Genomic DNA, 60,948 nt, shown 5'->3' on the forward strand with positions numbered 1-60,948 from the left:
GGAGGGGGCTCAGGGGGCACAGCAGGCCCTCCGTGTGCCGAGGCCAGCTGGGCAGAGCTGATGGGCAGCTGCCTCCACAGCTGGTTAGCTGTCACCATGGCTCAGTGCCCTGGTCACTGCAGATGATGGAAAACATCCCCGGAGCAAGGGAACAAAACCCCCCAAGTTCTCTGTAAAACCAGGTTCCTCTTTAACACCACACCTCCCACAACATGAGCAGTCCCCAGGGCTGCTCTGACCACCACAGCACAGCACCGTTGCTGGGGGCTGCATGCTGGCATCTCTCCCAAACTCAACCCGGGGAGACACCCCCCAGCCAAACCTGGGTGTCCGAGGGGAAAGGCTCTTCTGCGCTCCAAAACCATCACCGGGAAAAGCGACAGAGAAGGGGAGCGAGATGGTGCTCGGGTGAGAGTGGAGCAATATTCAGAAATCCCCAAGCAGAATGTGAAGGGGATGGCAACCCCGAACATGGGAAAAATATGGTGGCATCCACAAAATGTCAGTGGGAGTGGGGGGGAGCTGGGCATGGAGACACAGGCCTGGCCAGTGCTGAGGTGCTGAAAACCAGGAGCCAGGCGTGCCTCCCTCCAGCACCTGGCACTAGCCTAGGGACTGGAGTCCCTTAATGTAAGTACAGGGATGATGGGGTTATTTTCCAGTCTTGGATAGCTTAAGGCACACAGACTTCACAGCAGCGGACATATCTTGCAGCCATAGCAACTAGACTGTTGTTAATGAAAAGTAAAATTTTCATAAATATTTGCTGACTCTAAGAGTTAGGGAGTGTAAAACCTCAAGCTATTGCAGAATTTGGGGTAATTTGCAAGCTTTAGTGTTGCTACAACATAGAGAAGTACTGTTATTTAAAGAGGAAGGAAAGTTGTATAAAGTGGTTTAGGGAAGGTCTTAAATTTCTTTAAATATAATAACTAATTTCCCTGCCTGAGGACTTTCACTCTATAATAGTTGCACAAGACATACAGTTTTTTGCTGGCATGTATTAGATCAGCAGACACTAGATTTTATTTCTGCTCCAAAATAAATTAATTCAAATAAGAGATTTGTAAGGCTTTTTAATGAAAGCACTAGCAGTATTCAGTTTTGTAAATGCTTGTCTATAGAAGCGAGGCACAAGCATGCTCACAAAACCAGTTTCCAAACCCAGATTGCCCGGATGGTGAGCTCACCTATGCAGATGTCGATACACTGTTTCTGCGAGATCCAGCATGAAAACCCCCGGAGAGCCTTTCATCCTCCCTCTGCCAGCCTATCTTCACCTCAATCTCAAATAAAAATCCTAATGGGAAATGTATGATTTTCACTTGCTCCTAAATAGAAGTAAACCATTCCTGCTCAAATCATAAAAAAAAAAACCTGACCACTTTCCCCCAAGCCCCAGGAAATATCAGTCGGAAAGATTCAGCAAGGTGAAGTTTGTAAAAAGTTACACAGATTTAAGAGCCGCTTCTAGTATCAGTTGCCAATGACAGAGTTCCTTAAGCCAACATAGCTACAAAACATATTAATAGTGAAAGGAAAGCAGAAAAATGCAAGTGACTGAGGACTCCTTCCATTAGAAAGCACTGCAAGCTAAAGCTTTTGCTGAGGTGGTGGTTTGTGTATGACTTCTGTTGGGATACAATTTCCAGGCTCGTCAAAGACAGGACCAGTGGTTTATACTTCCAAGGAAATGACCTTGTATACTGCTGATTATTTTTATAGGTCCTGTTGTTGCTATTGAAACATGAAAGCGCTTATCTTTATGTAGTTTCCTTTATCTCTATCAACTAGTCATAAACTCTATTTGATTTTCCAGATCCTTTTTCAGTCAAATGTTATTTAATAAGGACTGTAGTGTATACAGAGCAGAGCAGCTAAAGGGCGGTTTTTAATCTGCAGGCTGAAGGAAACCGTATTATAGCCAGGCAGGGAGGAACTTCCTGGCCATTTTTTAATAAACTAATGAAGTTTTTTGAGAGATGGCAGCTAATCTTCTCCTTACTGCACAGTTTCTCTTTACCTGGAACAGGAAACCTTTGCCAACAAAAGCAAAGCTAGATGCAGAAAAAAGCTCTGCTCAGTTTTCACAATCCTGCCTGCAGATGAATGGAGGAGATAGCAGGATACGTTGCATATAAATTTAAGTCCTTGCATTATTGTCAAGGAAGTGATATGAGCTTCTGGGAAATCCATAGTTCCTCTTTAATATGTCAATGGGTCAACAGTGTTGTACAGTCTGTATCTGGCTGTGCAAGCAAGGTGATATTGATATGGCTGGATAGTGGTAACGACAGGATGGGATAAGATCTGATTCTTTCTGGGCATATTATCTTTCCATCTGAGCCACAAGCATGGGTATTGATTTAATTTATGCTTGCTGGTAATGTTTCATTACAGAACACCAATTCATTCTGCAAATACCATTTATAGGAGTTTGTACATCTTCATGTCTGCTCAAAACCCACTGTATACTGCTTTTCCTTCATAAAGAATTGTGAATTTGAGAACAAGTGCTCTCTTTAAAACCCTCTCCATACTAAATGTTAGAGAAGTCTTTGAAAACTTGGAAGTTCCAAATGATGCAGCATTTTTCCTCTTGTTCTCTGCCTGCGAAGAACCACTTAACTACAGCAAGGTTTTGGTGGGAGGCCTCCAGGAAGGGTCCTTGGGTGCTGCCCACCCTCCTGGCCCCCACAGGTGGAGCGGGTGGCCCACGCTGCACATCGCAGCTGTGCTGCAGGATGGGTGCAGAGCGGGGACTGTGGTGTGGACCATTAGTGAGAGAGGTCAGACTGACTTATAGTATCTTTTGGCCTTTGCATCCTTTCCAAGGGCATGTGCTCTAAAAAACATTTATAACACATCACAAGAAAGTACTGCAACCCTTTGAGATGCCTGGACAGCTCAGATCTTCTGCAAGCAGGAGGAATAATTGGATTATTTTTTAGTGCTAGGAGGGGAAGAGCCAGGAACAGTCCAGTGGTCTTCTCACCACCACCAACTGAATCAATACTCAAGAAGGACTCAGAAAAATATTTTTTTCTGATCAAAAATTCTCCAGAAGCAGCTAATTGGTAAGGGAAGGGTATTTTTTTCCTATCTTGAGGGGTTTTGACAAATGCTGGAGGAGGGATCCTGAATAATTTTTGGTCTGTAGGGTTTGTTTCTGTGTATTTCAGGATGAATGCACCATGTCCAAGCTTTTGATCTTTTGGGGCAAAACAGCAACAGCCAATATTTGTGTTTTGAGAGATTTCAGAAAGAGATTTCTGTGTTATATGAGTTGTGGGTTTTGGGCGTGAAGCCACCTTCTTACAACTCTGCACTGCTGGCTTGAAATGCACTGGAAATCCCCTGCACCTATTGGGCATTTTTTGGCCATGAACACATTTTCTAAAATACTGCTTTGAAGTGATGACACAAGTTAAGAATAATTCCAAAGACCTTGTTTTAAAATTCTGACCAAGATTAAAACATAAATAAATATAACCAGTTCAGTGAAATATCTTTTTGTAGCTCTCCTTGTTTTCAGAGGTTACTTCCCTCAGCTTATTTGTTTTTCTCCCAGCTTTTAAGTTTTTGTCCCTTGCCTTCTACCATGAGTAACCTCACTGGAAAGTCCAAGAAAGCCTCAACATAAAGTTTGTGAAATCTCCCAAGGCAAGAAAAAAACCCCGTTACTTCCCATTTGGTTAGAAAATGTGGTTCTATAAATGTTCTTTCCAGTGCTGATACTTTTAGGAAAAAGCAACAGCTCCAGCTCTGGCGTAAAGAGCCATTAAAAAGCCGCTGAGCCTCAGCCATTAAACAAAATGTTAATTGCATTTTATATAATCAAATTTTCCCCCATCTGCATTTAACATGCATCACTCATTGCATTGCTTTACCAACTTTATCCCCACTTAGAAAAACATACACTTTTCTTTCAGAAAGTCACTACACAAACCTAGCAAATGTAAAACCTCTTTTCCTCTACACTGGGCTAACAGCTGGCTGGACGCCAGAGCCCAGAAAGCGGTAGGGAATGGAGTTCCATCCAGCTGGCGGCCAGTCACAAGTGGTGTTCCCCAGGGCTCAGCACTGCAGCCAGTCCTGGGTAATATCTTTATTAACAATTTGGATGAGGTGATCAAGCGCATCCTCAGTAACTTTGGAGGTGACACCAAGTTGTGGGGGAGTGTTGATCTGCTGGGGGGCAGGAGGCTCTGCAGAGGGGTCTGGGCAGGCCGGACCGATGGGCTGAGGCCGGTTGTATGAGGTTCAACACGGCTCAGTGCCGGGTCCTGCACTTGGGACACAACAACCCCCGGCAGGGCTACAGGCTGGGGCAGAGTGGCTGGAAAGCTGCCGGGCAGAAAAGGCCCTGGGGGTGCTGGCTGATGGCCGGCTGAACACGAGCCAGCAGTGTGCCCAGGTGGCCAAGGCGGCCAAGAGCATCCTGGCTTGTATGTGAAACAGCGTGGCCAGCAGGACAAGGGCAGCGATCGTCCCCCTGCACTGGGCACTGGTGAGGCCGCACTCCATACTGTGTTCAGTTCTGGGCCCCTCACTGCAGGAGGGACGCAGAGGGGCTGGAGCGTGTCCAGAGACGGGCAGCGGGGCTGGTGAAGGGTCTGGGGCACAAGTCTGATGAGGAGCAGCTGAGGGAACTGGGGTGGTTTAGTCTGGAGAAGAGGATACTCAAGGGGGACCTTATTGCTCTCCACAGCTCCCTGACAGGAGGCTGTAGGCAGGTGGGGTCGGTCTCTTCTCCCAGGTAACAAGCGACAGGACAAGTGGAAATGGCCTTAAGTTGCACCAGGGGTGGTTTAGATCAGATACTAGGAAAAATGTCTTCACTGCAAGGGTGGTCAAGCATTGGAACAGGCTGCCCAGGGAGGTGTTAGAGTCACCATCCCTGGAGTTGTTTAAAAAATGTGTAGTTGTGGTGCTTAGGGACATGGTTTAGGCAGTCCTGGGTTAACAGCTGGATGTGATGATCTCAAAGGTCTTTTCCAACCTAAATGATTCTGTGATTCCTTGGGTGGTTTTACAGACATATAGTGATTAGGTCCATCCCTGTGCACCTCCAGCTAGCGTCACCAGAAACTGTGAGGCAGTCAGGTGTCAGGGAAATAACCTTAGTAAAATCACAAAACCCTTGGGTAATATGAGAAGCCTGGCCAGAGCAAAGTGTATTACAACAAGAGCTGTGGACTGCAGAGAAGAAAGGCAGGCCACCACTGCAGAGGAGAAACTGCTGAAGTCTGGCCATGGTATAAGGTTGGAGGAGGAGGTGGGAACCACCCAAGGTGAGAAGGGCAGGGGAGAGGACAGAGACACAGGGAAACAGGCTGGATGCAGTCTGGAGCACTGGAAAGCGAGCAAAAGCAGGGCAGTCAGCACAGCAGAAAGGCCAGCCTGGACCTCTCCAGACCTATCATCGAGGTGGCCGATGTGAAGCCTGTGCAGTCCTGAGGGACCCCAGGTGCCAGAAACGTGCTGCAGCCAGTCTGATCACAGCCTGCAAGAGCAAATACCTGCTTCCTCCCGTGCTGTGCTTCGCAGAGAAGGAACCAACCGGGACTGAGTCACGCCTGGTGAAATTCTGGGTGGTGTCATTAAAGGGGAAAAGTCATTTGGATGAAAGTGAGACCAAGAACCAAAGGGAGAAGTAGAAATCCTGCCTATCAGCAGAGACAGATAGAAGAAAGTGCTGATGGCATTTCCACAGCAGTATGGTGAATCAATGGCATGGATGTGCCAGTGTGCCTGGACACCTCTCGGTGCCACCCAGCCACCAGCATGAGCAAGTGCTCACAGTTGCACTTGGGTACCCCATGGGAAAGTAGAAGAAGGAAGAAACTGGAATGAAAGTAAAGTGGAATTAGAAGAAAATGAAATTGTGCTCTAAAATGGAAAGGAAAGGAATGCAAGTCACAGTTGTGAGGGTGTCAGCACGGACTCCAGGGTTGGAGTCAGAGGCTCAGCAGCAGTGCAGCAGAAGGCTCTCCAGTTCTCCATCCCTGCCTGCTCACTCCCAGATTTATTTGATTTATTGTGAGATCGTTTTTAAGTCAGATCTAGTCCCAGGCATGAGTGAGTGGGAGACATATTCTGCATGGGGATGGGAACAAGTCCCGGGGGCAAGGCAAAGGACTCCTTGTTTCAGGTTTGCATCAGGGACATGCTTGCATGGCTCCACCTGTGTGACTGGCACCAGGCAAGGTGGCAACCTGTGCCTGCTGCACAGCTGCGTGGAAGGGCAGAGCCAACGAACAAGCAATGCTGTTGTTTTAACTTTTTTGTGTATATATTTTATTTTTATCTTGTGACTCTGGACCCTCATGCTCCTACTGCACAAATATCTTGGGTCATCTCTTTACAGTTTTCTGTTCAAGAAAATTCAGCTACTGTGGATTAAATTTACATTACCGGTGAGTTGACCGTGCTTGCCATGTTGCTTCTCTGCAACATGTTAATTCCTGTATCTGGTGAGCTTAAAGGTTTGTCCTATATTTTATGGCAGTAAAGCTGGAATGCCCATAAAATGCTTGTAATACCAAATTACCAGGACATTTACATTCCTAGTTTAACCTGTGAAACACAAAAGAGATCACACTCTGCTTGGGGATTTAAACTGAGCATTGCTGCAGTCCTGTCCCTTGACAGGTGAGCACTAGCTGCTGTGACCCTGGGGCAGCTGATGGCTGCCAGCAGACCAAAGAGTGACAAGGTGACAGGCACTGTCTGTGGGGCCCAGGCACTGTACCCACCGGTAGCATAGAACCCCGGTGCCCTCCCAGCCACCTGTGCAGGCTCGGCTGTACTTTGGGCAGATGGAATCCCCGGAGGAAAGCGGGGGACTGGTGCGCTGCAAACCCGACCTGCCAGCCCACCGAGGGGAAAGCGGCTGCAGCAGCCCTGCTTCCAGCTGCTCCTTCTTTTCTCCTCTGTCACCTTCTGGGCTCCAGGGAATGGGACCCGCTGCTCCCAGCCTCGCAGTTCCCGAAGATGTGGCTCCCGCAGGGACATCACTAGATGGCGATAGAAGTTTTCAAACCGAATCGGAGCCTCCTTCGGATTTGCACAAGTAAGGGTTGGGGTTCAAGTTTACCTCCCCAAAACCACTCTCAGCACCCGGAGGAATGAGGCTGTCTTCGGTAGCTCTGCTTCTGGAGTCCACTGGATCTGGAAAAACGTCAGACTTTCCAGAGAGAGCAGGAAAGAGTTTAAATATTGTGTTAATACTGCCCTGCACAGTGCCAGAATGACAGTCTAACTTGCCCTGCCTATACATAACCCTAAGGGGCAGAAACTGTAGTTTGGGCTGCGGCTGAGCCTCTTTAGCTCCAACCGTCACTCCATTTCTCTCCTAGAGAGACAATAAAGCACATTATGTTATACTTACCTTTGTTTCAAGGCAAGAATCCAGCATGCTGACCTGGAGATAGCAGAGGCAGTTGGCAGCTGGAGGGCCTCAGCCTGCCAGCAGGGCAATGCAAATAATCACGTCCCATTGCAACCGCTGCAGCTCCTGAGCCTGGCTGAGTAACCTAAGCTTGGTCAACAGACCAGAATAGTAACGCTGAGATGCCCAGAGCAGCATTTGCCACGTCATTCAGGAATAAAAGTGTTTGGGCTCACTCTCAGGCTGCAGCATGCTGCCTTCTCACCCATCAGCCATCCCCACAGCACTGCCCCGGCACGTCTCCAGCCTGCGCTCAGGCTTAGGTTTAATTTCATTCTATGCAAAAAAGGGAGGGATAAATTTACAAAAAAGAGTTCAAAAGAGGACAAGACAGGAAAAACTAAATTTAACTTTCTCTTGCTGTTCTGGGTGTTAAGTGACTCCCTGGGGAAGCTGTGGGGATGCATATCTCATTATATGCTGCAAACATGATTAACTTGTTTTTCTGTATAAATGACCCCTATGATTCATTACTGTCAGGCAACCTGCACAGAGTTTCAGTTCCAGCTGAATTTAAAAAAGGAGTTGAGCAAATTGTTGGTGTTTTCTGGCCCATTATGCAAACCTGTAAAGTCACAAAAGGGTTAATTATTAGAATGGCTTTGCAGTATTATTGACATTTCTAAGGCTAAGAATGTCTGTTCCTCAGGTGTTTCTGTTTTCCCTCTGCTCTGCTGCTGCTTGCTGTGCTCTGCTAGGGGAGCAGGGATGGCATCTAAGAAGAGATGGCATCCCTCTGCCTCACAGCAGGGACAGCAGGACCTGCTGCAGCACTGGAACTTGCTCCCTGCTTCTCCAGCCCCCATAGCACATCATCTTCAAGATCATCTTCATGGGCTTGCAGGGACATATTTTGACAGCTTTTGCATGTGTCAATGCCCCAGATTTCCCCAATGACTCAGGGAACAACACACCTTGCTAGGGGCAGGTCATCTCCTCCTGGGAGTCAAGGACAAATGTAGGCATAGGCAGGGTCTGGTGGCATCTCTGCAGCGTGAAAATGAGTCCTCCCAGTGCCGAGGTGAAACCAAGGGCAAAAGGACTTTGCCATGGGCTTCACATTCTTGTATCACTCTCTAAATGCCTTTTCTTTTTTATATACCCTGCAGCCCCATATCACACAGTGAAGGTCTGGATGAAATTGAATCCTGTGAGATGGAGAGAAAGAAGAGACCATGGTCTAGATCACAGTCTTTTGCTTTCGATCTACTACCGCTCAGCCAGAGGGCTGAGGGTCTATCTGCACAGCCTTCCAAGTTTTCATCTGCTTTGTGAGCAGGAAGGTGCAGATGGCCAGTGTCCTGGGAGCTGCAGCAGAGAGGGAGTTGCACCAGGGCTGCACCCTGACCCCAGCTGCTGAACCACCCTTTCAGTCACGGTTGGGTCATTTTCTGGAAAAAGACTCTTTTGGTAGAGCTGAGAGCAGAGAGGATTCATTGCCCCCTGCAAACATGGCTCATCCACTGCAAGGCTCAGCTGTCGGGACACTGCTCTGCAGTACCCTGGGGAAATGCATCAGTGAGCCGTGCATGTGCTGTTATCACCAGGTTGGTATCAGCATGGCTTTGGGTAAGGCTGGTGGTCACAGGTGACAGCCCCAACACTTGCTCTGGTTTTCCCCAGAAGTGGAAACCCAAACCACACAACCCCTCTACCCTCTGCCACTGTTCATAAGCCAGGTGTCTTTCATAAAACACGCTGTCGGATAATTTGAGATAGTTTTATGGGGTTTTCTGTTACCTTTTCTCATTTCTCTTGGCAACCCAAGTGTGTTAGCACCCACCAAGCATCTAATTCCGACATGGTTGAGCTCTGGAAATCCTGGAACATCACAGAAGCACATTTCTGTGTTTCTAAGGTGGTGTTATGGAAAGAGAATGAAACCACATTGTGTCCCTCCCAACACACTGATTAAACTGGTAACAGGAGCCAAAAGGCAGGGCCAGCCCACCAGGGGAGTGGGAAGAGGCACATCTTGGTGGCACAAGGGCTGGGTACGGTACAGAAGCCATCGATGGGGGGAGCATCAAGGAGGGCAAAGATGTGACAGAAAGTCACATCTGGTGTGGCTGCAAGGGCAGAGGGCTACCTCGAAAGGCAGGGGCTGGTGCACCAGAAATTCACCCACTGGCTGGGATGGGCTCCTGCCAGGCCAAGGGTGCTGCTGGGCACTCCCCATGGTTCCAGATGGTTGTCTGAGGGAAAGCCAGGATTGCACCACCTGCTTCTCCTACCAATGGAAACCACTCACAAAGCCCTGCTTACCCTGACAGGGCTTCAGGCTGAGCTAGCAAGCAGTTTTCTGCCAAAACAAGGAGCTTGGGATCAAATGTCCCCCTCTCTGCACTGAGGCAAGGTCCTGATAGGGGGATTTCCCTGGGAATTCCTCCCTGAAGGACATGTGTACCTGGTAAAAAGGGGGAAGGAAATTCTCACAAGCTCCAAAGCTGTGTCTTGGCCATTCATAGTCAGTGTCACAGATTCACATTTAATCCCTGCATCTGGATGGGCAGTCTCCAGCCAGGCTGGAGGCAGTTAACCTGGCCTTTACCCCATGCCCTGCCAGAAATAACTGCAGTTGCACCAGCCTCCTCCCTTCAGGCTCCACTGAAAGCTCAGAGCAATCTGGGAAGTTCTAGCTTTCTTTTTTCTTTTTTTCTTTTCTTTTGGTAGTTCAAAGGAGTAAATGTAATTGTCTTTCTCCTGTCACCACTGTTTTCATGTGTGCTGAAGCTTCTGGTTTCCAGTTACCACCAAAAGCAGAAGTGAAAAACAGTAAGAAAAGCTGTTCTCAGGCTATTTTAGGTTCAAGCAAAGTCAGGAGGTTTTGGAAACAAAACAGGGGCAATATGAGATAATTTGGTTTGTGATTAGCTAAAGGAAAACCAAACTTTGACACTTGCCTATCCCTGTGAATCAGCCACATACTTTCTCCGCCCTGTTAAATACCCACTTGGTATCAGCATCCGCATCTCGGTTCCAGTTTTGCCTAGTAGAAAATCTTTATGAGAAATAGTGTTTTGCTGTTCAGACAGAATTCCTGTCTGAAGGTTTCAAAATAACTACAAAATTTTGATTTTGCCAAAGAGCTGAGGAACAACAGATTCTTTGAACACAAGGCCTTACCTGACTTGCCTAAACTTATGCTGTGTTTCTCGATTAGAGACCAACTATCTTGTTTCCTTAAGTATGTAATATTTCTTCATATTTTCCTTCATCAAGTGGCCATAGTTTGATATAGGTAGTAACTGTCCCTTTTTTGTAGTCACTCTTTTGTACAGATTTGGTGTTAGTCATCCAGGGAGGCAGTGCAGAGCTGAGAAAGATGCTGGAGTCCCTTAACCTGAGGCACAGCCGTGCTTCTGCCCTTCACACACCTTTCCCAGGTGTCCTCCTGCTATGGACCAAGGATGCATGGGGAGGGCCAGGTCTTGCTACTGCAAGTGCTTCATCCTGGAATAGGTCAGCACAGCTACAGCGGACAATGGAAGATGCTTCAAGTAAAGAAGTTTTAGGTGATGTCTGGTGGAGTTTTCTGGCCACAGAAACAGAGTACAAAGTCTGACTGTACAGTGGAAACAGAGATGTTTCAAGATTCTGTGCTATAAGGACAATCTGGGGGTGTGAGACCTCAGAGACATTCACAGCATGAAATCTATATAACTGAAAGACTAGCCTTTAGGGGCTGGATCTGGCCCAGCTGATCCTAGCAGATACTTCAAGTTTAAAACAAAAAAAAGAAAAAAGGAAAGAAACCTTTGAAACAGATCTGGGCAGGGCAGTTCCTCTTGCAGCCTATGGTCAGAGCAACTTCCCATTCAGCTCCAAGTTTCAACTGTCAAAAAAGCTTTGTTTGCTGTGCCTAGTCTTACTAGACAGGAAGAGAAAAGTAAGATAGAGTAGAAGATACAAGAAGTCTAGTGGGCAGTAGAATATGCATCAAGGAGAAAGGAAGTAATCATGCTGATAAGGACAGTTAATAAGGAAACATTGCAGTAAATGAGAGAATTTTTCCTGTTTCCGCTAAGAAATATGGTGATGTCAGACAGAAAGACAAAATAAAAAACCTAGGAAATCGAGAGGAACATACATAAATGCCAGCAGCCCAGGCAATTAAATGAAGGGATATCTTAATCTTTCAGTGAAAGGCATGAAATTAGCTTGTACAGAGATAACAGCAGCAGGAATGTCACCCTGTGTTTTAGAGTTGATAGCAAGCAGTAAAGAGAACGGTACTGGGGAGGGGATGGAAAGATTTCCTCACTTTGGAAATGGGAAAGAAAACAATTCTGATCTGTGTAAAAATCAATCTGTTGAACCAGTCATAAAGAATTGCTAGCAGGGCAGTGTTGGGAACCTGTTATAAGTTCCTTAAGGTCAAATTTGCATTGTGATAGCACTCTCCGGAGAGGAGGGTAACAACGACAGTTCTGGAGACCAGCAGGTTTTTTCCTCGTGGACTTGATGCACGTGGGTGCAGGGCCAGCATGTGGCGTCCCTCCTTGCGGCAGAACCAGACATGTGCCTGCCTCACAGCCGTGGCACACTTGCCCACATCTTCCAGGTGTATGGATGGGCAGCTGTCCTGTGCCTAAGAGGTCTCCATTTGGTTGCATGACAGATGCACACAGGTCACATAGGAGACAAAAAACCACAGAGCCCTTGGTAGTCAAAGCAGGAGGAAATGGGCCGTGGGCTGGCAGGGCAATTGCCTGTCCAAGTGTAAGTGTTGACAAGCTTATGGGCTATATGTTATCCAAATCTCCACCAAGCAGAAGATGAAGAAGCTGTTTGGAGAAACACCCTTCAAGAGAAAGAAGAAAGTGTGGAAAGGCTCCATCCCTAATGGGGTGAGCCAGCAGCTGAGTAGGGGTTTCAGGTGTAAGCAGGAGCCTACAGAGGCTGGGAAAAGGGACTGAGCAGCCGAGGTCATGCCTTGAATGTCTCAGAGTGCAAGGGGAAAGCAAAAGCTGTCATGAGGCAAGTTGATTCAGTAAAAGGACATCAAAACAAACAGCAAAGTACGGGTTAAATGAAGTGGAGAAAGAACTCACCGCAGGAACTCTTCCTGTTTTGTGCAAGGTCTGCTGCACCCTGCAGCAGTGCCCGGGGCTGTTACGAAAACCAGCACGATTATATAGACATTTTCCCTGACAGTAGTTTTACTACATCCTCTTAGTTTCTTCTTAGTTCTAGTTTCCCCCCAGTTTCTAGGGAAGTCTAGGCATAAAGAAAAAATAAATAGCGAACCTTTAGACGTGATCAAGGGCTGGCATCAGCTGATCAGGTGCTGGACTTCAGTTCCTATGTCATTTTTAGGACATGGCTCCAGACATCTTCTTCCTTTAAGCTCTCAGGAAATCCCCAAGCCAGAAGGGCTGAAAATAAAACTAGCCTAGGCTTACCAGAGTACAAAAAGGCACCTAAAAATGTAACAGAAAAAGAGCTTTTCTCTGCATTCAGATAAGTCTGAAAGTGTTTTTTAAAGTAAGCTTTTACCCGTGCCAGCTCATTTCTGCACTGTTCTCGTGCATAAGGAAACATCAGGCTGAGACAGACTTTTCCAAGAAAGTTGTCAAGGGAATGCAAATTGGAAGCAGCTCCCCACTGGGGGATCACCTCCCTTTCCTTGCATTCACACGGGCTTGCAGTGCCCAAGGACGGTCAGAGGCTGTGACATGTGGGTCACGGGGAAGGTGGGCAGGGGAATACCAATGCTTCAGTGCCCATGGATGCTCCCAGGGTGACTCACCCAGAAGCAAGTACATGTAGCACCCTCTGGCTTCAGAGAGGGCACCAAAAACCACTGGGCACCAAGTGGCAGTCTGGGCAAGGAAGGGGGCAAAGTCTGGGGCTCGTTGGTCTGTGCAGGAGAAGGATGAGAGCAAAGTAGTCTGGGATCGCAAAGATGTGAAGACACTGGATGAGGCAGTTGAAGGCATAGGCAAGGATGTGGCTCCTAGGGTGGCTACCATCATGCTGGGGGCACAGGATGGACCAGAGCCAGTAGCCAGCTTGTGTCCTTCTGACATAGCACTTCCCACTGCCACCAGCAGAGACAGGAGAGGACCATCTGCTGCAGGTGTCCCAGCCCAGGGGTGCTCACAGTGCTCACGCTGCCCGGCCCTGCTCAGCGGTCCTGCTGCGCTCCTCTGCTCACACCAGAAATCCACGTAGCTCATGTCTGTGAGGCCAGTTTTCACAGCTGGTATCACTCAGCCATGGCATTTGGGTCTTCTCATATTCCTAAAGTACTTCATCTACCACTCTCCACCCCTTCCGCTCCAGGGAGCAAGGCAGGGCAGAGGAGCTGGAGGAGTTTCTGCGAAGAGTCTTTTAGCTGGTGTTATGCAAAAAGTTAGACAAGATTATAATAATCCCTTTCAGTTTTAAGGTTTATGAGCCATTTCCTCTCTCTGTCTCATGTGTCTGCTCTGTCCATCTTGCCCCAAACAGAGCTTTCTCCTCTGCTCGAGCTGGTCTGCATCAAGGTCTGATCTCCAGGGCATCTCCACCAGCCCTGCTGGGACTCCACAAAACCTCGCTGTGGAAAACACCTCAAAGGCTGGGGAACCACAGCGGAGGAAGGCACAAGACAGAGAGCATGCCATTGTCGAAATGCCCAGCCCAAACTGGGGGAGCTGCATTCCCTCCTGCAGTCCCGGGGGCCATGGCTTTCCTCTGTGTGAGTGCGGCAGGCTGTGAGCTCTGCCTCGCATGGGGCATAGGGACACACTGCTCTCCGGACATAAGCCTTTCCTTCCCACACCCTGTGAAAGGTGAGACAAGCTTCAGGTACAAAGAAATAAACGTTATATCATGCTTGGATCTCAACAGCAAGGAAATACACTGAGGGATCCAGCACACATGGCTGAGAAACCATTTACCAACCAGGACAAATGCAGGAAGATAGTCTGTCCCTGGCAGCGTGCCCGTACAGTCACTGGCGTGACACCGGGAGTCAGCTACGCACCAGGACTGAGTCCGTGGGAGTTGTGGAGGTTGTGAATAACCCTGCATGCACCACCCTGGGATGGAAAGCTATGCGAAGCTCATCACTAGCAGCAACATAGCTCCTTAAATATATGTGACTGCCTGTTGTCCTGGCAGATGCGGGACAGATGTGCTCCATATGGGGTTTCTACAGTGCATGTCTGGGACTACACTACTGGCTGCTTAGGAGGAGGTGGAGATAATTATAAGGACCCTGCCATAAATGAGTATTTCCGAGCTCAAGTGTCTGAGTGACAGGAGGCAACTCAGCTGCTGGGGCAGGAGCAGGCTCACTGTATGCAGGCAACTTTCCTGTTTTGCTGGCTAGATAGCTCCATATAGACTGTGTGAGTCTTGGGCAGACACCAGGCAAGGGGCACGAAAGCATCAGCCTAGCAAAGCTGCAAGTGTCTTAGGGTACCTGAGGGCAGGGTGACACAAATCAGACTGTTCAGAGGAGAGGAGAGATTTAAATTTGGAAACACAGCCTGCTCAGCAAGGTGCGGAGAGAGCACTTTTAGCTAGTGTCCTGCAAAACAGGGAGGCACGTATTAGATAAAAGTCTGGAAAAGACTTATTTCAGAGAACAGAGAAACGTGTGTGCTTGTTATGCATAAATGCACTAGGCAAATTAAATATGGTCAGACTACACCCCATGTCTCTGGTCAGCTTCTGCATCCCCAGTGCCCTTCTGGTGCATGCATCATTCTATGGCCTTGAGTCATGAGCTGGCAGTGGAATGGCTTTGGGTTTACTGTCTTGTGCCCTGAGAGGAGATGAGGTGGAGGCACTGACATCGCTCGGAAAGTAGAAATAATCTTTAAGCTTTCCACTCCGTATTATAGCAATACACTGGTGCTCCCACAGGAGACATGCTGGATGCCATGCTCAGCACCAGCTGGTGGGTGGCACAGGACCCGTTCCCATAGCCGTCAGATTCCCAAAGTAGCTGACATCTAAGCCGGCCCAGGACTGCTAGCATGCTGGCTCAGACACACAGAGTACAGGCCACCTCTGCTCTTCAGCACATTTTGGTGACAGTACAGCTATGCCAAGTATTGTCCTCTGCTGAAGGGTTGAACCCTTCCAGGCTTTCTGCCTGGCTCCTCTCCCAGTAAAACCTTCCCTTGCAGAGGCTGGCAGAAGAGAGGAAAGCAACCCTCATATCACAGTGCTAGTGCTTAGGTGGACTTTTCTGCTCAGAAAGGCCCTGAGGTCCTGGTAGTCCCTCTCCCAGCAACCTTAGAGGAGAGGGGACAGAACTCTGAGAACTAGACTGAGACAGGCAGGGGGAAGCATGAGGGGACAGTGCCCCGCAGCACAATAAAAGTTGTCTGGATGGGTGAAACAAGGCTTCCTTCTGTAGTTTCTCCCAAGCACAAGGAATAACCTGGGAGAGCTGCAGGGACAGGGAGTAAAAGACACTGTGTCATAAGGAGGTGGACATTATAAAAGTTATTCCCAAGAGCTTGCAAGACTGGGAAGGGGAGAGCAGTAAGCAAGCAGGGCAAAAAGAAGGGTGCTATTGCTCTGGGACTTTCTCCTGCTGCTGCTGCCCCTCAAGGTTCAGGTCCACGTAGAGCAGGAGGTGTCTCTAGTCCAACACCTGCTCCACACAGGGCAGACTGCAAAGTCACACTCGGTTATTTGGGCTGTCCCATTCAAGCTCTGAAACTATGTCTCTCTCTCTCTGTAAAAAATACCAATTTACAAACTTAAGGCAATTGAACTTATAAATTAGACTTGAAATCGTGCATGCAGTCTTACGCACCCAGCTGATTGTTTGTATTCTCAAAACTATGGTCTGAAACTGTTCTATCACTGCAAGTGCGTGACTTCAGCTGAATAATCACAGCTTCACGGGACTTGGAGGAGCACCCAGCAGGGAGTGTTACAAAGATGAGTCATCCTCAACAGGCCGATATTTAATAGCTGGACATGTTTCCCTGGTGTCTAACCTCTGCCTTGTTTCATAATCTTTCAGGGGCAGAGGTGATGTTGCCTGAGACTACATTTGCAAATACAACACTGACAATACCATTTTGGAGAAGGTGATCTGTCTTCATGGCTTCTGGTACTAATTGCTCCTGTAAGAAGCTTGACGCTATCACGATGACTTTTCACATAGTAGCACTATCCAGTTCACTAAAAACACTTCATAGATAAGACCTTTTCTGACTAAAAAGGCACAGTGAAGTACTGTAATCGTCACTATTGCAAAATCTAGAATAGTATCTACCGAAATATGAAGGCTGGGCATGCAAAACATTAAAGTCTAAGAGAAGGCAAATTCCAGCTTACAACAGCTGGAGTTAGCTGAAATTTCCAAGGAGCTGAAGTCTGCAATTTCCTAACACCGCATTTCCTAGCCTAAATCCATAATTTTCCTCTTTTCCTCATTGCTTTCCTACCATGCTGGTTTCATCTCCCATGTGTCCTAACAAGTGGTCTGGAGGCATGCATAAAAAAGTGGCTCTTGCCCAAGACCTGCTTATTCAGGGGTTTGCTGGGTGGTACCTCCTGTCCTCTGGCATGCCAGGACATGAGGTGTGCAGGGATGCTCGCTGACAGACACATGCACTAATTCTGGCTTCGGGTGTCTGAATATGCAACAGTGCCCGAGCATCCACCTGATAAATTAGTGTTGGAAGTCACCCCCCCCTTCATCATGGAAGAAGGAATGCTTCTGGCCCCATTTACAAATTTCATGGGGTGCAGGAGGAAATACCACACCTCTTTTTAATATACGCACGCTCGGAGACACACCTTGAGGCCTCCTTCCAGGTAATTTCTGACTTCTTTATCAAATCTGCACTTGTTCATGTGCACTACAGGGAAGACTAAGAGAAGATGTCACAGTCAATACTGTGGTCTTGCTGCAAGGCTGGAAAATACAACCTTGCTGGGGTAGTAGTTGCATAAAACAGTGCAGAAAGGGAGCCAGACCTTCCAGAACATTTTTAACATTATTTGGGTCATTTCCCTTCCCTGAAATGTTGCCCTTTTGGCAAGATAACTTATTGACATGTTGCAGTCAAAGATGTTTCCCTATTTCTGGGGAAGAGCCAACTTAAATTCAAAGAGTACTCCTTGCTTGCTTGAAAAGATCTTTCCTTACACAGAAAATGGTTCCATTTCCCTTGAAATAACCAAGTGCGTACATGAAAACGGTGTTTGAATAACTCTGCCTGAGACAGCAAAACCTAGTTTTCTGTTCTTCCAAAACCACCTACACACAAACTCACATGGATGAAGCATACATGACCCTCTACAGCAGGTCTGTAGGGTCAGCAGGAAGCCAGTTAGATCAGACATCATTACATGGGGGTTTTGGACCAGTTTTCAAAGACATCCCTGAGTGGGAGCCTTTGCCAGCATCCCTGGTGGCCTGGTGTTGCCATGTCTGTATGCCAGAAAGTGCAGCCATGGTCCTCGCAGTGGCTGGCTCCAGTGTCCCAGCAGGGGCTCACCTGGTGGATGCTCCCAGGGGTCCAGGTTGTCCCTGGGCCAGGAGTACCTGGAGAATGGGATCACAGTGCCTCTGGGCTGCTGCCATCCCCAGGGCATGGCCATGCTCCTGGTCCTGCCCAGGGCAGCAGCTGAAACCCACCACTTCCAGGTGCTGTAGCAGGAGCTCAGCAGGCAAAGGAGTCAGGGGTCCCCAAACAACTCCACCTGTGCCACTAGCGACAGTCAAGTCACCTCTAAGAAGCTGGTGACCCAGCACAGAGGCAGAGACGTGGTGCCAGCCTCCCCCAGCATCCCTCTGTGCCTGTGCCAGAAGGCCACCAGGCTGCTTGCCACCGCAGGATGTGCTGTGCACATGGTGACTCACAGGGACTAGTGGTGGTGTTGCAGAGGGAGGGCAAATGCTGTGGGATGGGAGGGAAGCTGGCACAGGTGATGGGGACACCAAGTTTGTCTTGGAAAATAGTATAATTTCAGTTTGTTGTGCACAAAACCAAGGCACAACAGCTCAGTGGGTGGAAGAGATCATACCACTGGTGGGTAAAGGCTCCTGAAGCAGCATCTGCACTGATGGCGTGATACAGGCATAGGCTCTGCTCCGGTCAGCTCCATCATGAGTTTATATGTACTGGGATCAAAAGCAGCAGCTCCTGCTCATCTTCAGTTTAGGCAGGTGAGAGTGGAGCTGACAAAGTGAAAAGACCTGCACTGGGAATTCACACACCAGTTTTGAAGACTTGCTTTTTGAGCAAATTATGGTTTTAATTTCTTTTGGTGGGGGGCAGGGGTGTGTGCGCAGAGGAAGAAGGATAGTTGACTTTGGCTTACTGTAAGTGAGAGTTACAGGGGAAGGCAACCCTTTGCACTGCCAGCAGCTTCAACAAGCCCCCAGGCTGCTCCCTGCTCCCCGGCACTTTGACTCCAGAGGTTTGATGGACACCTTCCTACCGCCCCCTCCTCTCTGGCTCACATATGCCCTGCCAAGTCCTTCCCTGCCCGTCTCTCATTTCCACCCCTCACCTTTCTCTAGTTGTGTGGTGCTTCAGCATATGACTTGCTATCAGCACGAGTAGGGACTTAAAACTTCTAAAACATTACCATTTAATTTGACTTTTTCACATTGGCAAAGCTATGCCAAGTGTCATAGCCTGCAAGTGGGCATTGTCCCTCTCTGCATGGACACTATAGTAGCATCCTTCCTCTGAAACTGGCTCCTGCTGAAATAAGGTTCACACTTGAGACCAGATTTATGTATGAGCATGATGCTGCTATTGCATATAGCTTTGATGAGAATCTGCTATGCACAGCTCTTTCCTCTCGCACACCTCACTCTGGAGCGTCCCTGGCTCCCCTCCCTCTGACAGCCTCTCTCTGGACAAACCCACCTTCTCCTGGACACACTCAGACTGACCCCATGGCCATGACACCCCACTGCTCAGGTGACATGAGGTGTGCGCGCAGGTGAGCAAAGGCTGTTGTGGCAGCTCACTCCTCCCTGGTGAGTCACTGTGCCCCAGTATCAGTCGCCAGGGCTATTTCTGGTGTCCAGCCTGAAGCAGCACGAGTGCATCCATGGGACTATAATGAGCCACTCCCAAGGTCCAGCTGTATGTTTTTGGGCGTTGCTCAGTTTGGCCAGCACACACCATTTATAAAGGACTTGTTTTCCCTTTGTCCAAATGATTGGCTTTGGATGGTGACAGTTTTAGAAATGGACCTTGCTGGCCCTTTCCTGTAAGGAAAAGAAAAGGATGCTTGGGCTCCAGATAGTGCTTTGGTACTCGTTTACTGGGAATTTGCAAAGTCCTTTCTCCCTGGGCACAGGATGCAAAGCAAAGTGTAGGAATCAAAGTTCTCGCCCATGGTGCCTGAGCCTGCCCTGGAGGCAACTAGTACAGTCCCAAGCCATACAAACCTTCCCAGTTTTGGCCACAGGGCACCCCGCAGCTCCCTATGCCCCAGCCCTTCCCAGCCGAGCCATTTGGTATTCCCAGCTGCTGCGGTGACACCTCCAGTGCCCCTTCCCCAGCTGCTTCTTTGCTTCTGCCATCTAGCCAGAAAAGCACCATACCATTTTCCCCAGGGTCCCAACAAAGGGACTAGTGCTTGGCCAAGGGCCTCTCACCCCATCCCCACCAGCATCACTCACTGGGAGGGCTTGGCAGAAGCTCCGTAATTCTACTGCAACTTCTCTCAAACTTCCATTTGGGTTAACAGGGAAGTTAATTTAACCTGCAGGCAAGAAACCCCTTATTTCTACTTCTTCCAGTTGCTCCTCCCAGTCTCTTCTGTCCACTGACACAGGATTAGAAAAACAAGGGCCTGAATTTAGGACTAGTTAAGAAACCTCCAGAAACCAGGGAGCGAGTGAAACCCTCTTGCTTGCAGAACACATGGGAGACAGGACAGGGGGCAGTGGATGCAAAGAAGCAGCAGCTACAAGAAAATGGGAAAAAAGGGACTTAGACTTCTTTCCTTCCCCCCATGCTGTTTCAAAGGCATGACCTAAACTCAAACCTTGTTCATGAACAGAGTGGGGAGCTCAGCATGTCTTCAAATGATCTCCATAACCACTGTATGCTGCTCATACCAGGAAGCCCTGCAGAGGTGCATGGTAGTGGGCTCAGTCTCAGGGTCACAGACTGATCTGAGGATGAAAAACCTGCTAAGCCCAGGGGTGGAGAAGGCACCTCTGGCTCCTTCATTTCATCAGTTACTGCAAGCGGTGGGTTTCTCCACACACTTGTATTTTCCTCTGCAGTTAGCATGAGTCTCAGTATTTCCCCCAAGAGAGAATGAAACTACGCACCAGAAGTCAACACAGAGGCAAACCATTTGCAAAATCCCACAGCTCAGTGTAGACCAGCCATCTCCTTGAGGCTTGGGCTGGCAGGGTTTTCCCACCACCCCTTTTTGTTCCCTCCCCCTCATATCCACCCTTGATTACTCCGAGACCACAGCTACTCAGGCAACCAGATGAGAGGAACTTTCTTCCCCCTCCCAGGTTATTTCTAATCCAGTTCATTTGCACAACCTTGTCCCCCAGGCAGTGGCACAAACAGGTGAAACTACACGACTCAGGGCTGAACCACTGTGGGATACATTTGAGAGATGTGATATGCTTGGGATATTGTTTATTGCTCCAGAGGGAAATCCCTGGTTAGCTGCAGCCTGAGGCTCACCTGAAAAACAGTCCTCAGCAATTAGAAAGCTCACAGAGCTAGCAGCAGAGCTTGGTGTTCACTATACCTTCAGTATACTTGTTGATTGTGTACCAGTCCTCTGAAGTGATGTTTATCATGAAGACTCATACTGTTTAGACTTGTGGATGTGCCTATAAAGAGCTATTGGTTCACTCAGCCAAACCTTACCACCTACATCCAGCAATACATAAACCATAACTACTTTGGATAACCTGGTCACTTATTACTTGTGTACTGTAAAGATATACAACAGCCATATCCTAGGAACGAGTATTTAATAGTGAGCTGTTCCCATATGCAGATTGCCATGCTAAATCATTTAACTGCATGGGGAAGAGGAGGATGGCATTAAAGAAAAAAAAAATAGAAGAAAAATCAGTGTAACGTTTTTCAGGCAATAGTAAAAGCCCGTAATTCTGACATGGATCTCATTGTTGAAGGATCTAGGCACTTGATAAGCATCTGCATAACACCTAGCCACTATCTGGTGAGGATAAACGCCTTAAATTTATAGAAAGGAAACTGGGGAAGGGATTTTAAACCCACCTCCATTACCTGAAAAGCCGCTTCCTACTAATTCTATGAATCTCATTAAAGATCTAAAGCCACCAGCACAAGATCAGAAAATTGAACCCAGGTCTCTGAAGGCAAAGATGAGCATCCAAACCATTAAGTCATGTTTTCTTTCAGTCAGCTACACTGAAAGTCTGATCCCTAAATACCCTGATCACTACAGCCACTATAAATATGAAGGCAGCTCCCCCGTACAGCTCTCCTCATAAATTTTGCACAAAGTACTGGAGCAGGTGGGTTATTCCCAACAGGATTTTTGGCAACAATTAACATCAGGACTGAAGAGCTGCATGTTGTACACAAACCACTGTGCAACATGCAGGCAGTCCAGAAGGAGTGCTGGGGTCTGAGAATGAGATTTTGTCAGAAACCCTCATCATCTGTTACCAAAGCCCAAAATCCATCAACAACGACCTTCACTCACCTCCCCAACAAGTGGAACAATACGTGTAGCGCACCGAGGCCACGGCAGGGGATGTTAGCCCAAATACAGTCACAGCCTCATGGTGTTTTCAAAAGGGAAAGAACAGAGTGACCACGTCTCAAGGCACTGAGCTGGATTTATTTGACCATATCAGTATCAAACTAGAAATCATCTGTTTAAGACCATGTGTTAGACAAGAGCAGCATTAAATATCAGATGTATGAAAAAGAGACTGTGCTTCAGGAAAGATTCAGTGTACAACATACATAGTATGCCATTTTAACGCAAATGCTTATAAAGAGTCATTCTAAGCATCAAAGAAAGTTTTATAAAAGTTTACGTTCTCATCCCATGGGATGTACAGAACTATGCAGTTTACATAGTTTTACTATCATCCAAAACATCATGTTTCAAATGTACGAGGCACAGCAAGAACAATAATACAATTCCATTTCCATAGGAACATAAACACAGCTTGTCACTTCTGACATGCTTTCCAAACCACAGCACTCACGACAATTACACGTGTACAATTTTTGAAGTATTAAGAAGCATGAGTCTGGAGCCTGCCCACTGTTACCGATTGGGAATAACATTTGATCGACCCTTGAAAACTACTCAAGATACCCTTGCAGTAGCTGTAACACAGGAAGCCACTGCCATGCTTTCTCAGGGCCAGCTTGCTGTGCTATTCCCGAAGATAACCAACACTGCCAGTGAAGGATTACCTCCACCCACAAAGGGGGACAGTGCCCTGATTAGCTCCGACAGCCCAGGGAAGATGCAAAGTTAAAACACATCTTTAATCAAGTGATGCTTTGGCTCCAGAGATAGCTGATAGAAATTAGCTCTGCTTAAGAGAGGCCCTGATTTCCATTAAGCATGACCAGAGACTGGTCAAGCCTCAAAGACAAAACAAGACTGAACCACTCTAACTGGTTAAATCAAGAACTTTTTTTTTTTTTTTAAGGTTTCCTCTAAGGACAGCTTAGAGAGACTGAATCTTACAGCCCACATGCTCAATTACTATTATTCTTTTTCATGGAAGTACTTGCAAGCAATATATATATTATAAGTTTTATAAAAGTGCAAGGCCCAGCACAGGAAGATATCCTGGATTAAGGCATCCCAGCAGTGTTCTTTTTGCCATCTTCTTGTTGGTCAACCAACAAATGCACAAAGGTCATTGCTTGGGATCAGCTTATCAGAGCCCCTAAGGGTTTAGCTTAACCGTCTGTGCAATTAAACACTATTCACATTTGACAGCCTACAATGGCAATATTTTTATGTACAAATTTGAAAATCAAGTCTTAAAATCCATTTTTAAGAGGTAGAGGTCCATTTCTGACCTGCCAACATAAAATGTTACTGGGTCAGTTGTATTCTAAGGCTGGTGGTCCCCTAACAATATTGAAGTAACCAGCTAGAGCTCCAAGGTCTATGTAGAGTGATCTTTGCCTCTTTAGCAGGTCCGACTCTTCCATACTCCCAGTACACAACGAGGAATCTAAAAAGAAAAGAGAAAAAGCATGTCATTGTTGCACAAATAGCCACACTAGTTCTGTTTCATGGTTGTAGACACTACAACCAATATTTGCTTTTATCTATCTGTGGTTTAGAAAGCTTCATTTTTAAGGACAACATAACATAAAGCTCATGTAAAATAAAATAAAATAAAAGACAACAAATCAATCCACAACACTAGTGCAAAGAAAATTAAGCAGTTTGCTACTGAAAACTCCAAGTGTGTTCAACTATTTAAAAAAAAACCTCCCTCAGCTGGGACAGCTAGGCAGAGCTTCCTCATCCATCGAGCTATAGTGCTAAGGGAGAGTTTGATGCAAGAAAAAACCCCAACTGCTAACTTTCTGCCAGCTGAGAATTCCCCTTCATTATAAAGCAATTTTAATCTAAACAGATAATATCCTCTTTAAGTCACTGGGTGTGACAATACTGAATAAATATGGGACCATCAGTCTCAAGATGATTTTTTTTCCTTTTAAATCAAGGTCTGAAGAAACCAGACCTAGTTTGCAACAGCAGAACTCCCCTGAATACTTGTATAATGACTGTCCTGGAATCTCAAACATCTAAAGTTTCAGTTTAATGCTCAAGTATTTTTTCATCTTCAAAAGAATTGATCCAGATGGCCTGAGCCAGTCAAAGGGTTATGCACCCACAAAGCAAAATCCAGAAGGAGCAATGCCATTCTAGATGCAAAGGCTGTGATCAATTTAAATTTAAATGCTAAGTGGATTTGTTGCAACAACTATGCATTACAGCACACAAAACTTTGCATAGGTATCTTTTCGAATACTTACCACAATCAAATAAACCACTTGTCTGGGGTCAGTTTTTAAATGCCCTTTGTTATGCCTCTCCTAACAGAAATGTTAGACAGAACAAAAGCATTTTGAAGTCTGTTAATAGGTTGCTGGCACTAAATCTCCCTTGGGCTTGGTATTATCTGAGGACACACTGAGTTTCCTAACTGGTTCATGTATTATCCTTCATAAAGCACTTATTAATGCACAAGAACTATGTTCTATTCTACAGTCATTTTTGGTTTTAAAACGAAAGGCTTGTACTGCTGACACTCAACAATACTACAGTTATGGTTTTGTGTGTATCTTTTTCTTTGAGAAGGCAAAAAGCTTTGGATTTGGTGGTCGTGGTGGTTGTTGGACTTTTTATTTTGTTGTTGTTAACAAATCACTAGTGTCAATAAAACACCGCTACTACTGTGGCAAATTAAGGCAATTTAGGACAGCAACCTACACTTTGCAAAGTGCCCTGAACGACTGCCAGGGCTTTTTCATGAGCCAGCCTTTCTGGAGCTGCAGAATTCAGGCTGTTCTTCCCCTGCTGAAGTCAACGGGCGTTTTACGTAACACTTAATGAGCTCTGGGTCTGATCTCATCTGACTGGGATTTTTACTGGTCTCTTTCCAGCAGCTTTTTGAGTTTCGTTTGTTTCTAAACACTCACTCAAATCAAGTTTTGACACAAAGTAAAATCTACAAGGTGCAAGGTAAGTAAACCGGGTACCATTACCTGTAATGTTTTCTGGCAACTGCAGCTCCTTCCTCGCAAGTAGTCTTTTCCTTTCAAACAGTGCTGAGTCCAGGCTCTGGCACCGCGGCTGCTCTTCTGGGGGTGGGTGTAAGGCTCCGTGTTTCAGTAAGTCTGCTGCAGACAGCCTATGATTAGGATTCCTTTCTAGAGCTGCTTCTAGCAACTCTCTCATGGAAGTGCTGCAGTCTTCAGCTATGTCCTCTAAGGGGGGCGCTTGCTTGTGTATCTGTTGGAATAAAAAGAACGTTGAAACAGTTATTCCATAAAACAATGGAAGGGGAAGTCACAGATAACCACGAGTGGTCTGGGAATTCCCCACTTACAACTCATCACCTCCCTAAGCTGGGCTGGTCAGTTACAACAGAACATGTAACTGCACAAAAATCCACCTTTTCAAATTCAAATTTTACCATAAATTTAAAAACTCAAATCAACGCCAGGCAAGCCTAAAATCTGGTGCAATGTAAATTTACCAGATTTCTGTACACACTGGAAGAATCAGAGAATTAAATTTGTGAGACTCCAGTTTTTATCTGCAACTCCTAGGCAAAACAAACAAGTAGGGCTTGTTTCAATCAAGTTTCACACTGTTCTAACACCGTCCTTGCAGTACACCGAAGGCCTGTAAATGGTAACACAAACCACAGAGATGACACCAGCTCAGCCTCTGTCTTCCCCTAAACACTCAAACCCCCACTTCTTCCCTCCTTCCCCTGAAGCAAAAAGTATGATATCACCTCTCTGACAAAGATTTTGATAGTTTTTATATGACTGGAGCTTTCCAAACAAGGCTACTTTAAACCCTTCAACTGAAACTGAGCTATGGCTTTGCTAAGGACACTTACAATATAGAGGTAGGATGGATATGCAGAACGAGGATATCTGTTCACCCAGGGCGGGATGCCAGTTTGCATATGAATAATAGTAGCTCCCATACTGTAGATATCTGCTTTTGTTGTGTGGCCTCTGCAGAGGATAACTTCAGGGCTCATGTAAATCTGGGAAGAACAGTCAAAAAAAGATTAATCAATAGAGGGAAACAACAGCAAAGACAAATTGTGACATTTTGTGATCCAGGAAACCCCCCTCTAAAGGGATGCACCCTACTAGCACCACTAGCACCTGCAGCCTAAAGACCAAGCACCACCTAGAAAATATGATTTTTTTCTGCTCTGCACATTACCACAATCACAGAGATTTTCTGGTCTGGCACCTGGACAAACTCATATTCCAGGTTTGCTCTCTCCAGACAGGCCACAGCTCAGTGGCTATGGGACTTCGCTCAGCTGTGAGAGGCTGAGGTTCAGGCCATAACTCTGCTTCGTTCAGTTGGGTAGCAGGAACCTCATCCTTCCACAGCAAAAGAAGCAAGGTGCCTGAATTGCCAGTTTATTTTGTGGGGCACTGCTGGGACCGCTCCATTCTGCCTGAACAACATAGGCGCGTGCTAGGCTAAAGAGAGAGGGTTGACCCCCACTGCTAGCCACCCCGCTGGGGGTAGGAGTCCATTCTCTCACATCCCTTGCATTGGATACTACACAACTCTTCTGAGAAGAACTGACAGATGCACACTTTCCTGCCTTACTTACTCTTCTCCTCTCAACCCTTTATCCAATAACCTGCATGTTGGGGCATCATCCTAAGAAATGGGATAGTGAGGAACAAGCCAGGTTTAAGGCAATGCATAAATTAAAAGTCAGGTCTCTTATGTCCTGCTGCATGCCCTTTCCACCTGGTTACCCCCAGAGCAGCTATTTTGAGGCAAGCATCCCTCTTCCACCCTGCGGGGTTTTTTTAACCAAAAATTCTAATCTCATCTAAACCAAAATACAGTCTCCACCCAAACATTTCACTGAAACATTTGGATTTGTAAAGACCCTGAAGAAGGATCTGGTGGGAAGCTCCTACCAGCTACAGGCAGCTGGGAACCAGACAGGCAGGATGGCGGTGGCACACCCCGCGGCTGGCAGGAGCTGCCAGCACAGCTCTGCCTCCGCCACTGGCCCAGCGAGCAGGTTTCAACACAGCGTGGGCACAGCCCAACACACCAGGTTAGCAAGCCACCCTATTTGCTGCTGGTTTCTACTTTTCCCTCACCCAATTTCCCTCTAAAGGAGCCAAACAGAACTTTAATTAGTTCAAGTCATCCTGCCACAAAGAATCACATTAAAAGCTATTAACTGACACAAGAGCAGGAAGTTAAGTCATCATCACATGGGTTTACTGCTTATTACCATAGATTGAGCACAGCTGTAGGGCTCAGGCAAATTCTGAGGAGTATTTCCCAGTAAATCACGTATGATACCTGCAAACAGAGCTTCCAACTGGAAGCATGTGCAAAGGTTCAGCAGGCATCTACAGGTGCTACTTACTCCTATCACTGCTTTCCTCAGGGCTAAGATAGAACAAGTACATCTGCACCTGCCACCTTTAAAGTCTCTTAAGGAGCAAAGAACAGAATTTCTACGTTTGTTAAAAAAAAAAAAACCCAACCAAAAAAACCCACAAAAAAAAAAAAGGCATTAGCAAATACAGGCAACTTGAGTGAAAGTTGCATAAACAAAAAGCAGCTGCCTTGCTGAGGAAGAAAGAATGCTGGAACAAGAACCTGTCTGCAGTTATAGTCAAAGTGTAAAAATCGTCAAGATGCACCTCCACTGCACAAGGACAAAAAGCAAAAGTTAGATGTGCACCAATGCTATGATTTCAGACTGATTTAGACTAGCCTAAAACTACCAAAACAGGCAGCACAAGCTCTGAATACTTTCCCATTCTCACTCCTTCCTACTGCTGGGCTGGCACTTGTCTGCCATTCAGACCAGAGACATAACCCAGCTAAAAACCAGTCCTTTTCTTCATGCTATGCTACTTTTAGTTTAGCGTTCCTGCAAATTAATTACACCTTCCACATTTAATAAAACTTAACAGACAACTTTTTTCTCCCCTCAGATAGTTTTAACTGAAGCTTACATATTTTAACAGTGACAGAAACATAACAAAGCATAGCAAATACCTAGCAAATATATTTCCTGCAGAGCAGTTTCATCACAACCCTAGTATACTGTGTCGCATGCCTTGTGCATACACTGTTCAGAAAAGCCAGGTTTGTCATGCTACACCAACTAAATAGAATTTAACTCTCTTTCAATCATTCTGCCCAGAATTGCAACTATTCATTTTCATAAACACAAAGAAGATTCACTACATTCAGATCACCTGTGCTATAGACACAAATAGAAATCCTACCCCCCCAAACAAGAACATGCACAGGAGAAAGGTAACTCCAACTGCCACTTCCTTTGTGGACACGAGTCCCTGCCAATACCAGATGTAAGAGAAATCAGTCAGTCCACAGGCACGACGCTGCATGGTGGTGATGATAGAGCCCTAACAAGGGGTTGCACAACCACATGCAGAAACAACACTCCTGGACAGCTGCACCACTTCTTAAGGCTGCTTTATAGAGGGTGAAAAACTCAGGAGGGCTTTGGAGAATCAAAATCTTACTTTGAAAAAAATCAAGAAAGCCAGCACAATAAAGACTGTAAAGCACATTTGTGGGTGACTGGATTCGGCACCCCACAAGGCTGAACAAAGGCACTGTGGACAGGAAGATGCCTAGGAGGAAGACTGTGAGCAGAAAAACCTATACGCTAGCATTCATGATGCTCCTGTAAGTCTGTCACTGGTATTCGAAAATCTCCTTTCCCAGTGCCCTCTCTGCAACCTTACTTCTGGCCTGTGATGCTGCGACAGAGCAGCAGTACTGCTGGTTCCAAGGACTGGCTACCTGTCCCCTGAGACAGCAAACACCAAGCACTGCCACGTTTCATGGTTGTGGGGATTATCCGCTTTCTGAAGACATAACTGCAGATGCTCAACAGTGTGGAATAATTTTCTCCCTACTAAATCAAGAACTAAGTGTTTTTCACAGTAGGTCAGTCCTCCAACTAGACGTGGATCATCACCAGTCCACTCCACAAACCTGGAAATTTCCTGTTTACACACATCTCCATCCTTGTGAAATACCTTACCACAGCCTTCAATTCATTCCCACCATTTTTCTTATTCTCATTAACATCACACAAAAGCCCCTTAAACAAACAAACAAAAAACTTCAAACTAAACCAAAACAACCCCCCCCACAAAGCATGTACATTAAATGCCAGAAAGCATGTTGCTTCCAGTACAGTAAGCATTTTAAGCTTTTAATTCCCCTGACTAGAAAGACAGTGAAAAAAAATGTTCAAGTATTTTCCCAAATATCTTGGAAAAAAATAAACAAACAAGCCTAATGTTCTGTGAAATCTTGGTTTATCCTACCCTTCCAAGGAGTTAAATACTTTTTGTCAGTTATACAAGTATCTCCTCTAAACACATGCCTATGCTGTGGAAGACTATCAAAATTGTAAGCACCAACGTTTCAGCTGAAGCGTTTCCTGTAAACAACTTCCTCCAGCAACACAGAGCACACAAACCCACATTTGCAGCAACTATCCAAGCTACTTGCTGCTGCCTGGTTGTTTGCTAAAGCACCAGCCCTGGGAACACCTTGGCATGATTGTAGCCCAAATGGTGTGCAGGACCTCAGTGCACGTTCAGAGTCAAAGTTATAGAGAACGTTTAAAAGGCCCCCACCTCCATCACTGTAATGTCTAAGCAAGTTTAATAGATAAATCAACTGTGCCATACGTAACCCCCAAAGGACAAGTGCATTACATGTAGATGGGGAAAAGGGCTTAGAAATGCTAAGGGACTAAACCCAGAGGTCTGTAATTTCTGCAGTTTCAAAGGAGGAATCAAACTACTGTGTTGGGCAGGCCACCCCAGTCCATAACTGGTATCTCAGAAGAAATCTTTGCTAGAGCAAAGAACAAATTCCTGTCTGAAGTGTCTCTAACCAGCAGCTGATCCACTGCAAACAACCTTCTTTTGACTTCAGTGAACCCTGATTTCTCTTTGACTTCATATTTAATAATCTAACAAACGGGACTGCAGAGAAAGTGACATGGCTTTCAAAGTGTAACACCTGATCCTCTATTCTGCAAGTTGAAATTAAAAATATAATTGAGATTATATTGATGTTTGTTTGTAACTTTTTGAGAAGTTATTACAAAACTCTTTTGCCCAAACTTCTACCCTCAAACTCCACATTTGAGCCTAAGCATCACAACCATGGCAGTAACACAGCATAAGGGCTTTTGTCCCTTCAGCTTCTTACCTCTGTTCCTCTAAGGTCTTTGGGGTAGTAAATGTCTCCAGTCATTTGAACACTTAGGCCAAAATCCACCAAAACAGCCTTAGTTGACATAAAGACAATGTTGCTTGCTAAAAGAAAAGCAAAAATAACAGCATGTAAGTTTCTAGCATGTTTGGCATTTATTCTACAGCATGCCTGTTTCATTTGGATGTTAGCCTGAAAAGGGAGATTAGCACAACCAGCCTCTATAGCTGACAGTCCCTCGCCTACCCAAAACGGGACTGCTAGTGATTGGGTCCAATTTTAAAATCACACCTTAAAAATCAAACTGGAATGGCTTATGTAAAAGAAGAATCAACATTTGGTCATTTTCCAGAGAGAGAGAGAGAGAGAGTGAGAGGCTGAGGGTAAGGGATGAAGGTGGAAGACTGGTAGGCACCTCAGCACAGTGAGGCTTGCCCTGAAGATGTTTTATGGTCTCCAAGGTGAAGAGCATGCTGTGCAGGTCTGGCTATAAACAACATAACTGTTGGTCACCAAGAAGTTTCTCTACATTAATGATTTAAATGAAGACAGAAGCAGAAAGTAACTGAGGCCCCTCCACAGCAGCCACACCAGCCTCCTGCATGGGTCAGCAAGAGCAGCTCAGTGTGACAACAGAGCACAGACTATGGCTGCAAAAGTAATAAAAGACACAGTGTTCCAAAATCCCACTGAATCGCAGCAGTATCCAGGAGCTTTCCTTTCACTTTCCTTCGTAACACTCGGCCTAAGGCACAACTTTGTACTCAAGAGGCTTTCTTTGCAGTTGTATTTCCAATCAAATATTTATGAAGGTAGTGCTCCGTGTAAGCCCTGAGAAATTCCTGTTTGCCGTTTCAGAAGACGTGGATGAATGAAGTCTCCAAGTTACACAACAGAAATGCATTTTTGCCCAGAGGAAACCATGTGTCATTTTCTGTCCTGACAGTGCCCATCCTGACCCGCCAGTGGGAAGACGCAGGTCTGATTTCAGCAGCACTGACTCCTGAAGCAATACTTCACGCAGCTGCCTCCTTACCACTGCTATGAAACTACGTACATGAATCTGTAATTTTAGGGGTACCTTTGAAGATATGGATTTTAAACACCACATAAAGGACGGTGCAGAGGGCCAGACTACCACAGCGCAGCAGGCTCTGCTGCCTGTTCGGGACCACACCATCCCCAGCTTCGGCTGGTTTTGGACTGAAGTTCCACCCCCTACCAAATAGCCTCATGATTTAACTGCTTTCCAGCCAAGGGCTAAAATGAGTAGCAGCGCCAAAATGCTCCAGAGAGCCAACAGAAAGTCCTCCTCCCTTCCTGGCTCAGAGCAGTCTTTCTGTCAACGAAATCCTCTCCTGGGCCAGCAGGACAGACTCAATGGCAGCCCATGCAGCAAGGAAGAAATCGGGGATGGTCAGGAACGGCCCTTTCTATTGAATTCCGCCTGGTGAAGGAAGACACACACCTCGACTCTGCTAGAGTGGAGGGCACAGCTGCCATTAAGGGCCTGCCCCCCTCACACAAAGCGCAGGCTGCAGGCGGGTGCGTGGCCTGGCAGCCATCGGCCAGCTCCACCCCAGCTCCTGCCCTCCATCCCACAGGGCTGAAAAAGGCTGGGAGAAGCAAAACGCACTCACATCTACCACATTCACAACAGGCTGGTTCTCCTATCCACTATCAAAGATGTAGTGGGATGGGTTTTGGCTGATTTGGTTTTTAAACCATTTAATCAATGTCACTGTTACTGCCAATTACGATAAACCCATCGGAAAGGCTCTTACCACAAGTGAGAAAGAACAACTAAGGGGAAAATAAAGCAGTTTTATAGTTGTCAGAATCTCAAAGGTTTACATCTAAAGTACTGACCTGTATCAACTACAAAAAATATGCAAAACAGATTTAAAAAAAATAGCAATTCCTGATAATCATCTTCTGTCAAACTATTTATTTTAACTCTTTGCTTTGAATAATTCTAGTTTAAACTCTCAAGTTTAGCAAAAATGAACTCACAGAAGAGATACATCTTCATTAGAAGTACTGTTACTAGAAAGGCAGAATTTATCTGTGGGGGAAGGTAATGCTGGGAGAAAGGGGGAAGGTAATGCTGGGAGAAATGGTATTTTAAATTAAATTTTAAAGCCATTTTATATTAATGTATTTAATTTAGGTTTAATATCAACATATTTTGATTATTTATAAATGTTAATACCCAGAGCTTTTGAAAAGCAAATATATACTAAAATTTGGAGTAATTGTTTAAATTAAAAAAAAACGCACCAGTACAAATTACGTATTTAGTTCTCAAGTGTCTCAAACTGAGTAACGGCCACGCAGAAACATAAAAACTAAAAGAAGGTGCAAGTGGAAGGTGGGCATGGAAGCACTCAAGATGAATTTACACAGAAAGAGGGAAGCTTCTAGCTTAACATAGACTGATAATTTCTCTCATTCTGTTCAGGTTTTTATTTCAAATTGAGTTGCTCAAGAAAGGCAAAGGAACTATGACTTTCAAATCATCCTCTCCACTGAGTGTATTAATGAAAAGCGTAAAGATCAATTATTTACGCTATTAATGAATAGCGTAAATAACAGGACCTGACCTTGTCCTTTTTTAAGATTATCCATCCCTCCCTCCTCGAGATGCAAGGCTACATGCCCCAGTGGAGTCCTAGGATCTCCACTGGAGTCCCAGTCCAGCCTGGACTAGAAAGCATCCCAAGGAATCACACATACGTACGTTTGATATCATGGTGGATAATCCGCTTGGAGTGGAGAAAGTCAAGTCCTTTCAGAATATGCTTTGTCACCCAAATGATTTCAAATTCTCTCATAGGACCACAACTCTCCAGCTTTTCCATGACAGATCCTCCCTCTCCAGCTTCCATGAAGAGATGGATCGTCTCATCCCACAAAATGGCACCATATAATTCAGCAATGTTTTCGTGACGGAAACATGCCTGTATTTCAACATCCGATGGTTTGAACTGTTCCACTGGAACCTAGAACATTGAAACAAAACCACAAAAAAGCAGCTCAAAAACCAAGTTATCCACACTAACACTAGCTGTCCTATAGATTAAAATGGAAGGAGGAAGCAAAGCACTCCTATGCACTTGTTAAAATACAGAGCTTTATTTTGATGCTGTGACTTGTTCTTCCTTTCTGGTTGAGATACATCCTGTTTAAAGCTGAGAGAGTTTCTGGAATCATGCCCAAATAAAAAGTGCAAACTTCCAGAAAAAGCAATGTAGCAAGAGTTATTCCTGTCAGAACCCAGTGGTTACGCAAAAGCTCTATGCAAACTTCCTGGTGAGGGAGATAAAAATCCACCGCTTTTTCCATTAGCTTTGCACAGTCTCATCTGCTCTACAAGAACTATACACCCACCTGACACATGGATCAGTGCTCAGCACAGTCTACAGACTAGCCATGCTCAGGGCCACCACTGACCTCAACTCAATCCTTATCAGCACTGTTTTACAGCTTACAAGAGATGAAACCTCTCTCAAAGCGAGCACCTGGCAAGCACTATATTTCTTGAAAAAAGTACTGACGGCAGATTGCTAAGCCAATAAAAGCAGTGTTTGCTTACACATGGAAAGGCTACTACCACTGCTTTTATTCTCCTCCCCTCAGACTTGTGGCTGTAAACCAAATAAGAGGCTAATATTTTCATTGCAATGAGAAATACTATTTATATTTTCAGAAGCATCAGGATGTTTTAATTCTGCAGCAGGTTATGCAATCTGTCCCCACGTGGATACGTTGGCTGCAAGGGAAGGACATACAACTGTCTTTCCAACTTTTTCACACACAGAAGTAATACAGGTACTTATTCACGAGCTGGTATACATAGAGCAGTGTCCCAGCTGAGCTTTTACTGGCCCTAAATATTTACCGCTCAATTCAGAATAGTATGTGGAAAAGTAAAGTTGAAAGAAAATGTTGGCTTGCATGAAAATAGGGAGGGTGCTTAACAGTTTTCTTGAAACATCTCACAGCCTTAAACTCAGTCAGTGCCCAAAACACAATGAGAGTTGCACATAAGCTGAGCCCTCTGGGACATTAATGGCATTGGGAGTGAAGAAAACTTAAGTCTCAGGATCACAGTTAAAGGATGAGATCCTAAAACCACCTGCAGCAATGGGGTTTTGCTATCATGTTCAGCAGGGATGTGATCTCACGCTGGTTATTTTACCACCATGAGTACAGCAGAAAGCTGTCTACCTCAGCACCACAGCTCATGTGGCAGTTACACAGGCTTCCAGATACTTTCAAAATGCAGAAACTTTTGCAGTCTCAGAGCCAAAAAATTAAAAGAAACTAACAATTAAAACCATGCATTTTTCCTACCTTGTGTAGCCCAGCAAAACCAAGATGATCATCAGCCTAACAGTAGAATTTGATGCAGATATATTTGAAAATATACTTTATGTACTGTGTCATAAAATATTTGCTCAGAGAGAAAAATAGTCAACTAACATACCAGTTTGCATGCCATTCTTTTCTTGGTTTCTCTGTCTTGGGCTAAGTACACCTTCCCAAAAGCTCCCCGAGGAATAAAATCAGAGCCAATGTTCCTGTAAGTCAGCTTCCACGGAAACAGAAGAACATCCGAGTCAATTTGATAGCGCCCATTCTTGGGTGTGATCTGTGGAGTTGAAAAAACCACAATCAAACAAAAAGAACTCACAATGAAGTTAAAACTACTCCAAGCCTAATTAATTCTATACATGTAGTGAGAAAGAAAAAATTTCATATATACGTGCACGATGCATGCAATCTATTCAGCAGTCTTTATTTAGAAACACCAAATGGGAACAGCATGTGAGGTGTGGCATTCAATCACAGCCCAGGCATCCACGTTTCTCTCTAGTGACTAACTTACCAAGTGTAAGTTGCAATTAATTGTCTTGAAACAACAACAACAGCAGCTGGGTTAATGAAATTACCCACCTCTTCTTATTAGATTTACCTGCACATGTTTGTCCTTCCTGTAATCTGCTAACTTGTTATGCCACATACCTGTTACTCACAAGCTATCTTACATGATGTGAGCAAGAGTTTCAGCATTTCCTAATATCACATGTACTGCTAGGGGAATATATTTTGATTTTCCATCTTGTTTCTGCTGCTTAGTAAAAGATCAAAGAAGTCTGCCACGATTTTACCAGCTACCTTCTAGTTTTATACTATAGTTAAAAAAAAAAAAAAGAATAGGAAGCACACTGTCCATTTTTGGTAGGTAATGTTGGGAGCTTTGGTCCTCTATATCATCAACAAGGCAAGGAGGGCTCCTCCAGGAAGCAATTGAGAGCATCTAAGTCAGTATCTTGTTCTAAATCTTCCCTCTGCAAATGTCAGAGAGAGACCAAACTCCTGACTACAGCCATGTGAGTACTGCTTGAGGTTTGATGTTATTTCTTCAGCCTCTTAATATTCTTGCAGCTAAAGAATGAATCTTTCCTGTGAATATGCTTTTAAGTAATTCGTGTATATACAGTACTGTCAGTATCTGGAGTATGATTAACCTACTTAGAGCTACTTTATTGAGATTCTTGAATATATGTAAAAGCATATCAAGGATATTTATCACTTCACATCTGTCACATGGCCTCACATACCGAGCTCTTCAGCTACATTTTTTAAGATAACAGCATATTAGGAAGATTATTTGGTTTAGTTTTCTTTTTAAGATGTAACACAATCTTTTTGTGCTTTAACCACCTTCATGTTTTTCAATTGGGAAAGTAACTTCTTGGCTGCTAAAGCTGTCATCTGTGACTAGTATGTACATGAAATAAGTTCATTCTTCAAAGTTCTTAATTTTGGGGATGATAAGTTCTTAACTATTGAGGGGCAGTATCTTTTATTAAAGGTATTTTGCTTAGGAGATGCAGAATGAGCCTTCCCTCTACTTATCAGAACCAAGCTAAAGCCTAGTAATCCATACATTTTGCCTGCTCGCTTCTGCATTTCAAGGGGTTGAGACTAGCTAATCCATAGGGGTTACACCTATCCTGGAAAGAAACACTGACTGAGTGGAGCAGACTTGCTGAGGGAGAGCGCAACAATCACCACACAGGAGGTTTTCAGGACTAGTTCCTAGCCTGCTCATGGAGTGAATGCTCATTTGTGGCTGTAACGCATCCTCCAGCTTCAGTTTCAAATGAAAGAAATCCAGTTTGTGTGCTCCAAGACCCTTTGTGATGCAAGCCACAGTGTGGGTCACCAGGCAATCAGCAACACTCCTGATCCTAACTAAAATGCTGTAGATATTTACAATGTAGATGCACTTGCTGAAATGCACATACAGGTAATGTCCTGCCTCCAGTCCTCAGCTGCTTAATGGGATCACATGCACCTAATAGTACTTGGTTCACAGCAATTGTATGTATCTGTAGAAACAACATGCAAGCAAAACAACCACGAGTATGCAGAACAGTGTCTGTCCTAAGTATAGGAAACATTTAATACTCCTAGGTGTCATTTCAACATTAGAGTTTAAAACTGACTCTTTTGCAATACTGCAATGCTCCCTCCAAATCAGAATAAGGCGATACTTTGTACTGTTTCAAACCCCAGTAACCAGTAGGACTCAAGCAACAAATGTTCACATATAAAACATATTACATGCAAGATATTTAAGTTGATAGAAGCAGAACACTTTAAGAAAATAGAGCAGCAGCACAAATACATTTGAATAAACTTCCCTTTCATAATTGCTTCCAGAGCAACTGATTTTCAATAGAAGTCCAACGACCCTAATATCTACAGGTGCTTATAGAACACAATTTTAGGGAAAAAATGAACATATCTCTAAGCAATGAATCTATACTTGAATTCAGCAGTGTGTGATATCATATAATATTGTAGCTCTGAAAGTCACAGTTCATACTATATGCTTTTTCTCCTTATCTTGCTTTTTTACACTTTGTGAAGATAAAGTGAATTCAGTAACTACACCAAAATAGATCCTAGACTTTTATTTGGGAGTTTTTCATAATGAACTCTTTACTGCACGAAGTAAAGGCACTGGGAAACCCTTAGCATCTCCTGAACCTCTAAGCCATCATAGTTGTGGCTTTTGCTTTTTTACTATGCGTCTTAAGTTTGTATTGGGAAATTTTTTGTAATTTCAAGGGATACCAAGAGCCTGTTAACCTATAGTCAGCCTTTCTAAACAACAGTCCTTTCTCCATAGCTGCCTGAGCCTGCATGGGCTAGACTTGATGACTTCAGAGATCCCCTCCATTCCCCAGTTTGCACAAAGAACAACAGCCTGTTACTCCTGGGACTGGGGGTGATCTTCGTTTAGGTTCAGTAAAACCTTCTAACTCCTAAGGTTTACTAATTTTCAAGTGAAAAGAAGAGAGACATACCATATTCAGGAGGATTCCAGATTCTTGCTGTCTGCATCCTTTAAATTGTTTTGCAGTGTTAGATACCTGATTTGCAAAAGCAAGCAGGTCTTCCACAGTCCCGTATTTGACAGAGGACATCAAAGAAACCTCCCTTTCACAAAACAGTAAAGATTCTGTACGTTCTTCATTTTGATTTGACTCTTCACACATTGTAAGTAAGCTGTCTTTATAGACTGCAAGGTCTCCACCTGGATAAAGGTTTTCCATGATGTCTATCACCTCAGACATATTTAAATTAGTTAGCAACAAGTCAATCTCCTCTTTGCTATCACTCCCCGTGCTCATATACTCCATTACTGTCCACTTTGCAAAACCACTCCTGCAAAAAAACAAACAAACAAACCTGAAAACACTTTTCATCTAAATTTTTTTTAGCAAATGAATGTTTTAGAAAGAAAAGAAGTAAGTGTGGTGATAGACAGCTCATCATTACACAGTTAAGATTTAAAATTATTAATTTGGATTATGAAGAAAATAATAATTAGTAGACTGGATGAAGAGGAAATGGAGAAAAAGTCTTTGCTAATGAAATTCTATTTAGAAGTTATTAGTGAACTTCCTCTGTCACTCATTCTTGGAATTTACTTTGATAAAGCTTTTTATTAAAGGAACTGGCACAGTAAGGTAGCACGAACTAGTTATATTTTGCTGGATATGCAAAAATAAGGAGCAACCTCAATAAAAATGAAGAAATTCATTACTTGGAAATGAACGACAGAAATAGATATCAACATACTCAATTAGTTTATCCCTAAGTTTTTATGAGCAATTTATGCGATGTGTCCAGGAAAAGGAGAAGGTCATGGAGCAAGATCATTCCACTAGTAATAAGCACCTATTAGTATCGTTGCATAAAGCACAAGTAAGTCACCACCTGAGATACACGAACCATCATTTCTGCAAATACTTGATCAGAACTAGACTTGAACCGAAATTTTCACCAGTTTCAGAAGACAATCAGAAATTGAGTTATCACAAAAGCTTTGAAGCAGTTTCCAGCAGTCTGTTCTGCCCTCACTAGTCCTAACAAAAATTTTTGAAGATAAATCTTGACCATTTTGCTGAAGTGGACTTTCACTACAAAACTGGGTTCAACTTCTCATAAAGTCCCTTCCTATCTCAGGTTCCTACTTCAAGTCAGAGTTACTCTATTCATGTTAGAAACATATGCATGGTCGGTCATTAAAATACTTATACAAATAGTTTTCAATATGCGAATGTCTAGAACACTTACCTTGTATTTATCCAGGTTACATCACACAAAACCATCAATAATGTCTCAATATAATCCCTAAAGTCATCATGTTTCTTGAACCTGTATTTACCACCGATGATAATTTCACAGCGTTCTGTAGTAGTCTATTAAAAAAAGCAAAACAAATAAAGCCATGGCATACCAGCTCAGGCAGAAGGACTGGTTTATACTCATATGACCATTTGCTTCACAGACTTCACGGAAAGGAAAACTAGTAATCACAAGGCTGAGATAACAGGGGATTTTCTGCAGAAAAAGATGACAGCTCAAATAAAGAATCAAGCTACTGCATGATCATTCAGATTTCCAAGTAGTAGTGAAAAATAGTTTTTCCATGGTTAGATCCTGAGTTTTATTCTCCCTGCCTCACACTTACCAATAGCAGAGAAGGATCTCCTTTTTCTCTAGCAAAACCCAGTAGAGCATGCCCTATTTAGAGAGCTCTCATTTCCCTTTTTTATAATCCACTGCAATCATCTACTCTGAGCAAAAGATAACATCCAAACAAAAAGATACTTCCAAAAAAACCACAACCAAACCCCAAAAAAAGAGGAAAAGAAAAAGGAAAAAGAAAAGCAGCAAGCTCACAACCCATTTATCTCAAGGTCCAGCAGCAGACTGTCCCCTGAGGACACGAAGCAATGCCATTTACCCAGGTACAGTTTCTGGTTATGATCATTATCTTTCTTACCCTCCCCACAAGGATGTGGAAGCTTTGCGGCACATATTTCTCATGGGTTAGAGTATTTACGTCAGCAATAACGTTGAAGAAAACCGAGTAAAATGATGCGGCTGACTTGGCAAAGAAACTCTGACCACGTGCAGCGAGTTTGAAAGGCAGGACAGGACAGCTCAGCAGATGCTGCATAGGAGGAAAAGGCAAGGGGAGTGCCTGCGGTGCAACGCGCTCCTTTTCAAAACCCCAGGGTGACAGTGGCAGAGCACCACTGTGCCCCCCGAAGACAGACACAACGACTTTCACCAGCACTCTACACCAGTTCACCCAGCCTCCAGTCAGCCTGATGGCACCCGTAGCATCAGGGCAGCCAGGTAGGAAACCTTGCAGTCACTAGCACTACTTGAGTGGGGAGCACCCAGGCTTTGTATTCCGGGTGCTGAGCGAGGTCAGGGTTTTCCAGCCTACACAAGAAATAAAAGATGCTAGGGGTGTTTCCTAACACCTAGCATATCATTTTCCTGCTCTATGCCCAAGCTGAAGGCTGTTAACAAAGCCCGAAGATGTTCATTATAAATGAGATTTCTGTTTTCCCCCACAGCAGGACTTCTACTCGTTGCCTTTTTTTTAGTGCTGAATTAGTGGTGGTAGAGAGAAGAAGCAGTCCAGTCATAAAAGGAACCAAGAAACTGCATGCACCAAGTGAGGTAAAGTTAGAAACTAGTCCTGAGGGACTTTCTGAAGAAAAACATGAGCCTCTAGATGCTCTAGTCTTTTGTGGATAAAGGCAAGTACATACCACGATTAAATTAATTCACTCTCTGATAATGTTTTCATGCATAAGGCTTCTGCACAGTTAGGACAAAATGCAGCTTTCTGTAAGTACCAGCTCTGCTCTGTTCCTCAAAATGTTCCCAAACTACAGTGCAATACTAATAATACTCTTGACAGTTTCACTACTACCCAAAAAAGTAACTAAGTATTAAATGTTTACATAAAGAGAACAGTGTCTAGTCCACCTAAAGCTGATTTTTTAAATGATGCAGCAATATATATATTTCCACCACTGGCAAAAATGGTGTACATTTGCCAACAGGGAATTCATTCTTCCTCTTTATTCCTAAATCCTGCACTAGTATCTGTGGTGGACACTCAAGTAATGTTCTAAATCATTCCATACAAACCAGGTACACAGAGAAATTACATCACTAAGTATGCTTTGCTTAAGTTCTCAGTTAAAAAAGTGGTTTTACATGCAGTGGAAAAATAAAACTAAATATAAGCACTTAAGTCAGCTGCTAAAGCACAAGACTCTTTCTCCAGTTCTGCCATTATTTCAACATCATCACATGAGTAATTTCCAAGCCAAAGGTTTATTTCTCTATTTATCATGAATGGCTTTTCCTTAAACCCCTTCTCCTGAGAAGCGTGCTGCTTCAGAGCATCCTTCTATCCACCATGTTAAACTAAGAGTAACCAGATACCGGACTTCTGAGCCTCTGTGGGATTTTTCTGTGTCAAAAATCAACAAATCAAGAAAACAAAGAAAACTTACAATAATGAAAAAAAAAAAAGACACCTAACCGAAAACTGCACAGACTGGCTTAACAAAATCATATACATATAATAAAGGTTTCTTGTGCTGCTTTTAGGGAATAATTTTCTGGTCTAAATAGCAAGTAATTGTCCACCAGTGATGAAAAAAACCCTCCTTATGTGTTTTTAAGCAAAGTTATCAACAAACCTTGAAAAACACAATCCCCTTGGGAGAAAAAAAAAAAAGTTCTGCTGTTGAGGGACAAAGAATATCAACAACTTCAACTCCACCTCATTTCAGATTTTCACTTGAGAAAAAGAAACCCCCCCGAACCTCCCGGCGCTGACAGTGGCAAAGAGCCCCCCCCCCGCGCTGCGCCCCCCCTCCGGCAGCCCCGGGGCCAGCGCAGGTGCTACGGAGCGACGGACCCCGCGGCAGCTGAGCGCAGCCGGGCACCGCTACAGCCCCCGCACCCCATCCGCTGCCGCCAGCCGCCTCCGCCGCGGCGCAGCCCCGTGCCGTGCCACCGGGGCTCTCCGGCCCCTCTCCCCAGCGCTGCCCGCCGCCCGCGCCCCCCGTCCCCGCTTACCCGCGGAGCGCCGGGAGAGGCCGCGCGCCCGCCCGCAGCCAGCGCCGGGGCCACTCGGCCGGGTCCCGCGGGAAACTCCCGGGGGCGGGGAAGGGCGCAGGTAGCGCCGCCCGCCCTGCCGAGGGCGGGGCACCGGGGCGGCCCCGGCCGAGGTTTCCATTTCGTTTCCTGGAAGGCGGGAGCGAGCGCCGCCCTGCCCCGGGCGCACGGAGCGCGGCCCCGGCGGCAGCTGCCTGTGGCTGGAGGCCCCGGGATCCGCTCCCGCTGCCCCCGCCTTCCCCCGCGCACCGAGCGGGCGCCCCACCAGCCTCCCGTGCACGCCTGGTTTCAGCGTTATCTGAATAACGCTTCCGCTGAAGCTCCGGTGGAATTTAGGACAACAACGCGAAGGATTTGTCAGTGGCAGTAGGATTAAAATACTCTGGGCAACAGTGGCGTGAACTTGGTCATTGCTAAAATTGGGCAGGACTACATTTTATTTCTCGTCCAAAAGGCAGTGACTCTGGTGGGACTGCTGCCCCACTGCTCCTCTTCAGTGAATCGGTTTTCAACCACAGAAGTGGCACCTCTCAATCACCAAAACAAGCTGCCGCAACACTGGGACCTGATGAGCTGGACCTGTCTCAAGGTCTCGTGAGACACCAACTTTATTCTCTGTTTTATTATCTGCACAAATGACTATTTGCTTACTGAAGTTAAAACTTTCATTATAAAGATTCAGGACACTCACTCACCTTAGGCTTCAGTGTTTATTACCAGTAATACAACTCCTTTTCCTGGTTATGTTACCAGATGGACTGACTCCCTTCTTTGAAGGTTTTCTGTTTGCTACCTCTCCTATGTTGTTCAGAATTGTCCAAAGTATGGCACAAATAATATTCTGAAATGTGCAGGCATTCAGACAGACTCACTACCTGATTTTGTTCTCCTTAGCCTTGTAACTTAGTATGTGGAACACTGCTAGCAGAGTTAACGTCAGTTCATACGTGGTTTCTTTTCCAAAATACACAGCAGACAAATATATTGGTAAACCTCCATAAAGAAAGATGTGTCGTCATCTCTGTTGAGGTTGACCTTGTTCACGTGCATTACTCTACACGTTTGCTAAGAAATGTCTGTGAAAAAAATGCAAGAAAGCTGAAGATGATTAAAGGGAAAAAAAAAACCAAACAGTAAGGAAATTAAGGGGATTGGGGAAGAAGGTAGGTTACAGAGAGGTAAAAAGGAGAGAGGCCAGGCCAAGGAGAGGGTGGAATTGGCAGCACCTTGAGAGTGGGAGGGTAAGCGTGAGTAATGCATCCTTAACATGTAGCAGCTCTCACGCTAGTTCTCTTTCAGGAACTTGCATGGGTTATTATTTTTTTCTAAACCCACAATTAATTTTAATGAAACCATTTTCTTTTTTTAGATCAGCCTCAAAGGGGAAAAGAGGAGGAGTTTCTCTTCCCTCCACATCAATGAATTTAAGAAGGACAAGTCATAGGATTCCAGAGGAAACTCGCCATGGAGAGATGGAGGAAACACAAGTTTCTGCTCCATGACATGCATACGTAGGATATAAATTGCAGTATTTTAAAAGCAGTCTACTCTGTCTTCAGGATTATCCTGGGATACAAACCCAAGATAATTAGGTCACTGCAATTACTTACACACCCTGACTTACCAGGAGGCTACCAAGAGTAAAGCTCTGCAGTGAAGACCTGCTAATGCACGAAGTAGCCACGTGGCCCCTGACGTACACTACAGGTGCTCCCACAGTTCTTACCTAAGTGACTGTTTTTAAATACTAAGGAAAACAACATCTTCTTCAGTCTGTACCTGGGGAACCATGCTGTAGGCCGAACCATGCTCTAGGCCTGCGCCTGCTTCCCGGGCTCCCTGCAGCTGAGCCCTAACCGCTGCACTCCTGGTCCCGCAGGACGTGCGCGCTGACTCCTCTACAGCCACTCGGCATTCGCGCCCCTGGCACGGGACCAGGCAATCGTTCCATTTCCCCTCCTCAAATAGCCAGCCTGCCAAAAGCGAGATTCCAGCCTCCATGATCCCGGCCGCCGGCCCCTTGGGGCTCACGTCTCTGCCCACCTTCGCCCTGCGGTCCCCGGCTGGCGGGGTGGACGCGAGCAGTGCCCGCGGGCACTGGCAGCTGGGCTCGCAGGGGGCCGGGGCCGCCGTGCGCCTCCTCGCTCGGGGCAGGCAGCTGCCCGCACCCACCGCCTCGGCCCGGCCGGGTCGGATCCCCACGCCAGCTCGCACACGCCGCCGCCGCCCTTCCCGGCCCGGCAAACGTCGCGGGCGTCACCCCAGGGCGGCCCAGCGCGCCGGGCGGAGGAAGGCTGAGCCTTGCCAGCTGCCGTCCAACGCCCCGGCCGGCGCCTGCGCAGAGGCCGCTGCCGGCGGCGCTGCCTGGTAATGGCGCACCGCGCGGGCGGGCGGGCGCTCTGCCTGCTGCGCGGCCGCCTGCGCCTCCCCGGGCCGGCCCGCCTCGGCTCCTCCGGCGCCGCGGTGCAGAGGGCGCCGCAGGCAGCCGGCGCCGAGGAGGCGGGAGAAGGTAGGGGTCTGCGGGCCGCGCCGCCTTCCCCTCAGCGCCTCGCTGCCGTGAGGGGCCGCGGCGGCCCGATGGTTCTCCCGGGGGGCGGTGCGGTCAGGCGGGGGCGGGGGGAGTGGAGTGGCCCGCCTGTGGTGTTTCGGGCGGCCGGCTCAGCTCCGGGAGAGGCGCCTGAGCATTGCCGGCGTTCCGGCGTGAGAGCCCGGGGAGCCCCGGCCGGGGCCGCCCCCACGGCAGCGAGGCCGGCCTGTGCGTTCCCGGCCGCACCGTCAGGGTGCAGGCCAGACCCCGCTGTCGTTTCCTAGGCCTGAGTTATTAAACGCAGATATCAGCTAGGGGTAAGCGAAGTGATAATGGTTATCCTGAGAGACCCCCTTAACAGGACACGGGAAGCTTTTGGTTGGTGCTGTGTCTTTAGTACAAGCCAAGAACTGGTGAGGGCTGTCTGTAATTGATGGACTTGGGTGTAGCGTGTAACTTAATGCATTTGTGAGCCTCAGGCCTGGACTTACGTCCATGTTTTGGAGCTTGAAAAATGTTAGGTAGAAAGCTTTTCTTAAAGAGAGGAGAAGATCAGGCTGTATTATCACAGTTTCATAAAACTAACAGTCTTTAGCTCTTCATGTCCTTGTACTAACAAATATGCAGCAATTGGATTAAGGAACAATTCCAAATTCCAGTTACTCTTGTTTTGGTGTATACCTTTGATCATTAGTCTCGCCTGGTTTGCTACATGACTAGGTGAATGCTTGCATTTGCATCAGCATGCAGAGGGCAGCATTAGAATGTGCGTGAGCACCATGCAGGGATGAGGCTTGTTCTTCCAGCAGCAGTATTGGTGTATATCTGTTCGAAATAATTGTGAAATTCTGCCATTAGCTGGAAGTGTTGTATGGAACAGGGGAAGAAAGTGAACTGCCTTTCATGCATTTAAAATGTTTAGAGCCACCGTTTGGATGTGGTCGTCTGTGCCATCCTCAGACTGCAAATGACAGCAGAGCCAGGAGGAGATGTCAGGGCACATCTGCTATAGTAAATAAGCATGCACAGGTACAGGAGTGAGAAGATCTGGGTTCATCTCCTGATTGTGTCACTCATCCATGGGACTTGACTTGTCCTTTCTGCATCGCATTCATTTCACACTTCTCTGCCCCTACAGAAAGTAGGATATTTATTGTCTTCATAAGGTGTTTCTTTGGTCTTCTAATGAAGAAAGCTATATAATATAAACTAAGGTATTGAAACAACTGCTTTGGTAATTTTTTACAAGCCTGTGTGAGAACTCAATAGACTTGTAAAACAAAAGATTTTTAAATAATAATAATAAATACGAGTGTCATTAGATGAGAGTTAAGATTTTTTTGACGCCAAAATATGGTGTGGGTTCCTCAAAATCAAAAGCATAGAATAAAGAGCTCTCTGCTGAATCTTTCTGTAGCAGATAGTGGTTGCAGGGAAATAACTGAATGTTCTCTAGGTCCCCAATCTGAATTACAGGTGGAAATATTAACAGGTAGCAGCTTCACAGGCTCTAGTAATGTGGTAGTCAGTTGGATGTGATATTGGATTAGTTTCAGAGTTATGCAGGGAAATGATTATGATTTCTAATTTGGGACATTGCCCCTTTGCATGTATGCAATCAAGAAAAAGGTTTCTGTGTTTCTGGATGTTCCAGCATGTCTCATTTCCATGTTAATTCTGTAGGCTGTCAGCAACAATGTAAATTTCCAGTAGTGTGGCAAGATATGAGTGATCTGTGGGTTTATTGTAGTAGAGTAAATGAAAGTATAGTATTAATCAAAAACTTTGAGTAGGAGTTTACTGTAAAAGAAGGTGGTGAGTTGTAAAAATAAGTGTGTTGAATTGTTCCAAAGGTGAAAGTGCTGGTTTTGTGGTAGCTGAGAGAGATTATCCCTTCAATGCAGCTTGACAATGGTCTGGCTCTGCCTCATACCCTAGCTGATATCTCCAGGCTTGTGTGTAGAGTCTGACTCTGTGTGCTGAGTTTTATGGTGAACAGCAAATCAAAGAACAAAGATTCCTTGTATCATCAAGCTTCCTGTGGCATCAAGGGAAGTCAGTATTGTTTTCTTCCTACATTTCCTATGCCTTGTTCTTATAAATGTATGCATTTGTGAGGGAAATACACTTAGGTTTGTGTCTTTCATTCATTCTTGTTTGTTTTCTCTTTTGCTATAAACCTCTTAAAGAGCCAGGACAAGCATTTGTTCAGTTGTTCAGTCCAGAGGAAGAGATTAAGTGTACTAAAATCAGTGTTAAATCTTTCTGTTCATATAGAAAATTTGCTACGGAAGATTCATCAAGAATGAATGGTATTCATTTCTTCTCACAGATGCTGGAATCAGTGCCAGAAAGAAGACATTCACAGAGGTCCAAACAGAACGATTGGAGCAAGCAGAACAGACGGTTTTAATTAAGTGCCCGCCAAAAATTAATGAAAAAAAATTATTGCAATATTTATCCAGTCATGGAAACATTAAGAGTCATTTCTTTTTTGAAAATCATGTAAGTAATTAGCAATGTAAACTAAGATCGAGACACAGACAAAAAGAAATAACAGGATTTGGTCAAGGCCTCATACATACAAGTTAAGCAAATTCTGTATAATTAGTATATTAAATTATTTTTTAACTTTGGTAATGTGTATAAGTTGCTTTGCAAGAGATTTTTATTCATAAGTCAGCTAAGCAACATCTTTAAGGGATAGCTAGCAACCTGTTTTGCACTAAATCTTTGAAACTTTTACATAGCACTGTTCATTGTTCTAACAGTAGAGCTAACAGTATTTCTTGAGCATTACAGTTCTAAAGATAAATAGATTTTACAACTTTTATGTTTAGTGCTTACTGCCAAGAATACCGTATTTTAAATATTTTTTACTTCTTTTGAAAAAGTGTCTAAAAAGTGTTGAGGTGCAGAACCTAGCATCCAGCTTCAGGACTGTCATATTAAACTGTTTCAATACTCCCAGGAACATCTGAATAATATCAGTACAATCGTATTCAAGGCTTATATGCATTTATCTAACTTTGTCTGTTTCCATTCTTAATGTTTTAGGGTATCCATGCTTTAGTAGAATTTTCGGAAAAGAACAGTATAGCCTCACTGCAGGATGCTATTGGAATCCCAAGTACTGCAGAGCATTATGTTGTCCCATTTAAATCTAGACTTTTTACTTTCAAGTTGAAAAACCCAGTGAGTCAAGCTGCTGAAGAGACACCTGTTCATCTCTCTCCTCAGTCTCACATTCCAGTGAACGAGCTTATTCAAAAGCTTTGTTGTGCAGACAGTGTAAGTAGAGGTTTCTGGATCTCTCTCAATTAAAAATGAACCACATCCATTTCAGGTTTACAAGTGGTCATGTGCAACTTATAAAGCAATTTATTAATTTATTTTTTTTAAAAAAAAGGAACTCTTGGTAGAATTTTGTGTGAGTGGTTCTATATTGAAATAAATAGATGAAATTAGTAATTTTAATTGACAAAATCATTTTTTCTGCATGAAATAAACCTGTTTGAGATTTTTAAACAAATCTTCTAATTGTAATGATACTAAATAGATTAATATACATGTTAATAGATAGAAAATGGGTCATTGTATTTTTACAGCATTTATTGTCTTTACTAGATAAGCACTCAGATGTACATTCTACTGAATGAGTATCAGCTTACAGAAGAAAATATCAAGCTCCGATTTCTGGCCTGTTCTCTGGTTCGGGATTTTGCACGTGCGTTTTTTCCAGACAGCACAGTAAAGCCATTTGGCTCTTCAGTCAACACCTTTGGCAAATTGGGATGTGATGTGGACATGTTTCTGGACTTCCATGATATACAAAAGCACGCTACAATGATGGTAAGATTATGCTATGCATCTTCAGTCTGTTGGATTTCTTCAACAGAGCAGTTCATTTGCTGTTTCACAGATGGAAATCAGTTTGTTTATACTTAGGTTTTACATGAGTTCATACTAGAGATTGTGAACAAGTTTGTTTGGATTTGAAGACTTCCAAAAACTGGATGTGACATGAAAGAGGTCTTCCTTGCAATAGGAAGAAAATGATTTGGTGTTTTCATAGACTTTGCACTGTTAGGATTATTTTCATGGTGAAAAAACCCCCTCATACTCTGAAATTGATTCACCAGTGTCAGACCTTCCCATCCTACTGATGTGTTTTATTCTGTGGAGCTGCTGGGCTTCATCCATGCTGGTTTAAAGCTTAGCTTTGATTTTTCGGTTCCTCTGTGTTCTAAAGTATAATAATTGTGTGTGTGTGTGTGTGCGTGCACGTGTGTTTTGGGAGTGTTGTCAGGTTCTTAGTTGGAAGAGTTGACTTCATACTATAGAAAAGTTACTGAACTATGTACTGAAGTGGATATATGTAAGAATACATGTATATACACACACACAAGAGCGTGTGGAGGTGTGAAAATTTAAGACCTGTGATAGTGTTGGTGAATAGTTGCAGGTGGCACACATGCTCATATTTGTGTTGTCTGTCCAGAGAAAATTACCATGTTAACAGCACTTGATTTGCATTGCGAAGGGAATTAGTTGGCTTACCCCTGATGGGAACCTGAGGATAAGCTGATATGTGTGAGCTACAGATGTTTTGGGACCAGGACCCAGGAGCAAAACAGGATCAACAGTGCAGATACTTGCAGTTGTCAGACTTCCTGTAAGATACTTCATAATTATTTGAATGCCTTATTGATAATGCAACAGTAAGCACCAGGACAAGTGGTGATTACTAAGGAAGTGTAGAGGCTCAAAACTGAAATACACTTACTTGAATTTGCTAACCAAAGTACAGAATTTACATCACTACCTTGAGAAGCTGGAGGGTTACAAGACTGCCAGCAAACAATATTCAGTCAACAGGTATTGAATTTTTCAATGCATATACTAAATTTCATCTTGATCATGCCTTTATCCATATTACTATTTGGAAATCTGCACTATGTAACCAAGTTCACATGTTCACTGTTGGTATTTGGGCAGCTTCAAATCAAAAGGTTTATGTAGAGTAGGTTGTGTCTCAGTCCTTGTGTGTGTATGCATAAACAATGGGAAAGGGCTAGACAAGGCATTTTTGGAAGGATCTTGTCTCTTGGTGCGGTTTTTTGACTGTGGACAGTGTAAATATCCTTTTGTCTTGGAGATCGAGATATGAGAGAGATGAGAATCAGGATAGGAAGAAGGAGAGTTGGATCAGAAATACCCTGTAGAGAAGTTGGGATTCTTCATGGATTCTGTATGGGCAATTAAGTGATTCTGGTGTTTTGAAAACTTTTCTTTTTATTTGTATAGCAACAAATAGTTCAGGAAAAATTAGCTTTGTTTTCCTTAAAAAAAAAAAAGCAACACCAAAAAATAACCACAAGGAGCTTAAGCTTTTGAAGATTGAAAATTAACTCAGCTTTTCTTTACAGTTTGTATATTGCCATGTACATTACTTTTAAAGAGATAGCCCTTCAAACATACAGAGTTTTTAGTATTACTGCAGTGATCAAACAAAATGACAGCAAGTGCATCAGCTGAAGAGTAGGATCAGTGTGTTTGTGTGTGTGTTTGTGTGTGTGAAGTGTTAAACTAGGAACCCTTTGTATGTCAACAGTAAAGTTGCCTCTTAAATTTTGAGGGGAAAAAATCTTTCAAGTAGAAAATGTCTATTTTGAAAGCATGTTTTGCAACAAGCTCTTTTCTTTAGCATTCATCCTCTTTAGAAATAGAAGTTCTATTGTGAACTTCGAGGTATTCAATGATGGATGAGGGTTACTAGCAGTTGTGATTACTTGTGGGTGGTTGACAGACTTATTACTATGGGGATGCTGCAGCAGAAGCCAGCAGGGAAACTATCTGTGTATCTTCAGGTTATATGGTAGGTTAATAGGCTGCGTGGCACACTTACACTCTGTGTATTCAGTGAGGCTTTTGTCTTGTGTGCAAGCAGTCTTTATACGCTAAAGATGATGATCTTGTTAATTTTATTTAAATATTGGAGCATTAAAACATGGGCACATCTGCTGCATCGATGTGAAAGTATGTACAAAAATAAGGTATGTTAGAGCATTGTCCTGTAAAGAAGTGTAAAAATCATTATCGCAACTCTTGTGTCTTGCTTGATTCAAGCATAGTCAAAGTGGGAGACGAAGGCTCTAGCACCTAGAGAGCTTTGTGCTTTGTAGGTGTGGTGGGTTAACCTTGGCTGGCCTCCAGCTGCCTAGCCAGTTGGTCTGTCACTACCCCCCTCCTCAAGAACACAAGGAGAGAAAATAAGATGAAAAAAGCTCATGGGTTGAGGTTAAAACAGGGAGATCACTTACCGATTAACATCACAGGCAAAACAGACTCAACTTGGGGAGGAGTAATTTAATTTATTGCCAGTTAACAACAGAGTAGCATAGTGAGAAATAAATTAAAAAACCAAAATTAAAACCACCTTCTCATCACACACCCTTCTTCACAAGCTCAACTTCACTCCCAACACTTTTTTCTCCTTCCCCCAAGTTGCACAGGAGGATGGGGAATGGAGGTTGCAGTCAGCTCATAACGCTTCATCTCTGCTGCTCTTTCTTCCTCATGCTGTTCCCTTGCTCCAGTGTGGGGTCCCTCCCAGGAGCTGCAGCTCTTCAAGAACTGCTCCAGCATGGGTCCTACCCACGGGGTACAGTCCTTCAGGAACAGACTACTCCAGCATGGATTCTTCATGAGGTAACAGGTCCTGCCAGAAAACCTGCGCCATAGAGACTATGGCCTGCACCTCCTGCCACGAGCCTGATCCGTGTGGGCTTTCCACAGGCTGCAGCTTCCTTCAGGGCATATCCACCTGCTCTGGCATGGGGTCCTCCATGGGCTGCAGGGTGCGTGTCTGTTCCACTGTGGTCCTCCATGGGTTGCAGGAGGGCAGCCTGCATCACCGTTGTCTTTTAGGGAATATTTGCTCTGGTACGTGGAGCACCTCCTCCTCCTCCTTCTTCACTGACCTTGGTGTCTGCGGTGTTGTTTCTCTCGCTCTCCCAGCTGCTGTGCAGCACTTTTTATCCTTTCTTACAGAGGTGTCGGCATTGCTGATGGACTCAGCTTTGGCCAGCGGCTGGTCCATCATGGAACTGGCTGGAACTGTCTCTGTCCAACATTAGGAGCAGCTTCTAGTGTCTACTTAAAGAAGCCACCCCTGTAGCTCCCCCACTACCAAAGCCTTGCCACATAAACCCAATATGGTAGGAAAATAAGATGTTGTGTATATCTCCTGTGATGGGGAACAGATAAAACACTTCAGAGGAAGGCAAAAGTCTCATATAGTTGGCAGTGTGATTTATAGGGATAATGTTATCCTTCTTGGCAAATTGTGTTACTAATATGCGTAAGATGACTGTCTTAGAACAAGTGACAACAAGGGAAGGTAGCTTTAGTTATAACATGATATAGCAGCAGTAGAGAGAGTATCTTCTGATTTCTGTGCTATTGCAGCCTTTCAGGAGGTACCAGATATGGAGGAGGACCAGGCATTTTAGCACCTATTTACATTAAATAACGTTTTTTGAGTCTTAGGGCAAACTGATTACTAATTGTGAATTAAAAAAGCAGTGAAATGGGAGCAATCTTTAGCAAGAGTGGATTATCAATACCATATTTGACCACAGATCAAGGTGTTTTTAACATGCGGGCAGTTTGGAAGATTAGTTAATGACTTAAAACTGAGTTTTGTGATATTTTTAGAGTCGTAGTTTTTGAGTTAAAACAGGTATGCTTCTTGCTTAGGGCACTCTATCAGTTTATCCCGAAGCAGTAGTTTATCGACATTTGCTGTTTTGAGTGACATGGCAAGAATAGCGGGAGAACCACAGGGTTGGGACAAGTGTTTTAGTGCTTCATTCCCCACAGCTGGCACCAAAGCTATATATGAAGGTCCTATCAATTATTAATTGTGGCTGTTTTGTCATTACAAAAAAAGTCTTCATTCAGCTTTTGAGAGCTATTAAGCTGCTGTCTGGGAAGTCACAATGATGAAAAGTCATTGTGATTTTTGTCACGAATATAAAGGTCCGAATACAAGCACACCTACATGTCAGCCAGTCCCTGTCTTTTTCTCTCCTGTTACCTACCTCAGTGTTGATATTTATGGGCTCCTTTCACTTTGAGCCAGCCCTGCTGTAGCATGCAGCTACACAGCTAAATGGGATTAGGGATCTCTGTCCTGGTATGTTCAAACACGCATGCTGTCTGGAGAACTGTTGGCAAGAGGAGAGCAGCAACAGTCGCCTCAACGATTGCCAGAGTGACTCAGAAAATCAGGACCTAAAGTGAGTTTATGGGAAAGGTTGCAAGGTCCATAACTTCTGTTTTGCCTGTCTGTGACAGCATGTTTTCTTTACACTAACCGAAAGTAATCACCTCTGTGTCTCAGAGGACCAGTTAGGTCACTGTGTAATGCTGTTTGTATAGTATACATTCACACATGACATGTTTCAAGGGGGAGGATAAGTCAGTGTTAAGTATTGGATTAGCAAGCAAAATTAGCTGAGGCTTAAAACCAGAGACTATAAAGAGAACAGAGATTTCATAGGTGTAAGTTATTTTATTGGGGTATAAATTACAAATATGACAACTCAAAATACAAAGTCCTACAGGAAAATTAATTTCTGATGTTGTCAGAATACATCTTCACAAGTTTTCTATTTGTCAGAAAAACTGTATGTGATGTGAAGTTAAGTCTTACAGAAGCTTATCTTAATTTTGAAGGATTAAGTCATTTGCATACTAACATTTTTTTTTTTTTTTAAATGAAAAAGGCGTTTTCCTTTACACTGCTACTTGATTCACTAGTAGCACATTGTTCTTTGAGGATTTGAAATGGAATTAATGGTGGTTTGAAATTAACGGTGGTTTGGTTGTATTTTGCCTCTCTTTAATTTAATTGTGTGCTCCTCTTTTCCATCAGAGCATACACACTCTCTTGGGAATTCCATAATTACTTGTTTTGGGCAATAGTGAGATGTAGCAGTATTATACCGTCATCTGAATGAGTAACTTTACAGTAAGTTGATCACTATTAACCTGGAAAAATTGAATCACTGAAAAATAACATAAACCAGAAAGCAATATGTTTTTACCTTTTTTAAGTTCTGCGGGCTGCTTTAAATAGTTCATGTCTTTCAATCTCTTAATTGTTCAAACTCCTTTGCAAATTATTGCAGCCTTTCAGAAGTGTTCTTAAATGTCTCTTTGGTTCCAGAGTTAACAGTTTACTTTGAAATTTCTGTGTTAGAAAAAAGGTCCCTTTGAAATGGAGTATCAGATGAAAAGATTACCATCTGAAAGATTAGCAACTCAGAAAATTCTTTCTGTGATTGGTGATTGCCTTGATAATTTTGGTCCTGGGTGTTCGAGTGTACAGAAGATACTGCATGCTCGCTGCCCGCTGGTGAAATTTTCCCATCAACCAACAGGATTCCAGTGTGATCTGTCAGTGAGCAACAGGTGAGACCTGGTTTTAAAAAGTTTAAGAAGAATACTAATGTACTTATGTTCTGAAAAGCTGTAATGGAATGTTCAGTTTACTCTTTTCTGTGTTCTTAACAAATGTGAGTGTTGGCTCTGAAAGTAAAAAGGATATTTATGACTTCTAGAGCTTAAAGTTTTGATATGCTTAAGGTGTCTTTCTCCAGCATAGGAAACACTTGCTAGTTGAAAATGAAGACTTGAAAACCACTGTATACAATAAGATTGGCTTATAAGGAATTGAAAGAAGGCAGTGTTAGTTTGTTACTACTTCCTTTCGTGTGTATGTACATATGCACATCCTTCTTTTGATTGCTCTTCCGATTAAGCAGCTCTGTTGTGTCGATTTTCAGTGATTTGTCATCTAGTTATTTTGGAGTCCTTTTTTCCTTCTTAAGAGCCTGCATACACCTATTTGCTGACAAGTTATCTTGAATGCTGAATTAATTAACTGCATCAGAAGACAGTTTGAAACTTTACTGTCATGCAGGACCTTTTGCAGCAGTGCCCAATAGAGGGAGCAGGCTTCTTACAAATACCTCTTTGCTATTTTTCCTCTTTCAGCTTGCTCTCATTTGGTTGATAGTAAAGCATATAATTTGTTTTGCTGTCGCTCATTTTATGAAGAAATACCCACCTTAATCCAGAATACATCCATAACCCTGGCATAAGGATACATAATAAAAAATTACTTACTTACCCTTTTCACTGTTGTTAGGGAACAGTATAATATAAATCATTATCTTCAAAAATGCTTTTGATATAACTTTTAGTGGCGATTGTCTACATCAGATGCAATCAGATCCTAGACTGAATCTTCTAAATTACTGAAAGTCCTGTCTCAGAACATGCAGGAGTTGTCGAGGCAGTGCTGAACAAATGTCTTAGAATAAAATTACTTTTGTGTATGTAGCCACAGTGAAAGTCAGCATGCAGTTCTGTGCAAACTTCCTTGTAATTTTGTGCTCACGGTTTGACTGGTTGGGACTGTGTGCATTGTCTTCATCATTTGGAGTAATAACAAACCTCTGTGGATACAAGGAAGCACTTCACAGTTGAAATTTTAGATGTCCAGGTGTTACAACAAAACTTTGATGTGGTAAAATTCCCCAGAATGCCATGGTGGATTTTTAGAAGAATTCAGTGCAAGATTGGGAGTAAAAACTCCTGTAACTGTAGTTCAACAAGCACTTTAGACTAAAACTGAATCCAGAGTAAGGTTTGCTCTCATACTGTGCTTTCTTTTCCGCCCCCCCCCCCCTCCTTTTTCTTGCCTTCCCATTTGTACACTGCATGAATGTACAACCGTGTGATGAAACAGATCAAAACCTGATCCATCTGAAAACCTTTATCCTTCCAGATTAGTTTTTTTTTTTCAGCAGGACCAAACATTAGTCATTTGGCAATTACCAGATAGGCTTGTTTTGCAGAATTCATCGTGTCTCTGTGCTTCATGTATTTTTCAGTGTGTTATTTTATTCCTTTTTAAAGTTGTAAGAGAATTTCTAGTTATATTTTATTATATATTAGGATAGAGATATTATCTAATGTACCTCAAAGGCAGTTGTGGTTAAATTACATTTTCTGCCTTGATTTTGCATAGTTTCACTCCTGAGTACTTGCTGGTGATTTTTTTGGTTTTGTTTTGGGTTTTTTTTCTCCCACTGTGGTACCAAACAGGAGATAGTGCTAATGCGGTGTTATTATTTACCCATAACTGTATACTTTGTACTGTGGAAAACTACCAGGTATTTCATCCTGGACAATTTCAGGCATTCTCTTCTATTTCTTTAAAATGCATAAAAGTAAAATTTTTTTATGGATACCCTTATAACTGATGCTGTAGGGCTGAACAACAAACGCTGCGTCTGGTACTTTACAATTCTCTCATTATTTACCTGTCTTTTACTTCTCATTTCTTCTTCAGCATTGCTATAAGAAGTTCAGAACTCTTGTATATCTATGGCTGTCTGGATTCCCGTGTGAGAGCACTGGTGTTCAGCGTACGATGTTGGGCCCGTGTTCATGGACTGACAAATAGTGTTCCTGGTACCTGGATTACAAACTTCTCTCTGACCATGATGGTCATGTTTTTTCTGCAAAAGAGATCTCCACCTATCATTCCAACACTAAACCAACTTAAAGAATTGGCAGGTAAGGACAGCTGTTTATGTGTTCATTGATGTGACTTTCACATTTGTTTTCTGTGATGAATAAACCCAAGTAATTTCTTTATGTTCTCAAATGCTAATGCATATTATGTCTACCTTAATTTTAAGGGACTCTACAAGTTTTACTTTTTTTTTTTGGTGTGTGAAAATAATGTCTTTTTAAAGGCAAAATAAATCCATTTTCAATACAATACTAATTTCTATTTGGAGGGGTTAGGCCTGTTGTATGCCTCAGCTAATTAAAAGTCATTTATTTGCTCAGTTCTTCCATACTGGCTGTTTTTTGGTTATTTCGTATTTTGTGGTTTTAGAAGATTCGTAGGGTTTCCAACGTCTCTGTAGTTGCTAAGGTTTTTGTGCAGATTGATAAGTGTATTGTTTTCTAGATGCCAAGTGTTTAAAAGTAAGGCTATAGTTTTTAGTCGCAATTTTTATTTTATCCTTGAGACTATTCAGGCAACCTGCAAATAATTCTTATCTCTTCACAAACAAGGTGTTCAGGCTGCTTCATATGTAGCTTTCAAGGTGTATTACCTTCAGTAATCTTATGAAAGTGTAGAGAATGACAGGTTCTTGATTCCTCACTTATGCCTTCTGCTTATTGATATGCTTCCTTGAAAACACTGAGTGATTTGAGTGGAGAAAAAGATCTGTGTTCAGTTGGTTTAAAATCAGTTTAAACTATTTGAACTATTATTTCTATCAGAATTCTGTAGGATTTTTATACATAAACCAAAAACACCTGGCCCAAAATTTTACAAGAATATTCCTAATTCTCTTTAAGGTTTTCAGGAAAAGATGGTGGACACTTTGAGTCTTTGGTTTTTTTAACCCTCATATAGGTATTGATCTCAGAGATTTGTGCTGTTTAGTGTGTGATAAGGCTCTGCATGTAGAGGTATTAGGTTTGTTCCTTAAAAGAAGTAACCAGACGTCCTGGGATGTCCTACACCTTATTCCTGTAAACTTTTGAAAATAAGCCATTTACTCATGCGTCTTTTCCTTTGCCAGTCCATAGAATTTTTTTCTTTTTAAATCTTACACCGTTTAAGCTGAATCTTAACCTGAAACCTCACTTGTGAATTACTGATTTGATTTACTCTAATACGATAGCATTCATTGAATTCATTAACGTCTGTTAATCTGAATTATATTAAATACAATGGCATTTTATTGTTTATCACTTCAAAATATGCCCCCCATTTTTATTTCAGGTGAAAAAGACAAGCATGTAATTGGAGGATATGATTGCTCATTTGTTAGTGATTTAAGCAAGATTAAACCTACAAAAAATACAGAAACACTTGGTAAGTAAATCTTCATCAACTTTTTTTTTTATTATTTTGACAAGCATATTGAAAATAAAGTTTTCCTTGGTATTACTGATGGCTGCTGTTTTTCTTTCCCTTAGATGTATTATTGGGTGACTTTTTTGAGTATTTTGGAAACTTTGATTTTAGAAAGAATTCCATAAATCTTCGAAAGGTAAATGAATTTTAATCTCTCATCCTTATTAACTGAATTTCTTTGCTGTTTGACAAACTATGTATGTTAAGCAACAATTTGTGTCATTTTTAATTGTATGTACAAAGTACATTTAAATTGGCTGTATCCGGAAACTGAGTCCTTTCTGTGAAAGAGTAGAGTTTTCCTCTCAGAGCCTAATCATTTACAGCATCATTAAGAACATTTACAGTGTCATTACCTGAATATGCTGGAAAGCACAAACTCAGATGCTAAGCCTGTATGATTTTTCTTGAAAACCGTGTAATAAAAGTGGCAGTTTAAAAAAGTAGAAGCTGTTTTGCCTCTGTGAGAGGAAAACTTTTAAAATGTTATGATGTATGTCATAACAGAAGTCTATGGCAAACCCTGTATGCCACTTTGTGTTTGAAGTTGGAAGTCCAGACCCAAACAGTGTCTGCATTAAAATTTACAACTGAGTTGTGAAACTTGGTTTTGGCACTCGAGTTTTCTACTGCAGTTTATATCAGCCTACAGTAAGTGTAGTTACAATTCAGTAAGTGTGACAGTTAACATGATCCTTCTGTGCTGTCACTTTAGTTCAATTTATACGTTTAAGTCATGCTATTTATTGATACATGTGTGTATGCAATTATAATAGAAATATATACAAATGTTACTACCTTAACTTGCACCTGTTCCTGCTGGACTGCTGCCAGGATGGGAGGTTTCAGTGCCCTGTTGCTGTGTGGACACCTGTTTGTTTTCTGTTTCCTGCTTGTATACTTCTGGATTACTGGCCTAAGAGCCCTTTTTGCCACTGCCGGTTGATCCTAGAAACTGATTCATTAAGCTGGAGAAACTTTTGTTTGCCACTGAGCCTTAAAAAAACCCAAGGGAAAACACACAGGTATTGGAGCCTGAGGTAATCAGGAGAAATGTCTGTGCTGATGATATTTTTCTGTTTAACTAAGTCCTCTTGGCCCTGGGGCAAGAGTGTGTAGCATGTACACGGACACTTCCAGGTATAGCAGTAGGTGGTAGGTTCCTGCTAGAGCTTCTGGTGGAAGGCTTGAAGAGTTTCTGTAATACAGCGCAGATCAGCTAAGTAGCAGTGATAAGCACCGAGATGGAAGTGTGTTTAAATAGCAAACTACATAGTTGTCAACAACTTGCATTGTGCTATACCAAGTGCCCGAAAGTGGACCATGACCTAAATAGCTCTGTATGTAAAAGACAGAGTGAACTGTGAGGAATTTCAGCCAAGGCAGTAGTCTTGTTTTGTTACACTAGCTCTTAATGAGCACTGAGAGAGGAATGGTTTGAGCAGTTCAAGTGCTTGTACTAGTATTATCAAACTGGGCTATGCAGGTTAATAGACACACTCTTGCTGCCATGCACAAAGGGAGGTAGGGGTAGGAGGTTGCAGTGAGTGAAGTCTGAGGTTTGTGGAAAAGCAGATGGGAGAACAGCCAAAAAGACAGGCTAAGCTGTAGTTGTGTGTTCTTTGCCTTGAAGGAAATCTAAACTGAACGTGGCAAGGAAAACCACCACTAAGAGGATTCAGAGAACAGGAGTCATACAGTCAGGCTGACAGGAAAATGAACTTGATTAATAATGACAGGGCTTTTTGCAAAAAGTTCTCTACTAGGTCAAAATACTTTTACTCTTAATACTAATGTAATAACTCAAGTGATTTGTTATTTGCTCAGCCTATAATGTACATATGCAACTTGTGCTTTTTCTTTACACTGTCTGCAGGGAAAGGAAGTAAATAAACCTGAGTCGTCTCCTCTTTATATCTGGAATCCCTTTGAACAAGACCTTAATATCAGCAAGAATGTTAATCAGCCGCAGCTGGAGAAATTTGTAGCTATGGCCAGAGAAAGTGCCTGGATTTTACAGAAGGAAGATAAAACTCAGCGAAAGATCAATAAAGAGCCTTGGGGACTGGCAGCCATACTGATACCATTTGGAAAAAGTAATCCCAGCAAGATGAAAAATAGGATGAAAGGAATAGGAAGTGAAACAATCAGAAGCCTCTTGGACTCTTTAAAGTTAAATACTGCAAGCACTGTACAGAAAGCAGCAGGAAAGTGACTTTCAGCAAAGAAACACGGTAGCTGATACTCTGTTTTAGGAATTGAATGTGACAGTCTGAAGAACATTACTTCTGGTATTTCTGTTGTGGCGAAACAAGAGTCAAATGACCTCTGTTTTCCATCGTTATGCTTTTTGTACAGGTCTGCTTTCTTTCTGTACATTTTTTTCCTCCTTACTCTTCACTTTTTTCCATCTGTTGTATGAATGAAGAGCATTCAAATTCAAGTTTTACAATACATTTTGGAAGTACCCTTCAGTTGGGCATGTTTTTAAAAAAGAAGTCTTGACAGGAGAGGCATGGGAAAAAATTGCCTTTGGGAATTCTGTTGGCTAACACACAAATGATATGCTAGGCAAAAGTTCAAGAAGCAACCACCTTTCAGTGAAACCACAGTTTGAAAGAAGATGAATGTATTAAAACTATTGCTTCCAATCCAGTTGTGTTCTGGAAGTCAGTAAAACCAAAGCACATGTATATTTTTTTGCAGTTGTTTTCCATACACATAGATAGTGCCGAGACAAAATAAAGATAATGGAATTAGATAGTGGGGTTTGCAGTTTCGTAATGAATTGCTCTCAGAGGGTAGTGCAACTGTGCTCTGTTGGAGAAGTGATTTTGCTGTCGTGTTTACCACCTGATCTCAGATTTCTTCAGTCAGCTCTCTTTGTTTTCTGTAGCCACAGGACTGGTTCCCACCCACACTTGTATATACACTCATGTTTCTCATTTTATCTTTGACTTCATTTTAAACCTGTATTTCAGGTTCAGGCAGGGGCTTTTGCATGCCCTTCTTGCCTCATCACTCTCCTCAAAGCTGCTGCCTACCAGGTGACACCAGAACCTTCCTCCTACCGACCTTTGCAGAGGGATCTGTTCCTTGCAGAGATCCACAGAGAATCATATCCTGAGGTCCTGTTTCCAGTCTTGCCTTGTTTTTTAGCTATTCAGCAGAACAGTGACTGTCCCCCTTCCAGATCAGTTGGGCCAGTGAGAGTCGGTGCTTCTCACTGACTTAAAGCATTGAGTTCTTTACCCATCTGCCACAAAAGAGTGTTTTCAGAGGAAGGGGAAGAGGGGAGGGAAGTCAGAAGGGGAGATGGAGAGCAGGCAAATGTCAGACAGATTTTCCAGGTACGTTTGTGAGTATTCTACCTGTCCAGTTTGAGAACCACGTGTGCATTAAAACTAAGTGGCAACAGTGATAACTACAGACTGTTGTCTTTATTCTTAACAGAAATTCTGTACA

At 43.8% G+C, this 60,948-nt stretch overlaps 2 protein-coding genes and 1 long non-coding RNA gene across 3 annotated transcripts; 2 read left to right on the plus strand and 1 right to left on the minus strand.

Moving 5' to 3' along the window:
* Positions 1 to 22,232: 22,232 nt before the first annotated feature.
* On the minus strand, positions 22,233 to 42,057 carry MAP3K8 (mitogen-activated protein kinase kinase kinase 8). Its single transcript, XM_056334466.1, has 9 exons — positions 41,897 to 42,057; positions 39,074 to 39,198; positions 37,798 to 38,158; positions 34,902 to 35,066; positions 33,153 to 33,414; positions 30,410 to 30,516; positions 26,034 to 26,186; positions 25,168 to 25,414; positions 22,233 to 23,621 (listed from the first exon to the last, which is right to left on the minus strand). Exons 2-9 carry the CDS (start codon positions 39,106 to 39,108, stop codon positions 23,488 to 23,490), a joined length of 1,464 nt encoding a protein of 487 aa, XP_056190441.1. The 5' UTR covers positions 39,109 to 39,198; positions 41,897 to 42,057; the 3' UTR covers positions 22,233 to 23,487.
* Positions 42,058 to 44,268: 2,211 nt separating this feature from the next.
* Positions 44,269 to 60,244, plus strand: MTPAP (mitochondrial poly(A) polymerase). Its single transcript, XM_056334465.1, has 9 exons — positions 44,269 to 44,444; positions 46,795 to 46,967; positions 47,520 to 47,753; positions 48,090 to 48,314; positions 53,731 to 53,942; positions 55,891 to 56,117; positions 57,349 to 57,441; positions 57,546 to 57,619; positions 59,360 to 60,244. The coding sequence occupies exons 1-9, from the start codon at positions 44,306 to 44,308 to the stop codon at positions 59,696 to 59,698; spliced, it is 1,716 nt and encodes a 571-aa protein (XP_056190440.1). The 5' UTR covers positions 44,269 to 44,305; the 3' UTR covers positions 59,699 to 60,244.
* On the plus strand, positions 48,321 to 52,765 carry LOC130147417 (uncharacterized). Its single transcript, XR_008821240.1, has 2 exons — positions 48,321 to 51,407; positions 51,516 to 52,765. It is a non-coding gene; the product is annotated as an uncharacterized LOC130147417 (long non-coding RNA).
* Positions 60,245 to 60,948: the final 704 nt, after the last annotated feature.

The sequence above is a fragment of the Falco biarmicus genome, chromosome 4 (assembly GCF_023638135.1).
Source record: "Falco biarmicus isolate bFalBia1 chromosome 4, bFalBia1.pri, whole genome shotgun sequence".
Lineage (NCBI taxonomy): Eukaryota > Metazoa > Chordata > Aves > Falconiformes > Falconidae > Falco > Falco biarmicus.

What these genes read in the sequence shown, in the direction of transcription:
- MAP3K8 (XM_056334466.1), bottom strand. Translation starts at nt 39,108, where the DNA reads ATGGTTTTGTGTGATGTAACCTGGATAAATACAAG. An exon ending in CTGGAATCCTCCTGAATATG is followed by an intron (nt 35,067 to 37,797) that starts GTATGTCTCTCT and finishes TCAACTCCACAG; the next exon opens with ATCACACCCAAGAATGGGCG. An exon ending in GTTGCCAGAAAACATTACAG is followed by an intron (nt 23,622 to 25,167) that starts GTAATGGTACCC and finishes TTTTCTTTTTAG; the next exon opens with ATTCCTCGTTGTGTACTGGG.
- MTPAP (XM_056334465.1), top strand. Translation starts at nt 44,306, where the DNA reads ATGGCGCACCGCGCGGGCGGGCGGGCGCTCTGCCTGCTGCGCGGCCGC. An exon ending in ATTTCTTTTTTGAAAATCAT is followed by an intron (nt 46,968 to 47,519) that starts GTAAGTAATTAG and finishes TTAATGTTTTAG; the next exon opens with GGTATCCATGCTTTAGTAGA. An exon ending in AAAAAATACAGAAACACTTG is followed by an intron (nt 57,442 to 57,545) that starts GTAAGTAAATCT and finishes TCTTTCCCTTAG; the next exon opens with ATGTATTATTGGGTGACTTT.